The 72,089-nt window shown below is 39.7% G+C and overlaps 1 protein-coding gene across 2 annotated transcripts; it reads left to right on the top strand.

The window, feature by feature from the left end:
* Positions 1-11,690: 11,690 nt before the first annotated feature.
* On the top strand, positions 11,691-40,795 carry Mmaa (metabolism of cobalamin associated A). 2 transcript variants are annotated; one of them, XM_046459623.2, is made up of 8 exons: positions 11,691-13,072; positions 22,516-22,636; positions 26,719-27,222; positions 29,715-29,837; positions 33,694-33,864; positions 37,415-37,500; positions 39,269-39,418; positions 40,430-40,795. In XM_046459623.2, the coding sequence occupies exons 3-8, from the start codon at positions 26,778-26,780 to the stop codon at positions 40,715-40,717; spliced, it is 1,263 nt and encodes a 420-aa protein (XP_046315579.1). In that variant the 5' UTR covers positions 11,691-13,072; positions 22,516-22,636; positions 26,719-26,777; the 3' UTR covers positions 40,718-40,795. The 2 variants fall into 2 exon arrangements, with proteins under 2 accessions (XP_046315579.1, XP_046315580.1); XM_046459624.2 differs by lacking the exons at positions 11,691-13,072; positions 22,516-22,636; positions 26,719-27,222 and adding an exon at positions 27,925-27,944.
* The last annotated feature ends 31,294 nt before the right edge of the window (positions 40,796-72,089 follow it).

Genomic DNA, 72,089 nt, shown 5'->3' with positions numbered 1-72,089 from the left:
AACTTTTCTATTAAAATGAATTTTATCATTTTTATTACAATAGGATGAAATATTTCAAATCAACGAGGAAAGCATGGAGCTGTTTCCCCCCCTCCCTTTGTTTAAAACCATGCATCATCATTAAATAGAATGAGTCATCTTGCCAGAACCAGAATCTTACGTTCAGTTTCCCAACTGTAGTTTCCCCAGTTAGCCGTGTTCAATGAATTTTTGTATGCCATTATGCAAATGTAGTCTAAGTTCATTATCTTTCTACTTATTAAATTCATCAAAAGCTGTCCAGGAACAGATTTTCTGTTTTGTCAACTACACCCACCATCTTGTTCCCAGACTTTTTTTTTTTTTTGTCATCAGTGTTTTCAGTCTGAGGGAAGCAAGAAATGGGAAAAATTTCATGAATTTTAAATATGCTGTAACTGTTTCAGGACAATGTTCAAGGATAGAACAGCCGTCTGCAGTTGCTCCCAGCATATTCCAATCACAGGGCAGTGCCAGGTTAGTGCAGCTGGTTAGAATGTGGCACTAATATTTCCATAATCATTTCCCATGTGTAACAACTGGCTGCACAGAGAGGAAAAATGCCTTGATGTCACCCTGAGCTTCTGAGGTCAGCAATCTGGAAAATGTGTGCCTTTGATTACTGAGATTTGGGGATTTTCCAGTTCTTATCCTATGACTTCACTAATTTTAATTATTAATTCTTGTGGATTTTGACGATTTTTATACATGAACAATCTACAAAGACAATTTAGTAGTTTTTTTCCATAATAGGGATTAATCAGTGAGCCACGTTCCTAGCCCTCTTTTATTTCTTATTTTGAGACAGGGTCTCCCTGAATTGCTTAGGGCCTTACTAAGTTGCTGAGGCTGGCCATTCTCCTGCCTCAGCCTCCCCAGCCACTGGGATTACTGGTGTGTACCACCACGTCTGGCAGTAGGCTTTTAAAACAAACAAACAAAAAATTTTTTCCCTGCAGGGAGTACTGTGAGTACAGTTTTACTCTTTCTAATCTTCACAATTTTTATAAGTAAAAGATTTGTGAGAACCAAGTTAAATAGAAGTGGTGAGGGAAAAGACAGCTTCACTTTGTTCCCAGTCCTGGGAATAATTCACCAATAAGCATGATAGTAGCTACTGGTCTTTCTCAAATTTTCATTATAAAGTGAAGTTCTCTTTAATTTCCAGTTTTGTGGTGGTTTTATCAAAAGTTGGCAAAACATGGGCTGGGGTTGGGGCTCAGCGGTAGAGCGCTTGCCTAGCACTTGCAAGGCCCTGGGTTTGATCCTCAGCATCACATAAAAATAAATAAAATAAAGGTATTGCATCCAACTACAGCTAAAAAATAAATATTAAAAAAGTCAGCAAAACATTGTTAAATGATTATTTTTTGCATTTATTGAGAAGATCATATGATTTTTTTTTCTCCTTAATGTGGTAAATTACATGACTTATTAAAGTTGGGAAATCTTGCATTCTGGGATAAACCCCAATTGACTATGACCCATATTTCTTCTATATTTCAGCATTCAATTTGCTGGTATTTAGCATAGGGATTTTACATCTGTATTCCGGACATATTCCTCTGTGGTTTTTTTCTAACATCTTTGTCAGTTTTTCTTTGAGGGTTATACTCTCACCATTCTCTCCTCTATTTCTCAAAGCATTTATATGATTGCCATTATATGTTCTTTAAAGGTCTGATAGATTTCACCAGTGAAACCATTTGGGCCTAGAGTTTTCTTTGGAAAGCATTTTTAAATTATGACTTCAAATTCTGTTACAGATATGCAAGTATTCAGATTTCAACTTCATCAATCAGTTTTGGTAGTTGGCTTTTCAAATAATTTATTCCTTTGTTATCAGATTTTATTGGTCTAAATTTATTTATTTATAATATTCTTTTATGATTTTGATTAGGATTTTTCAGTCTTAGCATTATTGATATCTGAGACCAGCAAGTTGCTGTGGGGGTCTGTTCTGTGCACTATGGGGTTTTTCCCTGGTTTCACCCACTAGATGCTGATAGCAACCCAACTGTGACAACCAGAGTTCTCTAGGTATTGCCAAAATGTTCCAAGGACAAGACACCACTGTTAAAAACCAAAGGCTCTTCTTTTAATGTCTGTAAACTCTTTAGTGTTCCTCCCTTTCAGATAACTGGAGATTTGTCTCTTAGTTCTGCTAGTTTTATAGACTGTATAGAAGCAGGATGTCCACATACTATGAATTGGACTTGGTTGGTGGAGCACAGTTTGCTGGTCTTTAGATCATCAATTCTTCTTTCCTAACAAAGGAATGAAAACACTATAAATTTTCCTGTAATACTTTGGCTGCATTCCATAAATTCTGAAATGTCATGTTGATGGAATTTTAGCTAATTAGAGTGGTTATGGAGAATATGTGTTTATCTACAGAGATAATTTGTGAGCATTAAGTATTATTCCAACAAAATGGCTTACAAAGAGACTTTAGATTCTGTGAGTTGAACAATGAACAACATTAACATAATCACAATAAAATGTAGTTAGTTGCATAAATTAAATACACTCTCGAAACTAGTTGTTAATTGATACAGATTCCCATAGTCTAACAGCAGTACTTTTTGCACTTCTAAGAAAGCCAATCTGCAGCAGCCAAAACATTTAGCAGGACAAGCAAATTATGATGATTTTACTGTACCTTAGTCAGTATTGATTTGCTGCCACCTGCTGGGAACCAGAAATGGGTTCCCAGTGTCCTTCAAAGGTAAAGAGCGATGACTTAGAAGTTGTAAAACTTTGCCTATCTCATTATACTATAATAGTATGTTTAATACTATATAATAATTTTGGGTCAATCAATAATGTTAGAATAAGTGACCTGCATATAAGAAAATCTGATCAGTCTATAAAAATGAAGAATGCATTTTTTTTCCAGCTAGTAGAAATAGATGGCATATTTGCATTTCCCATGAAGTGATTCACAATGAAATTCCTTAAAATAATGTGCCACACAAGTACTGATCAAGTATTTGCTGAAAGATAAGTGAAGGTAATTAACCACTTGACTGGACTCATAGAGAAATTTAGTGCTAAAGAACCACTGTTAAGTGAAGATTAGTATGAAGTAATAATAAATTGAATGAAAATGATTGTGGTAGACAGAATAATGCCCCCCCCCCCACCAAAAGACTTCCATGTTCCCATTCCTGTTGCTCAGAGTAGAACCAAGAACCATAGGGATTATTGACATTTAGTGGAGATTGCCTGATTGGACTAGGAAATTGTTTTAAGGCTAGTAATTCCTTTTATTCTATTTGCATGGGAATGGCTATGCCATGCTGTTCAATCACTATATTTTGAGAGCAGAAAACTCATTTTCTAGTTTCACAGTTTCAGATGAAAAGGATTTTACCTCAGAAACATGACCATCCCTAACTTTAATTTGGAACTCTTAAGATTTAGATGAGGTGCTGTAATGTATGAGAATTTGGGGGTTTTGGAGGAAATGGATGGATTTTGCATGAGAACAGACATGAATCTTGGTGGACTGGTTGGACTGTGGCAGAAAGAATGCCCCGCCCCCAAAGATTTCCACAGAACATGTGAACAGGTCACCTTGCAAGGTAAAGGGGACTTCGTAGGTGTGATTAAAGTTAAAGAGTTTGAGATGGGAAGATCATCCTGGGATCACCTAGGTGGACCCAATTTAATGACACCAACACATAAAAGTGGAGAACCTTTGACTAATGGTACTGGTTTTGAAAATGGAGGGAGAGGGACATGAACCAAGGAATGTGACTGGCTTCTACAAGTCGCAAAAGGCAAAGAAAGATTCCCCCTACAACTCTAGAAAGGAACACCCTTGACTTCAGCCCCCCAAGGCCTGTGTTGGACCTCGGACCTACAGAACTGTTAAATAATACATTGTGTTTTTTTAAACCACTGCGTTAGTCAGCTTCACATCACTGTGACCAAAATACCTCTAAGGGATAACTTAGAGAAGGAAAGTTTATTTTGGCTCATGGTTTCAGAGCTTCAGTCCATGGTGGGCAAACTCCATTTCTCTGGGCTCAAGATGAGATAAAACATCATGGCAAAAAGGTGTGGTGGAGCATGACTCCACTCAGGATGGCCAGGAAGCAGAGAGCCAAGGGGAAGGGGCTGCAGGGAAAATGAATCCTTTCAGGGCATGCCCCTAGTGACCTTCCTATCCTCCAAGCCCCACCTGCCTAGGTCACCACCCAGTTAGTCCATTCAAACTAGGATGGACTGATTAAGTCATAGCCCTCAAAGTCCAATCATTTCATCTCTGAACATTTCTGCATTAACACAGGAGCTTTTGGAAGGACAACTCATTTTTAAACCATAACAACCACATTTGTGGCAATTTTTTTATGGCAGTGATAAAAAACTAATAATAAGAGTTGTTACCATGTTTTAGCATTATACCAAGAACTTCCCATATCTTACTTGAGAAAGAAGCTAGAACATATCTGAGTGCAATACACAATCCAACTCTAGATTACCTCCTGTCCTACCTCCTACTCTTCCCCCCTTGCTTACAGCACTCACTCTGGTCTCCTTGCAGTCTTTAAACATGCGAAGCTGCTCTTGAACCTCAATAGTTGCTGTCCCTTTAAAAAAAATAGCACGTTCTTTCCTCAGTCACAACTCAACTACCATCACTTTCTTCAGGTCTCTGCTCCAATATCACTTTCTCAAAGAGGCCTTCTTTGTTCACCCTGTGTATAATATAGGCCCAAATTTTACCTAGCACTAAACTTTAAACCCTGGCTCATTATTCTACATAGCAGTTATCATTTGATATATATTTACCTCTTTTTATTACTTCTGTGGTATTAAATCCTGGGATATGCTACAAAGGAGCTACATTCCCAATCCTTTTTTATTTTTTGAGACAGGGTCACACCAAGTTGCCCAGGCTAACCTTGAACTTGTGATTCTCCTGCTTCAGCCTCAGGAGTCACTGGGATTATAGGTATCACCACTATGCAGAGCTTTGCTTATTTATTTGACTCTGCTTTTCTTATATCCCAAATGTAAGCTCTGTGTGAACAGGGACTTTGTAACAGAGCCAGTGACAGCTGTATCTCCAGAATAACACAATCAACCCTTTGTATCCAAAAACTGTACCAGTACTTAATGTATACACATGCTTTCCCTTTGTCACTTGTTCCATAAACAGTAGTCTTTACATTGTACTAGGTATTATAATCTAAATGGGACTTAAAGTACACAGGAGCATGTGTGCATGTTATATGCAAATTCTAGGCCATCTTATATAAGGGACTTGAGCATGTTTGGATTCTGACATCCTCAGGGTGTCCTGCAACCTGTAGAGTACCTGGCACCTCATAACCATGCAATAAGTATTTATTGAAATGAATGGACATTTAAAAACTATAATTTGCCAACAGATTACAAGAATTCGTTAAGTTAAACTTCTAAGGCAACATTCACCGCAGCAAGCAGTGATTATCAAATGACATACATTAACATTTCTCTAGTTGATAAATGCCTTTAAGAATGAGGTAATTTCTCAAGTGGGTTTCTATAGTTCTTGACATGAAGAATCATTTCTTAAGGTCAGATTGTAAGAAAACTATTATACAGATGAAATTTTTTACCCTTAACATAATGTTATATTAAATAATTGCTAATACAATTTGTTTCCAGCTTGTTTTTAAAAATTTCAAACTTTTAAAACTGAGTTAAAAGAACACATATTTATTAACAACTTGAACAACCACTTGGGTTAACACAATGCTGTATTTTCTCTCCCCACATGCTTTTTTTTTTTGTCTAGATTATCTGAAAGAAATTTTGATTTCAGTCCTAAGTACTTCAATGTACATCTCCTGAAAACAAAAGAATTATTTTAAAATCATGACCAATATTATTCCTTACAAATTTAAGTCAATAATATATGATGCTTTTTGTTCAATTTTTTAAAATCCTTAACTCTACCCAGGATAGTTTACAGTTGCCTTAAATATAGATTTGTCCCCTTTGCTGCTGTTGTTCCTTGTCTTTCATTATACTGACATTATTGGAAAATCCAAACGGATCACATTTTAAATTCACCTGAAATGTTTCCTCAGGATGAGATCTGACTAAACATTCAAGGAAGAATGCTACAAAGACGTACTTCTCAGTCACAAAACACAGGTTCATGTTTTCTCCAATAATGGAGATGCTAGCAGTTTTTTTTTTTTTTTCCTGAAGCATCTACTAACTTTTTGCAAAGGAATAACTTTCCATGGGATAATTTCAGGAACACCTGAATAATTTTAAAAAGCAACATGCACTAGTGTTTCATTAGTCTGTAGAATAAAAAGGAGTTTAGGATTAAAAACTGTTTTTAAATTAACAAACTTCCTCATTTACTAAGACAATGCAAACTGATCTTTTATAAAACTTAAGCTTTTATCAAAAAAAAAAAAAAAAAGAAAGAAAAGAAAAAAGAAAAAAAAAAAGATCAAGCTCAAGCTTAAAGAAACAAAAGTAAACTGTCCTGTCCTGATTATATTTGTGTTTAGTAGCTGACCTTTGAAGTCTGACCCCTTCCACAATCTCTCCGCTCAATCTCTGCTTCATTTAGATTTGTTTTAATTTAATTTTCTGTACCCTGACTACTCTTGGGTGTGCAATTACTCTTTGGGGGTAAAAGCTGGCAATCTTATAGACTAGTAGTAAGATCAATAATGAAGATGAAACGGAAGACCAATTATCCTTTTTTTTTTATTGTTCTACATCCATTAAGAAGCATTCTGTATCAAAATAATTGAGAAGGCCTAAACCTTTCCAATCACATGCAATTATGCAAATCACACGTGAGGATAGAGGTCTGGGTTCCAGATATTAATTACAGCACCCATTTAAGAGCATTTCTACTTGTCTATGGTTCATAGATGCTATCTTTGCCAGATTATAGCAAACATTTAGGAGAATAAGTTTTCCCTAAAAACCCTAGACTTGTATGCAACAGTTTTATTACCTGTTATAGCACTTAATATGCTTTAAAAAACATTAGTTACCATTCCAACCGGCCATGAGATGGCAAATATTAGGCTTGTTCGTTTTCATTTCAGCCACCCCCGGCAACCCGCCCCCGGACTTCTCGAGGGCACAGTTGTGGAAGTGAGTGCAGGTTCTTGCCTTTGGGGCATGTTAAAAAAATTAATATGAATGGATGATTCTTAAGAAGAAACGTGAGCCTTCAGCTATTTAAAACCATTTAAAAAATTTAAACTATATTCTGGCTGGACAATGAGCATTTACTCCAACAGGTTGCCAACTGCTTTGCAGAGATCTTATTGCACCAGTTTGTCAATCGTTACGCGTCTCGCTCCCGAGCCCACATTACAGCTTACAAGGAAAGAAGGTGCAACACGGCCTCCAGGGGCCGCTGGGGGCGGGACGAGACTCGGGACGTGACCCGAGGCCGGGTGAAGGGCCAGCACAGGAGCGGGGACACGTAGTCGTCGAACGCCGTGGGCGGAAGGGTCAAACTGGACCCGGAGAAGAGCAAAAGCTAACCTAAAAGACGTTAACACCCCCAGTTTCCCTCGGCTGCCTTCTCAGACGACACCCCAGCGCCCCCACGCACCCGCCACCACACAACGGAACTCCCCGGCCACGTTGCGAAGACCTGGGTCAGACCCCGCCCCGTGCCTGCAGTTGGCGAAGCGCCTGCGCGCCACTGCCCGGCGGAAGGGGCGGGAGGAAGGGGCGGAAGGGGCGGGGCGGCACTTCCGTGGCCTCGGGAGGGTGAGTCGGGGCGCGGGTGCGCGAGTCGTCCTGGAGTCAGGGCTGGAGAGTCCTCAGGCTGCCAGCTTGGGGTCAGTCCCCGATTGGGGGCGCCCCCTGGAGGATTGGGGGCAGGAGAAGGAGGCTACTGAATGGGATGATGTCTTGGGGCGGGGGACGTGTGGACCAGCAGGGGTCGGCAGATCGATTCAAAGAGAAAGTTCCTTTCTTCCCTGAAAAAGAAAGGCCCCGTGAATATTGTTTTAAAATTCTCGTCATCTTGGGCGGTTTTGTGCCATTAGGAAGATACCTTTGGCAAGGCAGCTTTCCATTGTCACCACCAGATCTGGCTGGGTGGGAGAAAAACTCAATAGTCCACCGAAGAGTGAGATTAACACATTTTGTGAGGGATAAAGTCTAGGATATAAAAATAGGGTTCAGACTAAAAGTCACAGGCAGTATCTAGGTTCTGTCGAATACTGTGCCCAGGCAGGGCTAGATCTCTTCCAGCAGAGGACATTCTGTCTTCAAATATGTATTTCTCACTGAAAAATGAAAAAGCTGTACTCTGATACATATATTTTAGAAAGCTAATGAAACTGTACCAAGTATGTGAAAAATCAAAAGTTTCTGGGAGAACTTAAATCTTTTGGGCCTCTATACAATGTCCAGAATATTATTTTAGATAGTAATCACTAAATACTGTTTTGCATTCAGGAAAATAGGATTTTTTAAAAAAAATAATGGCCCTTTTAAGTGCTGTATTGTAATAGGAGAGAAAAAACATGAAAAGTTACATAATTATAAGAAATATAAATCACTGAGGAATTTGAAGATGATGAAATAAAACCTATATATTTGAAATGGAAATTGCTGATGAGCCCTTGAAACTTGCTACTCGTTTGTTGCCTTGTGGAACAGTGGTTTTCTCTTAAAAAGATATGATTTTCTGCAACACAGGCCCAAAATCTTTATTTTTATGTGCATTTTTTTGCTTCTTAAAATGTAATTGGCCAGGTACGTCTTGTGATCTGTGCAGATTATCACCTAAATCAATATTCAGTAATAATTGGAATTAAAGGATGGGAAAAAATTACAAGACTGGGATCATCCAGAAAGAATTAAAAGAACAGTGAAATTTAAGCAGGGTAGGATAGGTGCTATACACGGGGGAAGAGACAACAGGCGAGTATAATCTTGGAGTTGGAAAAGTAAGTGGTAGGTTTGGAAGATAATTAATAAACTCGCCTTAGAGGAGGTTTGGAAAGGTGAGTGCAAGAAAATTGTTTTGGGGAAGCTGTGTAATCCCAGATTAAGAAGACTGGACTTTGTCCTTTGGGCAGCAATTCTCAAACTAGAGCACACTTCAGAATCTGCTGGAGGGTTTATGAAAACTCAGAATCAACTGGAGGGATTATGAGAACATTATTGGCCCTATTTTCACCCATGGTTTCTGATTCAGGGGTCTGAATTGAGGCCTAAGAATTTCCCTTTCTCATAGTTCTTAAGTGTTTCTGTTCCATGGAACACACTTGGAGAATTACCCTCCTAAGTTGTGGGGAACTCTGGAAGAATTTGAGAAGGAGAGTAAGGAAATCACATGCATATTTCAGGATAAGTCTTGTTATGAAGTCTGAGAGGAGAACTGGGGAAGGAGAGAGCTGGAAAAGAAGAAAGTTCCTTAGAGTTAGCTAGCATCTGCATGATGCTGGGCCCTGTGCCAGGCTCACTCATGCACACGCTCTCATTCATCTTTCCCATTACCCTCATGCATAGGTCTGAATGTCTTCATTTTGGACATGAAGAAACTGAAAGAATATGAGAAATTTCTCAGGAAACATATCTGGTCTCAGAGCCCCCTAAGACTATGCAGATTTGAACTAGGTTGGTAGCAGTGGGAATGAATCCAAACATTTAATGGTGATGGAATTTAGGAAAATAGGAGACTTCCCTTGCTAAATGGGACCTAAAAGTAGAATTGGGAAATCTGAGTCTTACTGGAAACATGATGAAAGGTAAAGTGGACACAGAACTTTAGAGAATCTCTGCATGAATTCAGTATGTGTTCTATATTACTCTTACATAATGATGACTGTTTAAAGCCTATTTAAAAGTTTCGTATTTAAAAAGACATCCTACTCTACAAAAACTTCCTGAAGTTATTTGAAAAGGAGACAGCAAAGCCTTCTGTAGGAGTGGTGGGAGATGGTGAATAGATTGATGGCATCTGACAGCTTATCTTCAAATCAAAAGTGATTAGCATTGAGAAATGGAAACACATGGGATAACACTGAATTGCCTGTATGAATTGTGCTGCACTGTAGACACTGACCTAATGTATTGATTTTGGAAATCCTGTGTGCTTTTTCTTGCCAGAGTAGTTATTGAAATTGAGAATATTCATTGGATCAATTTCAAGACAAATATCCCAAGTCAGACTGGCTGATGCTGAGCTAATTTTTAATGAAGAAAATATCCATATGTTAAAATGAGAATTTAAAAAGAAAGTTCTTACCTCTATACTTACTGCACAATCTAGAAAAAATGTATGTTTTCAAAACATTGAGTAATCAGTGTAATGGCATTATGGACCCACGCAAAATTAGAGCACATATTCATACATTTATTCTGTGAGAAATGAACTTTGCTGTGGAGACAAAGATACCTTAGAGTCTAGGGAAGACTGCCATCTTAAATGACCACAGCACAGTGTAATGAGCACTGTAAGAGAGGACTATGGCCAGCACTGATGGCAGGAGATATGAGTGAACTGAAGGTGTGAGGAAAGGAAGCCAGGGAACTCTTCTGTAGGAGACACTTGAGTTGGTTCTTGAAGGCTGAGAAAGAATATGTGATCTGATTAAAGGAGAGAAGGACATTCTGGCCAGACAAAACATTATAGATGACAGCCACACTGTATGAAAGAGTGTAGCTTTTTCTGGAACCTGTGTGCTGATCATAGTGGTTATAGTAATGTGGTAAAAGTTGAGATGTGAATTAAGAGAAGAACTCAAATAATATGAAATACTTATGTAATGACTAGTGTAATCTCCATTTTAACAGGAGTCATGCCTGGCCCATCTATCATTGCCTAGCACAGGGCCTAGCATATGGTAGGATCTCAATAAATATTTACTGAGTGAATAAATGAATCATATACATAAAATTATTATTTTTCTTTTCTATTTCAGATGGGGCAGAGGGAACCATTTTAGTGTTTTAAGCAGAGGATATTATGACCATGAGGTTAAGTGATAGTATGGAAGATAAATTAATAGTGGTCAGAGAGGTGGCTATAGTAGATTGGGTTTTTCAGATTTAAAGTTGTACCCATTGGCACATTGCAATCTATTAAAAAGAAAGAAAAGACAGTCTTAGAGTGTATCACATATAAATAGGGTAAGTCTTTTTAGTGAAACTTGTTGCAGTTGTGTGTGTGTGTGTGTGTGTGTGTTGACTAATATAAGCATATTTCTTCCTGTGGAAACTCAGTAGAGACATAGAATGTGGTAGAGAGGAAAGAATGGGTATAGAAAGTATTTTTGAGAAAAACAGATGTGAATTTTTACTGTTGCATATTAATTATACATTGAGTGTCATTGTGGCCTATTGGTACAAACCTGCAATATCATTTAATCAGTTTTACTCCCAGATACATCCCTTCCTCCCAAACCCAGATCCCCTTCTATCCTATTGGTCTCCCTCCTACTTTTTGTCCCTTTTTTTAATATTTATTTTTTAGTTGTAGATGGACATAAAACATTTATTTATTTATTTATTTATTTATTTATTTATTTATTTATTTATATGTGGTGCTGAGGATTGAGCCCAGGGCCTCTCATATGCAAGGTGAGTGCTCTACCACTGAGCCACAACCCCAGCCCCTCCCTTCTACTTTCATGATACCCTTTTATTTTATTTTTTAAATTATGTATAAATCTCAATCCTCTTTTTTCCCACTAGCTTCCACATATGGCATAAAACATATGGTACTTGTCTTTTTGAATCTGGCTTATTTCGCTTGACATGATCACTTCAGTTCCATCTACTTACTACAAATGACGTAATTTTGTTCATCTTTATGGCAGAATAAAGCTCCATTGTGTATGTATACTACATTTTCTTTATCTGTTCATCTGTTGCTGAATACCTAGATTGATTCCATAGCCTGACTGTAGTGAATTATGCTTTGATAAACATGGGTATGAATGTATCTCTTATGTATGCTGATTTTAATTCTTTTGGATAAATACCAGAGTGATATAGCTGGATGATACGGTACTTCTATTTTTAGTTTTATGAGACACCTCCATACTGATTTCCATGTGGGCTGTAGTAATTTATATTCCCACCAATGGAGTATAGAGTATAAGAAAGTTCCTTTATCCCAGTGCCCTCTCTAGCACAGATGTGAAAATGTTAAAATGCTACTGTTCTTGTGAACCTTCTTTCACGGGAGGTGTATTAGTCATATTTCTGTTACCGTAACAAGATACCTGAGACGATAAGAAAGATTTATTTTGGCTTACCGTTTTGGAGGCTTCAGTCCATGACAGATTTGCCCTGTTGCTTTTGTCCTGTGGTAGAGCAGTATATCATGGCAGGAGTGTTGGCAGTGTTTGGCAGCTCATCTCATGATGGCCAAGAACAAAAGAAGGTGCTGGGGATTTTCCAAGGGCATGTCCGCAATGACCTAACTTCCTCCCACTAAACTCTACCTCTTAAAGGTTCTACCACCTTCCAATAGCACATGACTGGGGACCAAGCCTTTAACACATGAGCCATTGAGGGACATTTAAGGAGGGGATGCCCTTATAAACTCATTTCGTTATTTTTGCCTACTTGATGTTTTTCATTATATATTAATAAATTGATATTCTGGTATATTAGAAATGGTGATGCTTTCAGGTATCTTACTGAACATTATAAATGCTACAGATTTTCTCTTGCATGATTATTGGCCAACTTTTCTTTGTATAAGAAAGCAGAAAAAATACTCTTAGTTACATGAGCAGGTAGGAAGCCCTTCTCCCATCCTATAGGAGAAAAACAGATGTGAATTTTTTTGACTGTTGCATATTATACATTGAGTTTCATTGTGGCCTATTGGTACAAACCTGCAACATCATTTGATCAATTTTACTCCCAGGTACCTCCCTTCCTCCCAAACCCAGATCCCCCCCATCCTATTGGTCTCCCTCCTACTTTTTTTCTTTTTTTAGTATTTATTTTTTAGTTGTAGATGGACGTAATACCTATATTTTATTTATTTATTTTTATGTGGTGCTGAGGATCAAGCCCAGGGCCTCTCACATGCAAGGTGAGCACTCTACAAATAACTTATTTGTTATATAAGTTAATAAACTAACTTTTATCTTCTACCTGTGACATGTATGTATAGGTAGAATGTTGCTCATAAGGCTGAGTTAGATAACTCTTAAAAAATTTGTGGGGTCCTTTAAAATCAGATTAATTGTATAAATTAATGTGGTTTGTTAATAAATTTAGTTATCAGATATGAGTTTCCCATGAAATGAGAAACATTTAAAATGTTTAAAATTCAGTCTGTTCTGTCACCTAACACTTCATTCAGAATTCCTACCAATATGGTTTGCACAGGAAATGTAAACTAATTTTTCATTTTGGCCTAAGCAAAAAAAAGTAAAAAATAAACAACAGTCAGGTATAATTATGCCACATTCAAATGTAAAGGATTATTTTATTGTCTCTGTTCACATCATATAGATAACATATTTGTGAGGTTCAGGTTTTCCCAAGTTCTTCCACTCATTCTGAGGCCGTGGCCAATCAACCTAACATTGCTGAGCCTTTTCATCTGTAGGTCAGATTAGGAAATGCTTGTCCAGCACTCACACATAGTCCACAGCCAGCAGAAAGCAACAGCTTCTAGCTGCCATTCACATGGTCCAGAGAGAGAGGGGAACTAAGAAACTCAGTCCCCAGGAAGAGTTTGGAAGGTATCAGAACCTAGAATTCTATACATCTGGATAGGTCTTTGGTTTCATTTCTGTTATTTTAGTTTGGGAAAGAAGAAGGGGAGGGAGTAAATGTTATCATCCTTTTCCTGGTTCTTTCTTTCACTTAAAAGCCTTTTAAGATTTGTACTGACATCAAAGGACAAAGAATTATGCCTGCAGAATAGATGTTAACTTATCAAATAGTTGGCATGGATTTCTTGAGGAAGATTGCAATTAAATTGTTATAAGACACCATTATTTTAAACATATTTTTTAAAATTTAGTTGTAGATGAACACACAGTATCTTTATTTATTTGTATGTGGTGCTAAGGATCGAACCTAGTGCCTCAAACATGCAAGGCAAGTGCTTTACCACTGAGCTACAACCCCAGCCCATGACATCATTATTTTAAATGTTAGAGTAATCTATACTACTTTTTTATAAGACTGTTTTTTTTTTTTTGAGAAAAAGAGAAAAATTTTTTTTAATATTTATTTTTTAGTTTCGGTGGACACAACATCTTTATTTTTATGTGGTGCTGAGGATCGAACCCAGTGCCCCGCACATGCCAGGCGAGTGCACTACCACTTCAACCACATCCCCAGCCCCTGTTTTTTTTTTTTTTTTGATTGTGTAAGCTCTGTATTCTTTTTTTTTTTTTAATTTTTTATTGTTGGCTGTTCAAAACATTACATAGTTCTTGATATATCATATTTCACACTTTGATTCAAGTGGGTTATGAGCTCCCATTTTTACCCCATATACAGATTGCAGAATCACATCAGTTACACATCCATTGATTTACATATTGCCATACTAGTGTCTGTTGTGTTCTGCTGCCTTTCCTATCCTCTACTATCCCCCCTCCCCTCCCCTCCCCTTCCCTTCCCTCCCCTCCCCTCTTCTCTCTCTGCCCCCTCTACTGACATTCATTTGTCCCCCTTGTATTATTTTTCCCTTTCCCCTCACTTCCTCTTGTATGTACTTTTGTATAACTCTGAGGGTCTCCTTCCATTTCCATGCAATTTCCCTTCTCTCTCCCTTTCCCTCCCACCTCTCATCCCTGTTTAATGTTAATCTTCTTCTCATGCTCTTCGACCCTACTCTGTTCTTAGTTACTCTCCTTATATCAAAGAAGACATTTGGCATTTGTTTTTTAGGGATTGGCTAGCTTCACTTAGCATAATCTGCTCTAATGCCATCCATTTCCCTGTAAATTCTATGATTTTGTCATTTTTTAATGCAGAGTAATACTCCATTGTGTATAAATGCCACATTTTTTTTATCCATTCATCTATTGAAGGGCATCTAGGTTGGTTCCACAGTCTTGCTATTGTGAATTGTGCTGCTATGAACATCGATGTAGCAGTGTCCCTGTAGCATGCTCTTTTTAGGTCTTTAGGGAATAGACCGAGAAGGGGAATAGCTGGGTCAAATGGTGGCTCCATTCCCAGCTTTCCAAGAAATCTCCATACTGCTTTCCAAATTGGCTGCACCAATTTGCAGTCCCACCAGCAATGTACAAGTGTACCCTTTTCCCCACATCCTCGCCAGCACTTGTTGTTGTTTGACTTCATAATGGCTGCCAATCTTACTGGAGTGAGATGGTATCTTAGGGTGGTTTTGATTTGCATTTCTCTGACAGCTAGAGATGGTGAGCATTTTTTCATGTACTTGTTGATTGATTGTATGTCCTCCTCTGAGAAGTGTCTGTTCAGGTCCTTGGCCCATTTGTTGATTGGGTTGTTTGTTCTCTTATTGTCTAATTTTTTGAGTTCTTTGTATACTCTGGATATTAGGGCTCTATCTGAAGTGTGAGGAGTAAAGATTTGTTCCCAGGATGTAGGCTCTCTATTTACCTCTCTTATTGTTTCTTTTGCTGAGAAAAAACTTTTTAGTTTGAGTAAGTCCCATTTGTTGATTCTAGTTATTAACTTTTGTGCTATGAGTGTCCTATTGAGGAATTTGGAGCCCGACCCCACCGAATGTAGATCGTAGCCAACTTTTTCTTCTATCAGATGGCGCGTCTCTGATTTGATATCAAGCTCCTTGATCCATTTTGAATTAACTTTTGTGCATGGCGAGAGAAAGGGATTCAGTTTCATTTTGTTGCATATGGATTTCCAGTTTTCCCAGCACCATTTGTTGAAGATGCTATCCTTCCTCCATTGCATGCTTTTAGCCCCTTTATCAAATATAAGGTAGTTGTAGTTTTGTGGATTGGTTTCTGTGTCCTCTATTCTGTACCATTGGTCCACCCGCCTGTTTTGGTACCAGTACCATGCTGTTTTTGTTACTATTGCTCTGTAGTATAGTTTGAAGTCTGGTATCGTTATACCGCCTGATTCACACTTCCTGCTTAGCATTGTTTTTGCTATTCTGGGTCGTTTATTTTTCCATATGAATTTCATGATTGCTTTGTCTATTTCTACAAGAAATGCCGTTGGGATTTTGATTGGCATTGCATTAAACCTATAGAGAACTTTTGGTAATATCGCCATTTTGATGATGTTAGTTCTGCCTATCCATGAACAGGGTATATTTTTCCATCTTCTAAGATCTTCTTCTATTTCTCTCTTTAGGGTTCTGTAGTTTTCATTGTATAAGTCTTTCACCTCTTTTGTTAGGTTGATTCCCAAGTATTTTATTTTTTTTGAAGATATTGTGAATGGAGTAGTTGTCCTCATTTCCATTTCAGAGGATTTGTCGCTGATATACAGGAATGCCTTTGATTTATGCGTGTTGATTTTATATCCTGCCACTTTGCTGAATTCATTTATTAGCTCTAATAGTTTCTTTGTAGACCCTTTTGGGTCTGCTAGGTATAGAATCATGTCATCTGCAAATAGTGATAATTTAAGTTCTTCTTTTCCTATTTTGATGCCTTTAATTTCTTTCGTCTGTCTAATTGCTCTGGCCAGTGTTTCGAGAACTATGTTGAACAGAAGTGGTGAGAGAGGGCATCCCTATCTTGTTCCAGATTTTAGAGGGAATGTCTTCAATTTTTCTCCATTCAGAATGATGCTAGCCTGAGGCTTAGCATAGATTGCTTTTACAATATTGAGGTATGTTCCTGTTATCCCTAGTTTTTCTAGAGTTTTGAACATAAAGGGATGCTGTACTTTGTCGAATGCTTTTTCCGCATCTATCGAGATGATCATATGGTTCTTATTTTTAAGTCTATTGATGTGGTGAATAACATTTATTGATTTCCTTATATTGAACCAGCCTTGCATCCCAGGGATGAATCCTACTTGATCATGGTGCACAATTTTTTTGATATGTTTTTGTATCTGAGTGGCCAGAATTTTATTGAGGATTTTTGCATCTAGGTTCATTAGAGATATTGGTCTGTAGTTTTCTTTCTTTGAAGTGTCTTTGTCTGGTTTAGGTATCAGGGTGATGTTGGCCTTGTAGAATGAATTTGGAAGTTCTCCCTCTTTTTCTATTTCCTGAAGTAGCTTGAAAAGTATGGGTATTAGTTCCTCTTTAAAGGTTTTGTAAAACTCTGCTGTATACCCATCCGGTCCTGGGCTTTTCTTAGTTGGTAGTCTTTTGATGGTTTCTTCTATTTCCTCAATTGATATTGGTCTGTTTAGGTTGTCTATATCCTCCTGACTCAATCTGGGCAGATCATATGACTTAAGAAATTTATCGATGCCTTCACTATCTTCTAATTTATTGGAGTATAAGGATTCAAAATAATTTTTGATTATCTTCTGTGTATCTGAAGTGTCTGTTGTGATATTGCCTTTTTCATCCTGTATGCTAGTAATTTGAGTTCTCTCTCTTCTTCTCTTCGCTAGCATGGCTAAGGGTCTGTCGATTTTGTTTATTTTTTCAAAGAACCAACTTTTAGTTTTGTCAATTTTTTCAATTGTTTCTTTTGTTTCGATTTCATTAATTTCAGCTCTGATTTTAATTATTTCTTGCCTTCTACTTCTTTTGCTGTTGTTTTGCTCTTCTTTTTCTAGGATTTTGAGATGAAGTATGAGATCATTTATTTGTTGTTTTTTTTTCTTTTTTTAAGGAATGAACTCCAAGCAATGAATTTTCCTCTTAGAACTGCTTTCAGTGTGTCCCATAGATTCCGATATGTTGTGTCTGTGTTTTCATTAATCTCTAAGAATTTTTTAATTTCCTCCTTGATGTCTTCTATAACCCATTGATCATTCAGTAACCTATTGTTCATTCTCCAAGTGATGTATTCTTTTTCCTTCCTTCTTTTATCGTTGATTTTCAGTTCCCTTCCATTATGATCAGATAGGATGCATGGTATTATCTCTACTCCTTTATATTGTCTAAGAGTTTCCCTGTGACATAATATATGATCTATTTTTGAGAAGGATCCATGTGCTGCTGAGAAAAAAGTGTAACTGCTTGATGTTGGGTGGTATATTCTATATATGTCAATTAAGTCTAGGTTATTAATTGTGTTATTGAGTTCTATAGTTTCCTTATTCAACTTTTGTTTTGAAGATCTGTCCAGTGGCGAGAGAGGTGTGTTGAAGTCTCCCATGATTATTGTATGGTGGTCTATTAGACTCTTGAACTTGAGAAGAGTTTGTTTGATGAACATAGCTGCACCATTGTTTGGGGCATATATATTTATGATTGTTATGTCTTGTTGGTGTATGGTTCCCCTAAGCAGTATGTAGTGTCCGTCTTTATCCCTTTTGTTTAACTTTGGCTTGAAATCTATTTTATTTGATATGAGTATGGACACTCCTGCTTGTTTCCGAAGTCCATATGAGTGATATGATTTTTCCCAACCTTTTACCTTCAGCCTATGTATGTCTTTTCCTATCAAATGCGTCTCCTGTAGGCAGCATATTGTTGGGTCTTGTTTTGTGATCCATTCTACTAGCCTGTGTCTCTTGATTGGTGAGTTTAAGCCATTAACATTTAGGGTTATTATTGAGATATGGATTGTTCTTCCAGCCATATTTGTTTATTTATGTTACTAAACATGGTTTGTTTTCCTCTTTGATTATTTTTCCCCCCTTTACTGTCCTACCTCCCACTGTTGGTTTTCATTGTTATTTTCCATTTCCTCTTCCTGTAATGTTTTGCCAAGGATGTTTTGAAGAGATGGTTTTCTAGCTGCAAATTCTTTTAACTTTTGTTTATCGTGGAAGGTTTTAATTTCATCTTCCATCCTGAAGCTTAATTTCGTTGGAAACACAATTCTTGGTTGGAACCCATTTTCTTTCAGTGTTTGAAATATGTTATTCCAGGATCTTCTAGCTTTCAGAGTCTGTGTTGAAAGATCAGCTGTTATCCTGATTGGCTTACCCCTAAATGTGATCTGCTTCCTTTCTCTTGTAGCTTTTAAAATTCTCTCCTTATTCTGTATGTTGGGCATCTTCATTATAATGTGTCTAGGTGTGGGTCTCTTATGATTTTGCACATTCGGTGTCCTGTAGGCTTCTAGGATTTGGGATTCTGTCTCATTCTTCAAGTCTGGGAAGTTTTCTCGTATTATTTCATTGAATAGATTGCTCATTCCTTTGGTTTGAAACTCTGTCCCTTCCTGTATCCCAATGACTCTTAAATTTGGTCTCTTGATGTTATCCCATATTTCTTGGATGTTCTGCTCATGGTTTCTTAACAGTCTTGCTGAGCTGTCTATGTTCTTTTCAAGTTGAAATACTTTATCTTCATTGTCTGATGTTCTATCTTCTAAGTGTTCTACTCTGCTGGTAGTATTCTCAATTGAGTTTTTAAGTTGGTTTATTGCTTCCTGCATTTCTAGGATTTCTGTTTGTTTGTTTTTTATAACCTCTATCTCCCTGTATAGTTGATCTTTTGCTTCTTGGATTTGTTTATGTAATTCATTATTGAAGTGATCTTTCATTGTCTGATTTTGCTGTCTGATGTCTTCCTTGATACTCCAGATCATCTGAAGCATGTATATCCTGAATTCTTTATCTGATATTCCATCTGCTGCAGCTATTACCTCTTCTAACATTGAGTTGACCTGCATTGCTTGTGGTCCTTTCTTTCCTTGTCTCTTCATACTGTTCGCGTTCCTTTCTACTTGGTGAAACTGTTGTGCTATAGAATTTTCCCCCTATATATTTATATTGGTCTTGTATAGTTGCAAAGTCTCCCTCACAGGCGCGAGCGGCGGCTCTGCCCCTCCTCCAATTGAGGCAGTGTGCTTACCACGCCGGCAGGCTGCTGGGACTGCTCTGCCGGTCGGTAGCAGGTCCGCCTACCTTGCAGGCGCAGGCGGCGGCTCTGTCCCTCTGCGGGCCGCTAGGCTTGTTCTGTCTGTGGCCGCTGTTCTGCCTACTTTGTAGGCGCAGGCAGCGGCACTGCCCCTCTGCAGGCCTCTGGGGCTGTTCTGCCTGTGGGTCGCAGGTCCGCCTACCTTGCAGGCGCGCGGGGGGGGGGGGGGCGGCTCTACTCTTCCTCAGGCCACTGGGCCTGTTCTGTCTGTCGGTTGCAGGTCTGGCCTGTTCTGATGGTGGTCACAGTTCCGTCTACCTTGCAGGCGCGGGGGGAAGGGGCGGCTCTGCCTCTCAGCAGGCCGCTGCTCCTCTTCTGCCGGTGGGTCGCAGGCCCGCCTACCTTGCAGGAGTGATTGGAAGCTCTGCCCCTCCGCGGGCCACTGGGCCTTTTCTGTCGGTGGTCACAGTTCCGCCTACCTGGCAGGCACGGGGGTTGGGGGGCGGCTCTGCCCCTCAGCAGGCAGCTGGGCCTGCTCTGTGGGTGGTCAGAATTCCGTCTACCTTGCCGGCGCAGGGGGAGGGGGCGGCTCTGCCTCTCAGCAGGCCGCTGCTCCTCTTCTGCCGGTGGGTCACAGGCCCGCCTACCTTGCAGGAGTGATTGGAAGCTCTGTCCCGCCGCGGGCCACTGGACCTTTTCTGTTGGTGGTCACAGTTCCACCTACCTGGCAGGCGCGGGGGGTGGGGGGCGGCTCTGCCCCTCAGCAGGCCGCTGGGCCTGCTCTGTGGGTGCTCACAGTTCCCTCTACCTTGCCGGCGCAGGGGGATGGGGCGGCTCTGCCCCTCAGCAGGCCGCTGGGCCTGCTCTATGGGTGGTCACAGTTCCCTCTACCTTGCCGGCGCAGGGGGAGGGGGCGGCTCTGCCTCTCAGCAGGCCGCTGCTCCTCTTCTGCCGGTGGGTCGAAGGCCCGCCTACCTTGCAGGAGTGATTGGAAGCTCTGTCCTGCCAGGGGCCACTGGGCCTTTTCTGTCGGTGGTCACAGTTCCGCCTACCTGGCAGGCGCGGGGGGTGGGGGGCGGCTCTGCCTCTCAGCAGGCCGCTGCTCCTCTTCTTCCGGTGGGTCGCAGGCCCGCCTACCTTGCAGGAGTGATTGGAAGTTCTCTTGTTTTGTTTTTTAAAGATTTTTTAAAGTATTTATTTTTTAGTTGTAGTTGGACTAATTAATTTATTTTTATTTGGTGCTGAGGATTGAACCCAGGGCCTTGCTCATGCTAGGCAAGCACTCTACAGTTGAGCCACATCCCCAGCCCTGTAAGACTGTTTTTATTCATCTCATTTAGGAAATGTTATTTGCTTGAGATGTTATAAATGGACATATTTTCATCTACTAATGTTCTTGCTACTAGGTTTTGATTCCTTAAAACATTTTCTGTTCTGGCTAGATGATTTGAAATAGGGAACTTAGAAGGCGGAATATTTTAGGTAAAGGTCCTCAGATCACATGGATAAGTATCGTAACCCAAGTTTTTCTTCATCGTATGTGAGATCAATGCAAGGTAGATAGAATATCCAATCATTGACCTAAAAAAACAAAATATAGAAAGGCTACTCTGTGTCAGGCACTGTGTTAGATTCTGGGGAAATAAGCAATAATATTTTGTCATTTCTCTGGGAGGTTCTCAGCTAAGGTGAGGGGTGAAAATTGGTGGGAAGAGGTCTCAAAATAGATTAATTTAAAGACAGAAAGACAAGGCCTGTAATCCCAACAATCAAAGGCCATGGCAGGAGGATCTTATGTTCAAGGTGCATACTGGGCAACTTAAACCCTCAGCAACTTAGCAAGAGCCTGGAGATGTAGCTGAATTTTGGTAAAGTGCCCATGGGTTCCATTCCCACTATCAAAAAAAAAAAGGAAAAGGAAAAGAAAACTACCTGTTATATGAACAAAAGGCAGTGGAACATTGAATAGAACAATTAACTGCCTGAAAGAGTTGGGGGAAAATGTGCCTCAAAGGAGGTGTTATTTGAACTAAATAGGTGTTTTTCAGGTTAAAAAAAAAAGTGGATGAGATGCATTCCAGACTTCTTATTTTTATGATAGTTTGTGCATAGTTTAATAAAAGCTACCATGCTCGGAACTGGTGACTAGAATATGTACGTCATGCTATTTTGGAGTACTTTTGAACTTCTAATCTTAATGTGATGAATCTAATAAAAGCTTTGCAGTAACATAGCTAAAACATCACTTTTTCACCTTACACATAATTCAGTTTACTGATTTTTCTAGAACATATGCTAATTTTATGTCTAATTTAGAAATTGACATATGAATGTATTGGATGTAACACTGATAGTCACAATAAATGATAAAATTAAGGATTCATCAAGTTTACTTCTCATGTTAGGAAGAAATCCAAATGAAAAAGGAAATAATGTACAAGTTATGACAGATAATTAAATCATGAGTAGTTATTAGATATTTCTCATAAAAATTCTGAATTTTATTTTAAATATTTTTGGTTACCTTAGCAACTGTGTTAGTTTTCTGTTGCTACTGTAACAAATTACCACAAACTGGTGTAAAACAACACAGAATTATTATCTTACAGTTATCTTGATCAAGTCTGACATGGGTATCACTGGGCTAAAATCAAGCTACCAATAATACTTCATTCTGTCCTGGAGGATCTCAAGGAAAATCAGCTTCCTGGATTTTTCTGTCTTCTACAGGTTAGCCCTTTTACTCCCTTACCAGTGGGGATGGGTGGAGTCCTCACATGATATTGCACTGTTCTTTTCTGCCTCCCGGCTTCCATTTGTAAGGACCCTGGTGGTTGCAGTGATCCTCTGAGATAAACTAGACTAATCTATGTATCTGAGTCAGTTGATTAGCAATCTGAATTCCTTCTGCAAACTTCATTTCCCCTTTGCTATGTGATATAACATGTTTATAGGTTCCAGGAATTCAGACATGGGCATCCTTGGGTAGGCATGCTTCTGTCTACTACCATAATAATAGACTGCCTTGAAAAAAATCAGAAACAGTATGCCCAAAACAATATGGAAACACCTCAAGACTACTTATCTATACGTGAGTTTATAGATAAGTACACTTCAACATGTGTATTCCTCCTGCATGTGTGTGTAAAGTTTTATCAAAAAATGGTGTCACACATCCTCTATCCAATCCCTTTGTTGGTGAACTTATTTGGTCAGCTAAACAGTAATTCCCAAATTTACGCCACAGCTCTGACCTCTGCCTGGAACTTAAGACCGATAAATGCTGCTGCTCACTCCATATCTCACTTGGATATCTAGTAGGTCTGTTTTGTTTTTGATTAAATTTATTTTTAATGAATACATTAAAATTGTACATATTAGTAGGGGACCATGTGATGTTCTGATTCTGGTATACATGGTGTAATGTTTAATAATGGGCCTCTTAAATTTAATGTGTTGGAAACTAAACTCCTGTTTGCACTTTAAACCTTACTTCTGACAGTATTCCCTAGCTCACTGAAGGACAACTTTGTCTTTCTTTTTTTTTTTAATTTATTTTTATTATTTATTTTGGTACCAGGGATTGAACCCAGGGTCACTTAACCATTGAGCCACATCCCCAGATCTTTTTTGTATTTTTTTTTTTTATTATTATTTAGAGATAAGGTCTTGCTAAGTTGCTTAGAGCCTCGATGAATTGCTGAGGCTGACTTTGAACTAAGATTTTCCTGCCTCATCCTCCTGAGCCTAGGGATTACAGGCATGCGCCACCACACTCAACCCCATCTTTCTGTCTTTCTATGGCTCAAGTAAGAACCTCTGCCTTGTCTTTGACTGTTCCGGTTCCTACCCACATTAGCAGTTCTTTCAGAATTCATCTGGAATCTGTCTGAACACTACCTCAACCTGGTCCAGGCCATTCCTCTCATCTACCTTCTAGTGCAATTCTCCAGGTGGTCTTCCTGTTTCTGGTCTTGTGCCCCATTCCCCTATTCACTTAGGAAAGTGGGTAAAGTTAACTGATATCTATTTCCCTTTTAGCCAAAGGATTTCTCTTTTGTTCTATCATAATTTATTAAGAAGAAATTCCATAGAGAGTCAAAGGTATGGATTTGAGTCCTGGCCCTGTCTCTGATTGTGACTATAGTTGTTTAACTCATACTTGGTTTCCCTTTCTGTTAAACGAGATTAATAACTGTCACACTGTCCTTATGGGATTGGTGTATAAGGTAAAATAAAGTATTTGAAAGTGGTTTATAAGCTCTAAAGTTGCAGGTAAGTGGGTAATAAAATAAATTCTGATCAGATCAGCAACAGTTTTTTTTCCCCCCCTTAGCAAGTGAAGAGAGCCAGGCTTCATGTCAAGCTTTGAGGATTCTAACGGGGACATGAAGGTGGATTGAATTGAATGTGCCTTATCTTGTACAATACTTACTACCTTGCTGAAGTCCAGGTCCTCATCATCTCCTTTGCTCCTGTGCTAGGGGTCCTTGCTAGGGTTTCTAAACTGGACTCTGTGTTACCAGGGTCTCATCACTCTTGACCTTTCACCACTGTTCCTAGACTTATCTCCTAAAAGAGCAAAGTCAGTGGTGTCACCTCCATAAAGGTCTCTGTTGTTTGTCCTCTGCCAAGACCCAAAAGCTAGCTTCTTGGCCCCTAAAGTTTACATATTGATCCAGACATATCTCCCATCACTAGTTCCTTAAACTGGTATCTTCTGTCATCACTGAATTTTTCAGTCTTCTCTAATATGGCAGGGAAGAGGCCAAGTCCTCATACTAGAAAGCGGTCTTCATCCTTCATCAGCTCTTTTATTCTTTCAGATCCATCCCTGATATATTACAATCTGGAAAGTAGTATGTGCTTGGAAAGTAGGGGTTGAATAAAAATCCAGTTCTTGCCTGTGAGTGTCCAGGCTACTGGTGTTGCTGGTGGTGAGGATGTGAATTGAGCTGAAAGATGTTGTTTAATGACACCTTCCACAATAGATCCCCTGTTAGATACTTTAAGTGTCTTTTTGTGTGTTTGTATGAAGGCTACTCGTCGATAGATGTTTTAAAAACTTTTTTTTTAGAAATAATTTTATACATTTTAAATAAATTATTCTTTTAAAAATAAATTTGTATAAATAAATATTATAATGCCCCCCTCAATTTGAAAAAAAATTGTTGCTTTTGGAAAATTTATGAACATTTATAGTTTCTACAGGTTAAAAAAATCTTAAACTACTTCTTTGTCCTGAATAGCATGTTTATTAACTAAAATTAATTTTATATTCATTGGCTTTGAAGTGCTATTTGGAGAAGTATCTTGGATCAATAAAATAATTAATTTCAATGAGCCATGAGACCCAGAAAAACCAAAATTTCCAAATAATTATGAACCCAAATTGCATAGGACATATGTACCTATAAATCTTAGTTTGAGCCAGATGTGGTGGCGCACATCTGTAATCCCAGCTGCTCTGGAGGCTGAGACAGGAAGATCGTGAGTTCAAAGCCAGCCTCCGCAACAGCGAGGCACTAAGCAACTCACTGAGACCTTGTCTCTAAATAAGATACAAAATAGGGCTGGGGGTGCTGGGGGCTATAGCTCAGGTGGTAGAGTGCTTGTCTTGCATGCACAAGCCCCTGGGTTCTATTCCCAGCACCAAAAAAAAAAAAAAAAAAAAAATAGGACTGGGGATGTGGCTCAGTGATTGAGTGCCCCTGAGTTCAATCCCTGGTCCCCCCCCACCCCAAAATCTTAGTATGTCACTGGAAGTTTAGGTCTGTGACCTAATTATTACTATTGTTTTACAAATTCATATACTAACAATAAAAACTAATGTTAATTGAGCTCCTACTCTGTGGTAGGCACTGCTCCAGGCTTTTTACATGAAATAAGTCATTTTGTTCTCTTAACCACTTTGCTCTCTTAACTCCAGAACATTGAAGTTCGGAGTGGTTAAGTAACTAGCCCTAGGTCATGATAGCATAAGTAGCAGCAACTGAATGGCCATGGCTCATATCCCCTACCCTGTCCTGATTCAGTGTACTATTGCCAGCTTTCATTGCCTAATGTAATATAAAACTATGTTGAGAATATCAGTCAATCTAAGGCTCCTCATCCAATTCCTGAGCGGTTCGAACTTCAGTGTGCTTAGCTACAGAGCTTCTGAGTAGTGGGGCTGGGAATGTGCATTTTTAGAAAGTACCTGGTTGTTCTGACCATACTTTAAGATGCACTCATTTGTTACTACACAAACCCACACAGTTCACTCACATTAAGGCTTATTGTTGTTGATTTTGTGCTTAAGCCAGGTTATTCGGGGTGAGTCTATTGAGGATACACATGGGTCTAAACTTGTGCCTCTGGTGCCACACCACTAATCACATTTCTTTTGTAGAGAATGAATAAAAGGCTAGCTTCAGAGGCATTCTTTTTAAAGAATCTTTTGTATGAGCTTCAGAATTGGGTATGTTGACCTGAGGAAAGTGTGAAGACGAATGTGAGAAAAAGTGTGACAGAAAATGTCTGCCCTAATGAGGTTTGGTATATTTGTTTTTTGTTTAAAAGGACATTTTAATGTAAATTCCACCTCACAATAGAGTAATAGTTTCATGATTTGGATTACTCGAAATAGTAACTGTGACCAAGGGGGAAGTCTTCTCTCTTAAATTTAGTAAGAAAACTCAACCATGTATACAGCTAAGAGTGCTAATTTTGTGTGTTTTAGAATGTGGGAAAAGCACTCTACTTTCACTTTTACTACCTCCATATCTTAGCTGTCTGTATAAACTGGCAAAATATGTTTCTCTTTCTTCTAGGGAGGTCACAAATCAATTGAGTCAAAAAGCATCCGGGGTTTTCTTCAGTTACAAACAAAATGAATCTTCCCGCGCTCCTACTGCATCCTCACCAGCATTTCCTAAAAGGCCTGTTAAGGACACCTTTCCCTGGTTACCACTTCACCTTTCACTCAAGTGCTCATCTCCTGTCAGGAATCCCGTGTGCTCAGCCATTTAAGTCGCTCGGACTCCATTGTACAAAGTGGATGCTGTTGTCAAATGGCTTAAGGAGGAAATTATGTGTACAAGCAACCTTAAAGGACCACATGGAAGGACTTTCTGATAAAGAACAAAGATTTGTGGATAAACTTTATACTGGCTTAATCCAAGGGCAAAGGGCCTGCTTAGCAGAGGCCATAACTCTTGTAGAATCGACTCACAGCAGGAAAAAGGAGTTAGCCCAGGTGCTTCTTCAAAAAGTATTAATCTACCACCGAGAACAAGAACAATTAAATGGAGGAAAACCACTAGCATTTAGAGTGGGTCAGTCTTTTATTTTTTGTTCAGTAAATATTTTCTAAATTCCTTTAAAATGTTTGTAATCAAATGAGATTATTCTTTTTCCCGTTGGATGACTTTTAAATGCCTTGTTTTCTTTTGCAAGTATTAATCTTGATATATTGAAATTTTGCCATGATCCTTTAAACCAAGGGTCTGTATTTTGATATAATAATATAGGATTTCTCTTTGGGTAAGAATTTTTATGTGACATCCAGAAGATAAACATGTATAGGAAGAACTAGTAACCATTGTACTCTTTGCTTTCAGTAGTCCTTCTTATTTAGTAGTCTAAAGTGGATATTTGTTTTGTGGTGTATCAACTATAATTATCCTCATCACATTTCTGCTTCTATTATTCTATTATTCTTTTTTTAAAAAATATTTATTTTTTAGTTGGACACAATATCATTTTTATTTTATTTATTTATTTTTATGTGGTGCTGAGGTTTGAACCCAGGGCCTCATACATGCTAGGCGAGCGCTCTACCACTGAGCCACAGCCCCAGCCCTCTATTACTATTATTTTTTTAATATTTATTTCTTTTAGTTGTACACAATGCCTTTATTTTTATTTATTTATTTTTATTTATTTATTTTTATGTGCTGAGAATCGAACCCAGGGCCTTGCACACACCAGGCAAGCACTCTACCCCTGAGCCACAATACCAGCCCCCCTCTATTATTCTTTGTTAGTCTTTCTACAGGTAAGTTCCACTGCGTCCAATACTTTCTGTTGAGTTTCCCCCGAAACTCACCATCCAGCCATCTCAATATTAAAATGTACTTTAAAGGAGAAACCATATTCACTTGCCTTCTACATTTAAATAATCCTTTGATTATTTTGGGCAATTTAACTTAGTTCTGTAATTGTGAGTCAGCTTCTTATATTTTGGGAATTTAGATATATTTGACTAGCAGGAATTAAGTAAGGCAGTTTGAGTAGAGAGTGTCCCTTGATAGGGAACTCAGTGATTTGAACCAACCTTTCTGCAAAAAACCACTTGAAGTGGTGGCCAAAATGTAGAGGATTTGGGAAGAATTAGTAAATACATGTAAAAGTTGACATTACAATAGACGTTTATATCATAGTTTATTGGCAATATAGGGACTCAAACTTAGTTTTTATATTAATAGGATATCAAAAAAGATAATTGCAAAAATAGCTCACCAACCAGTATTTGAACCAGCCCACATATTTTACATGGTTATTTCTTCTGCTCTCATCCAGGGACTCTCATTGGGAGAGTACTCCATTGAGTGTTACTAATCTTTTTGTTGTAGACAGGGAAAAATAGCAAATTCACCAAGAGAAACTCTAGTTATGATGAAGTACACCTTACTATGTTTTAAAGAATCCTGGCAGAGAAAATGGTTCAGAAATATCTGGAATTAACTTAGCAATTCATATATAACTTTGAAGTGATAGCAATTCATACATAACTTTGAAGTGGTATTCTGATTCTTCCATCCTAATCTTTTTAGGCCAGATAAATGCCTGTCTTTGTTGTAGTCATTTTATCATCATCACAAATAAAAGCAGCAGGTATTTATTCAGCATCTGTAAAGGTTTTGAAGATAGGAAGCTGCCCTGAGAATTGTATTAAGAAGCAAAGCATGTCATACACTATACATAGTTTTGAATACAGTTAAACACCTGGGTTGTATATACTAATTAGACAAAACATGTTTGTCTTGTGTGCCACACACTGTTTCAAACATATTGCAAATGTTAACTGATCTGCTTCTTAAAACAGCATGAAAAGATAGGTACTATTACACTATCTATTTTATTATTGAAGCACACATAGAGGGAAAGTAACTTGGAGAGCACTGATCTCTGCATCTCCTAAGAGGCACAACTAGATTGAGAACCTGCTGATTGGCTCTGGGGGTTGCCTTCTTATCCACCATGCTTGACTAGCTCTTGGAGGAGGGAGCTTTTCTCTCTTTCTTAACACAAATTATTTTTTTCAGGACTCTGTTTATGATATTCTTTGAGTTACAAGTGAGATGAAGAATGATCCTTTGTGAATAGAAAATTACTTTCTCAATCACTAGAAATTTCTAGAGTAATGAGTTGTTTTTCCAATGGGCAGAGAAAATAGACAGAATTGGGGCAGGTGGAATAATTGCCAGTCATGATGAGACCTGGGCAGATATAGAAATTCAGCACATTAAAATATAGGCACTGAAGTGTGTCTCAAAAAATCTACATTGTAGTAAAAAGGCAAGCATGTTTTGTATTTTTAAAAAGTGAATATATAAACACATGGAACTGAGAAGTATTCCTATATACCCTCATTATTTGGGGATTAGATAAAAAGATAGATTTTTATTTTCTGCTTTAGGACATATTTAAATATATAATAATGATAGTTTTAATAATATAAGATAGTCTAATGTTTTATTCAGTAAACTGAACATGGTGCTGATTTCATTTATCTAGTAAATTAGAAGATCTTTTTTCACTATAGGATTGTCTGGACCCCCTGGTGCTGGAAAATCAACATTTATAGAATATTTTGGAAAAATGCTTACTGAGCGAGGGCACAGATTATCAGTGCTAGCTGTGGACCCTTCTTCCTGCACTAGTGGTGGTGAGTATAGCTAGTTTGGGGGGGGTTGTAGAGCTTTTTTGTTTTTTTTCCCATGATCCAGTAACCTGTACCTGTAGCTGAGTTTGGTCTCACTGAGGGAAGGGGCCTCTGCAGAGTGGGTAGAAGCTGAGGGAAGTGGTTGGGGAGCAGTGGACTGCGCAGAGAAGGTCAGCTTGTGGGTAGCACAGTGGCACTTAGAGAACCAGCATTACAGGTGCCAGAAGTTGAAGATGATCAAAAACAAATTTTAGCCCTTGGCAATCATGCCTAAGGCTAGACCCTTATCTTCTATTGTTTATGCAGACTGCATCAGTGGCTATGTAGAAAATGGTTCTTACCCATCTGTTATTTTCCTATTGTTGTAACTTATCTTAAGCTTAAAAAAAAGAAAAAGAAATTTACTGCTGTTTATGACTTGTCACCTGTTTATATGTCTAGTTAAACAGAAAGCTCTTAGAGGGATCATGTAATATATTGCTGTTCCCCCTATAGCACTTAGTATTGTATCTTGTGCACGATACAGGGTTCAGCAATTACTTACTGATTTAAGGTCATACAATCATTCACAGTTTAATTTGCAGATCATCAGAGATAAAATGAATATAAACTTAGTTCTCAAAGGATCAGTTAAAGAAAACATAAAGCATGCCATGTAAATACTCAGGAAAGGTCTTTCTTTCCTTACCCCTATTTATGATTTAAGCTTCTCAACTGCAGTTATTCACTTAAGCAGTATTTGAATGCCTACTACAGGCAAGGAATTGTGTAAAGAAAGTACTGTGCAGTGTAATGGTGAATAAGATACCGTGCTCTTGGCCTTGTGAAGCTGTGATTCTTAGGAGGTTTCTGAACAGATGAATCAACACAAGTGTGTGTTGTGAAAGAATGAATATAGGGGGCTTTTTGGAAGTGTTTGGTGTGTATATTGTGGTGTTCTGCAGATGGAATATTATTTCAATTGCCATAGTCATTAGAGAGGTGGGCAACAATCCCTGTTAGCACTCATTGAGACATCTAGCTCAGAAGTCTTTGATTCACTATAATTAAAGAGGTTAATTGTAGCTAGTTGTAGTGTCACACACCTGTAATCCCAGCAGCTCAGGAGGCTGAGGCAGGAGGTTTACAAGTTCAAAGCCAGCCTCAGCAAGGTGAGGCACTAAGCAACTCAGTCTATATATAAAATACAAAATAGGGCTGAGGATGTGGCTCAGTGATCATTGGTCAAGTGCCCCTGAGTACAGTCCTTAGTACCAAAATAAATAAATAAATAATGTAGATAAAATTTATACTTAGAAAGTTAAGATTAAATCTGTGTCAATGCATTGCCTTATTTATATTTAAACTTTGTTGAAGGTAAGTACCTTGATGATTTTTAACAAGTGTTCCTCATTTTCATATAGGTATGAAGTCCTTTTCCCCTCCACCTTCTTAATATCCTAGACTATGTGCAATTGAAAGAGGAAATAATAGCTTGAGATTGCAATTGATAGCAAAAATATTATAAAGTAGTCTGTGCTGAAGTTGTCTGGATGTGTGTGGGAGGCCATCCTCGCACATGATTTGAGTTACCTCCCTGGCTGGTGAGAGGTGTTTAGGCACAGCTGTGTTAGAGCTTTCCCCACCTTTCTCCAAGTCCAAGGGCTTGTCCGTGCAGAGGTGTGTCTGACCACTACCCTGAAGACCCAATCGTCGCTCCTGACCTTGGGATGCTGCCCCCCTTCATCTTCATTGGATGGGATTTTCCCCAGAATTTTTTGTTCCCCAATAAAAGTCCACTCCCTGGCGTGTTCTGTCTATCTTGCTAGCCTCTTCAGTAAACCTCGCTACCACAATAGGTGGCTTGAGGCTGGAGCTAGGAGGAGCCGTCCAAGAGCTGGTTAAAGGTAATTAGAGTCTTGTCTCTTTAATTTAAAACTCCCTAGCGGTTTCTCACGACTCAAACCTTCTTTCATGAAGCCAGCGCGGGTCACGGGCTAAATGTATGATTCTTCACCTTTCTCAAACCAAAAAGGAGAGCCCCTTTCTCATATTAAAAAAAAAAAAAAAAAAACAGACTTTGAAAGAAAAAAAATATGAAGATACACAGGACACTAGAACTGTAAATTCCTACCTTATTATGACAACACATACATTTGAAAAATAGCACTGAAGTTTGAGAAGCATTCAATTTTTGGTCTGTAGTTAGTCTTGGTGCTTTAAACTCACAGACCCCCTGTGATACCTTTGAGACCTCCCTGGGGGTTTACAACTAACAGTTTTGGATTCACTGCAAAAGACAATTACATGGGAGAATAATTTCATAATGTTTAGTTCAGTGTGATAGGATCTATAGGATAATAATTTAAACTTTGGCATATTGTTGACTTCCACAGGGATGATTTCATGCAGAAAATTACTTTAGGAAGAAGTTTTATGGGAAGTAAATAAAGTAGTTGAGGCACATGGTAGCTGTATGCTCTAGAATTCAAACTTATGAGAAGACTCTAAATTGTAGTCATAAGAGAAAAGAGCATATCTTTAATCTTCTTAATCTTTAGTATCAACTTATGTGGAAAAAAATAGCCCTTAGGCAGATTGAAAATAAATATTCAGGTTAAAACAGCGCCACACCTTCACATGTTATGTAGCTAAAGCAAAGTAGGGAAAGGTAATAGTAGTTCCAGAGCTTTTATTTTTCTAGAAATTATAGGTATTGATGTTGCCAAAATACTGCAAGAAACTAAAAAACTTTAACTAGTTCCATTCCACAAGTTTTAAATTGAGTGCCGACTATTAACACATTGTTTAGCATTCAGTGTTCAATATCTATAAGACAAGGTTCATAAGCAGGGAATTTTTGCTAAAGCATAATTTCTCAACCTTGGTACTAGTGTCATTTGAGGCCAGGCAATTCTTTGTTGTAGGTGACTGCCCTTTAAACTGAAGGATGCTTATCAACATCCCTGCCCTTTATCCAGTAGATGCCAGTAGCATCCCACCCACACTGTGACAAGTGAATATTTCTCTAGACATTGCCAAATGTGTTGGGCAGGGGAGATAAAAATTACTCCTGGTGAGACTCACCATTTGGAAGAGATAAGACATACAGATATGAAATCCAAAATATTTTGTGTGAATACTTTTCCATCCATTCATTTGACTTACTTTGCATTCAGTCTGGGCTTCAAAATTTCTAACTGGTAAAGAATTAAAACAACACACATAGGATGAAGGGCAGCATAAAGATTCATTTGCGTAGTATTTACATAGAGAAAATGCCATTCACACAAATAGAAGGATGAGGAGTGGTGGTGCTCCAGGTAATGATGGGAAGGGGAGGGACAGTGAAGTTCTCTGGTGCTCTCCAGGATGCTGGCAGGTTGCAGAGCAGCTGTTGTACTGAGAAATTCACAAGAGGTAGACTTGGGGTGAAAAAGTTCTAGAAAAGCCCAGACCCTGGGCATGACACTTTGTAAGTTAGCACTGAGAAAAAAAGAGATGTCTGTGGCATGAGAGCACAGGCAAAGGAGGGGAGGAAGATGTTAAGAAGGCAATAAAGAAACCACCCAGCTGGATCAGAGGGAAGTTTGAGACTGGTAGGAGCCAAATTTGGACAGGTAAGGTACGGCTGGGTTCTGAGGGCCTTCAGTGCTAGGCCAAAGCATCTGGCTTGGGGCAGTGGGAAGCCCTTTTAGGTTTTAAAGGGATTGGAATGTTTAAAAAAAATGAATCCTGCATGATTATACATAGCAAGTTAGAGGAAAGCTCAATAATATGAAATATATCTTAAGATATGACACATCTCCTGGGAACTGGCTGATTGATAATTGGACCTTAGAACTGTTCCATGATTATAAAATGTAATTATGTGTTTTAGGATCGCTCTTAGGAGATAAAACCCGAATGACGGAGTTATCAAGAGATATGAATGCATACATCAGGCCATCTCCTACCAGAGGGACTTTAGGAGGTGTGACAAGAACCACAAATGAAGCTATCCTGTTGTGTGAAGGAGGGGGGTATGACATCATTCTTATTGAAACTGTAGGTGAGTGTGATATGCTTTCAGAAAGATAATATACTCTTATAACCAATGCCATATAAAGATGAATAACAACTAATTATATTTTGTTCATTCAGCAGATACTTACTAAAGCTGTAATTAAGTACAAGATATTACCCCAGACTCTATAGGAAATAGGAGTACATAGGCTACACTTCCTAACCTCAAAGAGCTTGCCATTTGGAGGGTGACAGTGAGCCACTGCTAATCACTGTTACCTGAGGCAGCATGTCACGTGTGCCAGAGAAGAGCTGTAGACTTAGGATGAGCTGTGCAAGCAAAGCCCCACGCCTGTTTTGTGTAAGCGCATTTCATCTGTCTGTATTATTAAGAAAAGTAATGCAGTTAGCTATTTTTTGATTTGAGGGTTGTTTTATTTAATTTTATATCTGTAGCACAAAATTATGTGCAGTGAAGACACTGAAATGACAATTAGTCGTGTTCTGGTGGAGAGACCATCTATTATATTACTGCATGCTAAATGTTTGTGATGCAACCTAACTCACTCAGATTTAGGGAACTCGGTGAAGGCTTCCTAAAGGAGGTGACAGCTGGACTCAGTTTTGAAGAAAGAATAGGAGTGAAACAAAATGTGTGTGAAGGGCCTTTGCAGACACTGAGGAGGGAGAAAGCTTGACTCATTCAGAGAAGCGCAGTTCACTTAGAGTACTGACAGCACAGAGTGTGAAGGGGTGTGTGGGGTTTAGTGCTGGAGCCAGGGCTGACTGTCTGGGCTTTATGTGCCATGTCAAGGAGGTTAGAGTTTACCCTGAAAGAAGTGGGAAGCCATCAGGGTGAGCAGGACGGGGAGAAACCCACATGTGCATTTTGGAAACATTGCTGGCAGCGGAGTGTGGAATGATTAGAAGGGCAAAGGTAGGATGCAGTGAGGAGGCTCTTGTACTCATCAGAGAAAGAGATGGCAGGGCTCTGAACCAAACAGGGGAATGGGAATGGAGAAGAGGAGAGGGATTAAAAAGGCTTTAGTGTACATCAGCAGGGCTTTATCCATGATTAGGTATAAGAGATGAGGAAGGAAGAGAAATGAAGATAATCAAGAATGCTGTGAAAAGAGGGATTTGGAGAGGGGAAAATGAGAAGTTCAGTTGTGAGTATATTAAGTATAAGATGCTTATTAGGTGTACAAGTGATTGTTTGTGTCCTGAGAAAGGACTGAGTAAGAAAGACGGATTTAGCAGTTAGCAGCATAGTTCAGAGTTTCATATTTCAGGCTGTAAACTGGGGAAAATATGGGGCAAAAATGGAAGATAACCATATTAGTTTTCTGACGCTGCCATGACAAAATACTGTAGACTGGGTGGCTTAAACAACCAAAATTTATTTCCTTACTGTTTTGGAGGCTGAAAGTCCAGGTCCCAGGTGCTGTCAGGATTCATTTTTTCTGCAACTTCTTTTGGTTTGCAGATGGCTGCCTTCTTGCTGTGTCCTCCCATGAGCATTTCTCTTACCCTGATGTTTCTTCCTCTTCTTATGAGACAGTAGTCCTGTTGGATTAGGGGTTCCATCCTTATGACCTCATTTACTTTCTTTGCAGGCCCAGTCTTCAAATACAGTCACCTCGAGGGTTGGGGCTTCCACATGAGAACGAGAAGGGTAGAGGCAGACATAATTCAGTCCCTAGCAGTAGCCAGGACTGGGCTTAAGGAGCTCCACCAGTTGAGATTAGGTGGAAGAAGAGCTGCCTTAGAAGGAGAAGGTAGTATAAAAACCAAGCATGTTACCTAAAAGTTGTATTTAACTTCTTGTCTCAGAGACTTTAAATAAGAGAGTATTTTCTTGTAAACAAAAGAATTCTGGGGACAGGCAGTCCAGAATAGGTGCTTATTCAGTGATAGCAAGCCCAGGCTGCTTCAGTCTGTCTGTCCTCCCTTCACTTCATCTTCATGCTCAAGGTTGCTCATGGTTAAAAGATGTCTGAGGAAGCTCTGACTATTACATCTATGTTCCAGATAAAAGAAAGGGAAAGGAGGAGTAAGGGGTCAGGGAAGAGTAGGCAGAAGAGGTGCACCTCCTAGGTGGGATTGCCTTCTTTAATGAACGTCCTGGAAACCCTATCTCATGACTTTTGCTTTCTCTCAGCCCCATTCCCGTGAAAGGGGACCTCACGAATGTGGCCTTTCACCTGATACACTGATGTTCCCAGTAACACTGGGGTGAGGAAACAGGGAAGAATAGGTATCAAATAGGCAACCAGAAAGGAGGGAATTTCCAGAGGAGTTTTAGTGGCCCAGGAGATGTGGAAGCCATATTTCAGTGGGTTGAGATTAATGTGAAGTTGAGCCAGTGGGCATGAATTGCTTTTTTCCCAGAAACTTGACTACAAAGAGAAAGTAAGAACTTTGGTGAGAAGTGGAACAATTTATGTGGTTTTGCTTGGTTCCAAGGTGAGAAGACCTTGAGTATAGCTCATTTTGTGTGCCAAGGAATTGGAGCCTGTAGACATAGGCAGGGCTCATGGCAAAGAAGAGGCAGGTTCCCTTCAATACTTCTTCCACAGACTGCAGGGCAGGCAGCAGGGCTGTTTGTATCTTATCATCTGTCTGTGGAGGTGGACAGGAGAAGTGGGGGGAGTTCTCCCTTTATTCCTCTGTGAAGTAGGTCCACAGTGATCGGGTGAGGAGACGGTGGGAGATCACTGTTGTCAGAAATGGGAAAGGTGGCTGACACAGGGCCTTGATGGGGAGTGCCTTTACTAGGCAGTGAGGGAAGGTGTGGCAGATGCAGGAGACCATGACGCTGTAGTGGCACCCATCCACAGTGCAGTGACTTCTCAAGCATGCCTATAAAGGAAACAGTACACATATTTGGATTGACCTGTGATTGGAGGTTTTCAGGGTAGAAATATGAAGGAAAAGATGGAAGCATCGGCAGGCATGGTTTAAGATTAGAGTCACAGTGCTCCAGCTACTCACTGAAGAGAAGCCAAGAAGAGCTTTGAGACTAGGAGAGAGTGGAAGTCCCTTGGATCTCCATTCAGTCAAGGAATAGGTCTAATGGGGAAAAGAGAGAGAGAGCTAGGAAGGCTACCAGTTTTCTTAAGAGTGTAAAATAGTGGCATTTAATAAATTCTTCAGAGGTGGGTATTGTGATTTGAATGTGTCTCCCCAAAAGATCATGTGTCAGAAACTTAATCCCCCAATTTTTATGCTAATGGTATTTAGAGGTGGGGCCCCTCATAATGGTATTCGTGGCTTTTTAAGAAGAGAGACCTGAGCTACCATGCTTGCTCTGTCTAGCCATGTGATGCCTTCCACCATGTTATGATGCAGCAAGGAGGCCTTCACCAGATGTCGAGCAGATGCTGGCTCTGTGCTTTTGGTCTTCTCAGCCTCCAGAACTGTGAGCCAAATAAACTTCAGTCTCAGATATTTTGTTACAGCAACAGAAAATGGACGAAGACAGGTTGTTCAAAGGGGTGAGTGTAAGTGAATAAAGTGGAATGGAAATGATAGTGAGGATGAGAAAATGTAATAACTGTGAATATTTTAGGACATAGTTGTGATTTAAATTCCAGGTGTGGGTCAGTCAGAGTTTGCTGTTGCTGACATGGTTGACATGTTTGTCTTACTACTGCCACCAGCAGGAGGGGATGAATTGCAGGTAATTATTTTGATATTTCCTCTCAAAATACAAAGTATGTATCTCTAAGATGTAGCTGTGTTTTTGTAAATTAAGTTGAAAACAGTGTAAAGAAAGAAACATCGTTCACATTGGCTAAAATATCTGACTCAAAGGCAGATTCTCTCTCTATATTTTTCCCAACTTATGGTAATAGAATGTATGGCTTTGAGCTACTCATACAACTTAAATTTTTCTATCTATAACATGGAAGTGACTGGAATATATGGATAGCTCTCACTAAAAGAGACCACTGTTGCATGGGTGTTTGTTACTGATGGTTATTTTTAACTGGGCTGCCACCATCACAATTTATATTTCATGCAATGGGTGTCTTACTCTCCTTCTGCAATGCAGTCCTGGCATTAACTACCTGGAGTTAGTGTGAACTTCACAGGTCTTCCACAAGCTTTCCCTCACTCAGACACCAGCTGTAAGCTCCAGGGTTTCCAGGCCACCCATGCCCCTGACCAGCTGGCTACAAATTTGGGGGATCCCACTACCCCTCGGTTTGATATTCATTAGAATAACTTGCATAACTTGGGAAGGCACTATATTATAATTGCAGTTTTATCACAAAGCTGAAATTGATGGAATCATTGGCTATGTAATTTTACTCAGTCTTTCACTTCCCTTCCCCCACAGAGGTTGGGCCAACGTGTTTTGATACAAAGCCCCAACCCTCTAATCCTGCAGTTGGTCATTCTAGTGTGATCAGGCCCCTATCCTGAGTGATCTCACTGCATAAACTTGGGTATGGTCCCAGGCACCCACCATGAGTAATAAATCATTCAAGAAATACTAAGGATTTAGAGGTCCTTACCAGTAAAATATGGACAAAGACAAGACAAGGCATGTTCTTTGTTATATAGAACTTCCTTTTCAATTACATAATTCTAAAAAAAAAAAGCAATAGCAGACTATATGCTATGATGTAGAAACATTAACTATTAGAATTTAATAATTAAAAGTAATAAATAAAAGTATTTGAAAGGGGAATTTTTTAATGTTATGTATTTTTATACCTTTATTTATTTTTATGTGGTGCTGAGGATTCAATCCAGAGCCTTACACATGGTAGGCAAGTGCTCTACCACTGAGCTACAACCACAGCCCCTGAAAAGGAATTTTAATCTTAAATGGAAAGATATATTTCCCAAATGAGATTGGTCCTTGAATTTTGTCCTTTATTTCTGGTATTTTTATGCAACACAATTTAAGTCAAGAGGTAGGACAGTTTTAGCTATCAGGGTTATTTTTTCTTATTTGCAAATTTAAAAAAAATGCTATAGGCATTTAAAAAACTTTTGAAGATGTTGTTATGAGAAATGTAGATGTTAGTGAAATGTGTGTTTTATTTTTAAGCATTCTTAGGATGGATGATTTTGTATCCTGCTCATGAGAAACAGAATCCATCATGAGACTGAGTGAATTGTCTCCTGCCACTCAATCATGTTGTATCTTTGATCTATTTACTCTAATTCTGAATGTATCCTACTAAACTACTCTGTAAGTTGGGAAGAGATGTTACAGATAACTTCTGTAATCCCATGAACTGGTGGATTTAAGTAATTTTTATCAAGTAATTGTGATTCCTGGCATCCAGGGATTAGAGAAATACAGGAAAAAAGTTAATGAAGCATGTGACTTTCAAAATCACAGTATTAACTGGTTGTCCCATTTTTATGATACTTGTGATTCAATGAACTGTTCTGATAAATCTGATTCTTCTTCCTTTTTTTCACACTAGGGTATCAAAAGGGGTATAATTGAGATGGCAGATCTGGTAGCTATAACTAAATCTGACGGAGACTTGATTGTGCCAGCTCGAAGGATACAAGCAGAGTATGTGAGTGCACTGAAATTGCTCCGCAAGCGCTCAGAAGCTTGGAGACCAAAGGTTAGTTTGCATTTCATTCTACATTTTTCATCCTGAGTGGACTGTGTACATTAGAAGAGAGGACATAAGTCCCAGCTAGACATATAATCAATCTGTGCTTGAATGTGAAGATTACAGTTTTAAAAATATGACAAAGCCGGAGTATGTAGTCATGATTTTAAATATAATCTTTCAACCACTGGATGTCAAAAACTAGAATGGGGGTGATAGATTAGATTGCTTAATGCTTGACTTGAACCACTTGGAAGTGAGAGCAAATCCATCCTGAAAGGAGCCATCCTTTAGATTATGGAACAATTAAGGATTTGATTATCTAAATTGGAATTTGAGTACAAGAGAAGAGGCTTGTGATGTGATACTTCCATTCCCATTATGTTTATTGGAGGCTGTTTTTAATAAGTGAAAAAAAGCAAAGAAAAATTCTGTAGTAAGTAGTGCAATATTATTGATTCTGACAGCTTTATCAGCAGGAGGATGCTATGTTATTAAAGAATAAGCTGTAGTCCTTCTAATAAGGACGATGACTTATCTTACTGTCAGCTCCCGTTTTCCCTGGTCATATTACGTTGAGTCCAGAGCCACGTTGTACGTGCAGGTGCCAGGTGCTTAGCTCTTAGCCTTGCTGAGTCAGGTGGATTTGACACAGACTGGAACTTGGCTTTATTTCCTGAAACTCAGGCCTCAGGGAAACCTCCCTGGTATTGCCTTTCTCATTTGTGACTCTCTTGTCAGTTCTCCAGGATGCCCCATCTATCTGAACAATCCCAAATTAAAATAAATTTCTGGGCTAAAGAATTTGACCTTTAATTAGTGTCTTATTTCTACCATGCCCTTAGTAATCCTAGATTCATTACACTAGTATGTATATCAGAATATTTACTTTGACACAACATTCATTTTTGTCACTTGCCTATTTCCATAAACTGCAATATTAATTGACAAATATGAGTCCCAGTGAAAATGTTTTCTGTCATTTTAAGTAAAGCAGTTCTGGTTCTTCCTTTCCAATAGGTGATTCGTATTTCTGCCAGAAGTGGGGAGGGGATCACAGAAATGTGGGATAAAATGAAAGAATTCCGGGACCTGATGCTTGCCAGCGGGGAGCTGACTGCCAAAAGACGGAAGCAGCAGAAAGTTTGGATGTGGAATCTCATTCAGGAAAATGTGTTAGAGCATTTCAGGACCCATCCTACTGTCCAAGAACAGATTCCCCTTCTGGAAAGAAAGGTTCTCAGTGGGGCCTTGTCCCCAGGACTAGCAGCAGACTTGTTGTTGAAAGCTTTCAAAAGCAAAGACTAATGAAATACATCCTATATCATGATGCTACATATTGTTTCATAATGTGTTTTAAAATAAAAAAAATCACTTGTATGTTTATACTGTGATTCTTTTGAAGTGCCTTGGCTTACTTATTTGTAAACTGTGCTTGAAAACTTGAAGGAAGTTAGATGTGGGTGGCAAGATAGAGCAATTAGGCACCCTGTTGTAGGTTACTGATTTCCATTTCTTTCTATTCTTACACCCTGGCATATAGGCCTGTAGGATTCTTTCTTCTTATCAGTCAGGAGCAGAAAAAGCTGAGGAGGAAAGAAAAGGTCATGCATCTTAAAATGGCTTTGATTCTGTATTTTCTGAGTTTCCAGAGAAAATGTAAGGCAGGGTGACCACAGTTTTGAAGTCTTACTTGAGGCCAGAACAATACACAGCAGGTCTCTAAGAGCTGAAAACCATGATTGGCATTTAGTGTTTCATTTCAGAGTATTCTAGAAATTTCTGAAGTGGCTGTGTACATAGTAACAAAACAGCTGAGATGATGTAATGAGTTGAACATTATTTTAAAGTCTACCTGTCTGGACTGGCAGACCCCCACCAATGAGGACCAACGGGAACTGGGAATCTCAGTTACAAAAGTGGATAGAGAATGCCCAAGAGCTGGAGCCAAACCAAAGGAACCCAGGTGAGGTCAGAATGTTTCAAGGTGTTTCAGTTTGAAGATTATCAAAAACTTTCATTGATCTTCCTTGGCCATTTCACTTCCCTCAGCATTTTAGAGATCTACTTTTTTCTTGATGATAAAGAACAAGTTTTGTCCATGGAAAAAGCATGGCACAGTGATTAACAGCCTGAGTTCTGGAGCTGGACCACGTGAGTTTAAATGAGACCAACTGCTCTCAGGTTGACAAGTAATCTAACATCCCTAGGTTTCAGTTTCCTACATGGTAAAATGAGATTGGGTTACAACTCTGTCAAGTTAGGACTTGATGAGATGCCCCAAGAAAATCATTTAGCTATCATGATGATATATAGGAAATACACAAAGGCTGCTTACTATCATTAAAATTATGAATAACCAACGGGCTAGAGGAAGGTTGCATTCCTACTTGCTCTGTGGCTTGGGATTCAGGCAGGAGGAATACTGTTTCTTTGCAAGGTGGATGGAAGAGAATTTCACTAAAGCTCAATACTGGACAGTCAGAGTATCTTAGAGACTCAGAAATTTGGGCACATTAAACAAAAAAGAAAGACTACATTGAAGTTCAGCTGGTTGTGGCAGTGTCAATAGCATTGCTGGTTCAGCAGAGGGAGGCGGAACATGGAGAAATCAGACAAGATTAGTACAGAAACCTGAGGTAAGAAAAGCAGCCTGCCTTTGGCTGATCCAGAGGCTATACTGAAAAGTGTCCTCTCTTTTGCAACTGGCCACAGAGAACTGAGGTGGAGAACTTGGGGTGGCCATACTACAGCTGCTGCTACAGGAGCCAGGAGATGTGCGACTACACTGTCCTGGAGAGCACCTTCCTTGTAGTCTAGGGTGTACCTAGCAGAACATATACCTAGCAAAACAGGCACAGTGAATATTTTACCCAGGCGAATTCAAGTCAGAAAAGCAAAGAGGAGCCCAACTCACATCCCCTTTTGAGAAAGGTGGCTCATGTGACCCTCTGAAGCGGGGTCAGGAGTCTGAACAGGTACTTTGAATACACTCAGGGACTAAGCCTGGGAACTCTAAAAAGGCTGTGTTCATGGGCAGCAGAGGGAGTGAAGGATTGGCTGTCCTGCCCCATGAGTAGAATCCCTGGTTGGCAACTGCCAGACCCTAGGGTTATGTTGATCTAATCTTCCTAGAGCAGACACCACCCAACAAAGCTCCTGAGGCCTGATTAAACCTAAGCCCCACCTGCTGGAATTCTACTAATAAACTCTGCAGTGCCCCCACCCTTAGAGTGCATGGATCTGATCTGTGCAGACAAAACTCCAACTGGTCTGTGCAACAAAACTCCAACTGATGGTACTTCCCAGCCCACCCTACCTCATACTGGGAAGAAAAGAAGCTGAGAATTATTTGAACTGTCTTCAGTCTTAGGCCACTCCTACTGGCAGCTTTGTGAGTAATACAAAATCAGGAAGGGATTAACAACCCTCAACCCTTGCTCTTGCTCTCAGTATATAACCCAAGAAGAAATGGAAAGAAAAACAGTGGGGCATAGACAGTGTCCATCTATTTGTGTTGATTATTTTGACCACCTCAGTGGAAATGATTCCTTAATTTTTCATTAAGAATTTTTTTCCTTTTGTGTGTGTGTGTGTTTGCTGTGTTGATTGGTTCATGGACATATATACATATTTATTCCTTTTTTTTTCTCATAATAAGCATTTTTTTAAAATGCAGTTATCTTTCCTTGCCTTGTCTTTGAGGGTTAGGGTTTTTTAATTGGTATGTTTTTGTTTTGTATGGTTTTTCATTGTCTGTTTTTTTTCTCTTTTTTCTTTTCTTCTTCTAACAGCTAAATTCTATTATTTTCTCTTTCACTTTCTTTACTTTGCGATTTCTATTTTTCTCTTCCTTCCTTATAACCATCACATGCTACATCTCTTCTGCATTCTTTATGATCATCTCTTGAAATTATGAACTCTTTTCTACCTTCCTATCATATTTTCTTTTCTCTTAATTGACGGTATTCTTACCATCTTTTATTACTAATTAGTTTATATAACTTCTGCTCCCACCATTAATGCTACTGCAATTATTACTGCTGTGGATGACATAGTTGACACCTGTTAGTTATAGTTCATGGTTACTTATTATTTTGGCTGTTGGCAATTACTGACCCTACATTTTTGTTTTGTGTAGCAATTAACATTGTAAATATCATATTAAGAATCAAGTGTTTAGTTTAATGCTGTATATTCTTTGCATTGGTTGTTGCTATTGTTTGTTTCTCCTTATTCTATGAGGTACTGGGAACCTATAGGGACACTATAGGTTCATAGGGTAGAAACTCTCCTGCTGAACTAAACTCAACCAAAAGACAGCATACTTTGCTCCACACACAAATTAATGACACTCAATATTCAACTATCCTTTAATACAGAGAACAGAAGAGATGAAAACCCAAACTAATGACCAGGCCCCAAGTAGAAATAGATAGGGTTGGGCCCCCGCGTCTCACTTACAGACATCCATTGCTATAGCAAAAACAGAAAAATAACATAAAGACCACATCTATGAGGGGGTCTCAATCTGAATCACTTAGGACACTTTGACAAGTGAAGACTGTGCCCTACACAAGTCTACACATAAGAGTGGAAGAGAAATCTCTTCAAACAGACGCATAAAACCCAATGCATGAATACAAGAAAAAGCAAGCTAATACAACACCTCCTAAAGTTCATAATTCACCAGCAAATGAACCTAAAAAATATTGAAGTGGGTGAAATATCAGATAAGGAATTCAAAATAATCATCATAAAAATGATCAATGAATTCCAGGTAAAACAACTGAATGAATTAATGAAGTCGATACACAATATGAATGAGAAATTCAATAAGGAGTTGGAAATACTGTAAAGAATCAAACAAATCTTGGAAATAAAAATAAATCAAATAAAATGTTCAGTTGAAAGTCTCTCTAATATTGTAGACCATGCTGAAGACAAAATCTTGGAAGACAAAGTGGCCAGCCTTGAATATTTAGATAGTATTAAAGAAAAAAAATATATAACTATGATCAGAATATACAAGAACTCTGGGGCAACACAAAGAAACCAAATTAAAGAACCCTTGGAATTGAGAAGGACTGAGGTATGAACTAAGGGAATGAATAAATGCTTCAGTAATTAATAACAGAAAATTTTACAAATCTTTAGAATGAGATGAACATTCAGATATAGGATGCATTCAGAACCCCAATTAAATAATATCAAAAAATAACCTGTTCATGTCACATTATAATGAAAATCCCTAACATACAGAACAGGATAGAATTTTAAAAGCCTCAAGAGAAAAACATCAGGTCACAAAATTTAGAGGCAAGCCAATCAGAATCACTTCTGATTTCTCAGCACAAACTCTACAAGCCAGGAAAGCTTGGAATGATGTATAAAGAAAATAACTGTCAACTAAGACTGCTATATCCAAAAGAGCTACCATTGAAAATTGAAGATGAAGTAAAAACCTTCCAAGATAAGATGAAACTAAAAGAATTCATGACTACTAAACCAGCACTACAGAACTTACTTAAAAGTAATACTTCTCACAGAAGAAATAAAATACAAACCTCAGATTATCACAAAAGACTAAGACTCATTTAAAAAGTAGCTAAGCAAATGAGAACAAGATCAAATTAAACATGATAAATAAATCAAAAGGCAAGAATTAATAAACATTTCTCTATAATAATATCACATGTAAATGGTCTCAACTCTCCAATTAGAAGGCATACTTTGCCAGATAGATTAAAAACACAAGACCCAAGTATGTGTTGTTGTACAGGACACATCTTACAGACAAATACAGCCACAGGCCAAAAGTAAGAGAATGGAAATTGATAGATTATGTGAATGGATCCCCAAAACAAGCAGGAGGCAGGAGTAGCTACTTTCATATTTGACAAAGCAGATACCACAACAAAAATAATCAGAAGAGACAAAGAAGTTCATTCCATATTAGTAAAGGGAACAATCCAACAAGAAGATATAACAATAGTAAGTATTTATGCCCCAAACATGGGTGCAACTAATTACATAAAAGAGACACTACTGAAATTGAAGCCCCAGATAGACCCCAATACAATAATACTGGGTGATTTGAAGACACATTTGTCACAAATAGATAGTTCATCAAGACATAAACTCAGTAAAGACTTATTGGACCTGAAAAATATTATAAATGAAATGGACATAACAGACATCTATAGAATATTTCATCCAACAATAGCTGAATACACTTTTTTCTCAGTGGTTCATGGAAACTTGTCCAAAATACATCATATTTTAGGTCACAAAACAACTCTTGGAAAATACAAAAGAAAAATTGATATAATTCCTTACAGAATTAATAGAATAACAGAATTAAGGGGGGGAAATCTTTGATCCATTTTGAGTTGATTTTTGTATAGACTGGGAGATGATAATCTAGTTTCATTCTTCTACATATGGACATCCAGTTGTCCCAGCACCATTTGTTAAAAAGGCTCTCTTTTTTTCCAATGTATGTTGTTGGATTAGATGACTATCTAGGTGTATTTGTCTCTGTGTCTTCTCTTCTGGTTTGTATGTCTGTTTTTACACCAGTACCTCAATATCTCTTTAGAAATCTCAGTACCTATTTAGTAATCTCAATAGATGCACAGAAGGCCTTTGACAAAGTTCAACATTCATTCATGATAAAACCCCTGAAGAAACTACAGATACAAGGAACCTACCTTAACATCATAAAGGCTATATATGAGAAACCCAAAGCTGATCTCATAAGAAATGGGGAAAAATTGAAAGGAAGTCCACTCTCACCACTCTTATTTAATATAATACTAGAAATTCTAGCCAGAGCACTGGGACAATTAGTTATTGACATATAGAAGAATGAAACTAGGTTCTCATCTCTCACATTGCACAAAAATCAACTCAAAATGGATCAAAGACCTTGGAATTAGACTAGAAACTATGCAACTTCTTAAAGAAAACATGGGTTCAATGCTCCTTTTAGGCACGGGCAAACAAAAGCGAGGCGCTAAGCAACTCAGGCACAGACAACAACTTTCTCAATAAGATCCTTAAAGCTCAGGAAATAATGCCAGGAGTTAATAAATGGGACAGTGTCAAATTAAAAACCTTCTGCACAGCAAAGGAAGCAATTGGGAATATGAAGAGAGAACCCACAGAATGGGAGAGAATCTTTGCCAGCTACTTTTCTAACAGAGGATTAATAGCTACCATACGTAAAAAGCTCAAAAAACAACACACACACACACAATCAAATATCCCAATTAATAAATGGGCAAATAAATGAAACAAATACTTCTTAAACGAAGAAAAACAAATTGCCAACAAATACCTAGAAAAAATGTTCAATATCATTAGTAATTAGGGAAACGAAAATCAAAACTAAACTGAGATTTCATCTCACACCAGTCAGAGTGGCAGTCATCAAGAATACAAATAATAATAAATGCTAGAGAGGATATAGAGAAAAAGGGACACTTTCACATTATTGGTGGGACTATAAATTAGTAAAACCACAATGAAAATTAGTATGGAGGCTCTTCAATAGATTAGATGTGGAACCATCATATGACTCAGCCATACCACTTTTTAGCATTTAACCTAAAGAATTATAAAGTCACCTTACTACAGTGAGACATGTATACCCATATTCATAACAGCACAATTCACAGTAGCCAAACTATGGAACCAGGCTAAATGTTCATCAGTGGATAAATGGATAAAGAAAATGTGGCATATATACACAATGGAGTTTTATTTAGCCACAAAGAAAAATGCAATTATGATATTTGCAGGAAAGTGAATGGAACTAGAGACCATCATGTTAAGCAAAATAAGTCAAAATGAGAAGGTCAGTGTTCTATGTTTTCTCTCATATGTAGAAGTTGGAGAGGAAAAGGAAAGAAAGGTGGGGTGGATCTCCTAAAAATCAGTAAAGGAAAAGGACCAAGGAGTGGGAGATAGGGAGGTAGGAGAGAAGTGCTGGGGAGTGATATTGGTCAAATTTTATTGTGATATTTTGTGCATGTATGAATATGTAATAACAAATCTCATTAATATGTACAACTTTAATGCTCCGATAAAAATGTAGAAAAAAGGGCCGGGCACAGTGGCGCACTCCTGTAATCCCAGCCGCTTAGGAGGCTGAGGCAGGAGGATTGCGAGTTCAAAGCCAGCCTCAGCAAAAGTAAGGTGCTAAGCAACTCAGTGAGACCCTGTCTCTAAATAAGATACAAAATAGGGCTGGGTTGTGGCTCAGGGTTCGAGGGCTCCTGAGTTCAATCCCTGGTACCTGCCCCGAAATCTGGGGAAAAAAATGAAAAAAATAATTATGAATACCTGAAGTTACACGAACTTATATATATAATTTAAGGTTTTTCCCATCTTCTTACTACTACCATCATGCTCTAATGATATTTATAATTGTGTTTAAAGCACTTGTTCTATTTAATTCTTACATGTCTTATACTGATTTTTGTTTCTTTTTTTGATACTTCAGATTGAACCCAGGGGTACAGCTCCAGTCTTTATTTATTTGTTTGTTTGTTTGTTTGTTTTGGAGACAGGGTCTTGCTAAGTTGCTAAGGCTGGGCTCAAACTTGCAATCCTCCTGCCTCAGCCTCCTAACTCACTGGGATTACAGGTGTACATCACCATGTCCATCTGTCTTATACAATTTTACAGTAGTTATAACTATGCACATTTAATAAAATAATTTATAACCATAAAATTTCTCCATTGCATAAAATGTCCTCCAAGAAGTGTCAAACATACTCTATTCTGAGTCTTTTAGAATATTTTACATAATATGTCAGCTTTTGGTGTTTCTTACTCTACTGGTTCTTATCTGGAATCAAATCCTTTGAGTATTATTTTGACAAATATTTCTTTCCACTTTTTGAAGGATTTGTTAGGATTGGCATATGTTTGGGGGTTATTGACCAACCCCAAAAGCTCATGGGTTAATCAATGTAGCAATGTTCAGAGGTGAAAGAATTGGATAATGAGAGCTTCATTTCATCAGTGAATCAATTCATTTGATGAATTAATAATTGGAAAGGACTGCTTTTCTGGGTCATACTGTAGGCAGGCAGGTGGGCTGAAGGACGTGGGTCACTGGGGGGGGGGCATGCCTTTGCGAGTTATCTCATGTCCCTGGCTCTTCATGTGGGCTCCTCTGCTTCCCAGGTGCATGGGCTGAGCAGCTTTCCTCCACTGTGCCCCCTGCACCATGATGTTCCGCCTCACTGCAGGCCCAGGGCAGTGCGGCAGGCCCACCATGGACTGAGACCTCTGAAATCACAATCCAAAATAAACTTTGCCTCCTCTAACTTGTTCTTGATGGATATTCTGGTCACAGTGACGAAAAGCTAACTCACACATCATGCTTACCTTGTGTAGCACAGTGAAGAGAAAACTGTAAGGTTGCCCAGCAGATTCTCCTGATTTCAGCAAAGACCATGGGGAAGCCAGACTATCAGATGAAAAACTGGTGTTGAGAAACTCCCAGAGGAAGCCTTCATAATCTCCCCTGGTAAGCTCTTACAGGGAACAGCAAACCTCCTGTCATCTGTGGAACCCTGTAAGTAGCCATAGCGCACACACTGCCTTCTAAAGAAGGTAGGAAAGTGGGGGTGTTTTTTGTTAGCTCTGAATTTTGTTATTCGTTTCTTCTCAATTTGAACTACTTTTAAATGTTCTTGTAGGTAATCATAAAACTCATTAGAAAGCCTCCTGGTCCTTATGTTGTTATTGTACCATCGGCTGTGACACCATTGGCTACAGAACAAATTCTAAAGTATCACCTTTATTTCTGTTATCTGCTATACTGGAGACCGTATAATACAGCAAAATACGTGTGTTTCTTGCCCCTCTTCATATCTGTGCTCCCTTTTGTTAGGCTCAAAAGCCCTATCCCTTCTTCCCCATTTGTGATACTAGCAGGCTGGGGACTCCTGACCTGGTCCACAGCTACATGTGTGGTCAAATCTCGGCTCTGTCACTAACCAACCATTTGATTCTGAGAGAGTTAGTCCTCTGTGTGCACCAATTTCCTTATCTGTAAAATTTGAGTAATGATAGCTTCTTTACAGAGTTATTGAAAGAAATTATATAAAAAATTGTGACATGCTTGGCACTCAATAATTAGTAGGTGTTGTTATAAATATGATGCACAAACATTTATAGTAGTTATTTGTTCTTCAAATAGACTAGTATTTCATTTCAGATTGGCCAAACTACTTAATCTCCTGAGTCTCCGTTTCCTCACTATTAAATGGGGATGACATGAATATCTACCCAGAGTTGTTGAAAGGAGTATTTTAGTTTACATTCAGTGCCTCAAAATAGTAATTGATAAATAAATATTGGAGAATAGTAGTTACTTCTTAGGGTGGTTGTGAGGATTAAATGAGTTATAGTCTCTATTTTAAAAAGAAAATTTTTTTCTGAAAAAAACTTACAGGTCAACTTTGCATTAGTCAAAAAACATAATTACCATTAATTTCTGTAGGTAGGGGAGAATGTGCTATGTTACAAACTGAGCTCCAAAATTGACAGACATTTTTCTAAGATAATATCCAATCTCATTAAAATGACAATTACTTCAATAGTACTAGCTATCATGGTACAATCTAACCAGGCATTTTCTCTTCATAATTGCTCATACTGTGGCTACTTTCCTGCTTTCCCTGAGCATTTAGAGCTGCTACAAGTGTACACAGGAGACAACGGCTCATCAACAACATACTTATGATACTTAATCTTTAATGCAAAAAAAAAAAAGTGGAAAAACCAATGGAAGCCATTCAAACATTGCATTGATCCCGTAGACTGCCATTGTGGACATCTTGGTGCTACTGCTAAGAACTACTAAACAACAAGGGCTTGGAGAAAAGAAGTAACTTATATATTTGTACAGATGGCAGAGCACTGATACTTCTGAAGCCAGAGAAATCTACATGGGGCTTCATCAGTGCAAATGCTCCTAAACTGGTTTTATGAAATTCTTTTTAAAGTTGAATCCTTATAACCCAAATAGGTATATAATAATGCTTCTACAATTCAGGTGGAGTGTCAGAACAGTGTGCATGGAGTGTTAGTGTTGTTCCCTTACTGTTGCTATTCTTCAGTGATTAACATTAGCCATGTTGTTCATCAACAGTTAACATATGTTCACTATTGAAGTCATTGAGTAATTGCAGATTGAAGCATTAAGTAATCTTAATACTTAATCTAAGAAAATGATGCCCAAGTCGAAATTTTTCTTGTAAAAGAATAATCAGAACATCTCTTTAACCTGTTTGTTTTTCTTTGTACTATAGTATTTGGGTTAGTTAGTAACTAAATTTATTCCCTGGAAATAAATACTTAGTGATAATTCCGGCCCGTGAAGCTTAAATGTATTTGTTTTATTTTGTCATTCGTGGCATGTTTGATAACAAAAATACTCGAATGGTGCAAAAGCGGTTATATCAGATGCTTCTTTTTTATAGAAAAAAAATTAACTTTCATACAAAATGTGGGTGATGTGAGCTAACGTGCATTAATATTTACCTGAAAAATTGTCAGTATAAAGGTAACCTTAGGGCAATTTATTTTGCTTAGCCACCTCAGCTTCTTGGTAGAATGAGATGAGGGCATATGTAAGTCAGTGAGCTACTCTACTCTTAACAAGGTCAAACACTTAATCTAAATTAATGTTGCTTTTAACTAATGCAGAGAAAATCACGGGAATTTATCCTCAAAGCTCTGTAACATCCACCGGGCCCATCTTTAGGTATGGAAAAAATTCTGTAGAAAGTATTTCAGAATAATAGTAAAACCATTTCTCTGGCTCATATGAATATGCCAGGTCTCATTATATATGAAACCCAACTATTTCAAGGATCACTGTTCTCTTACGAATAAAGTCACACGAGCATTTATTCATACACAAAATTTTCTGGCTCAGCATCCCTACATGTCTTATAGGACCTTGGTCCACTGCTGTCTGCAGAAAACTGTCCCTGCACAAGCCCACTTTTCAAATGTAAGTCAACTTCTGCAAATGAGGCCCAAGACATTCCTTTTCTGGTAGTACACCTTAGGTTGAATTATGATCTCCTAGTTTCATTTTTGTGTGTGTGTGTGTGTGTGTATTTCAAATATATATATATATATATATATATATATATATATATATGATTATTTATGTCTAAAAATAATCACTATAATTATAAATTATATATAATTGTATATAAATACATAATAATTATATAATTATTTATGTATAAATAGCTATAGTGATGTCTATCTATATATTTTGCTATTTTTTTCAACAACCCCTGAAAAATGGCACCATCCCCACCTTATAGAAAAAGAAATTGAGCATTAGAGATATTAAGAAATTAATTTAAGGTCACTACTTGTAAATGTGATACATTATATACTCTAGATTTAAGTAATACTATTTTCCAAGTTGCTCAAAACACGGACTTCATTTCACTAACAGATATTATCTTCACTTATAGATTCCTCTGTGGTATAGAGTGAATAAGGGGTTTGTACATAATTTAAATTGCTCAGTATTTTAACTTTTAGTTTTACTTCTGTAATCTAATATCTTAGATTTTGTTCGTTTATTTTTACTTTTTTTTTTTTTAGTTGTAGATGGACACAGTACCTTTAGTTTACTTATTTATTTTTATGTGGTGCTGAGGATCAAACCCAGTGCCTCACATTGCCCTAATGTTACCTTTATACTGACAATTTTTCAGGTAAATATTAATGCATGTTAGCTCACATCATCCACATTTTGTATGAAAGTTATTTTTTTTTCTAAAAAAAAGAAGCATCTGATATAACCGCTTTTGCACCATTCGAATATTTTTGTTATCAAACATGCCACGAATGACAAAATAAAACAAATACATTTAAGCTTCACGGCCCGGAATTATCACTAAGTATTTATTTCCAGGGAATAAAAAAGTGCATAAAAAAGTAGAATCCCCTAGATTCTACTCTTTTGAAGAATGGTGCCTCAAGCTATTTTTTTCCATTTGACTTTTGTTCTTGTGTTTGAAGATAACATTTAGACATTAAAAACCAATGTAAACCTCAAAACAAAAGCTTGTAATATTATTTCAGTATTTACTAGAACCCTTGGCTAGAAGTGGCAGAAATCTATTAATTTGGTCAAAAAGAGGAATTTATTCCTCTTTTAAATTAAATTTTGGCTCATTTAATCATACAGGGAAAGGGTAAGGGTGCAGCGAGCTTCATGAACACAAATGACTTGAAGATTCTCCTTATCTCTCCGCTTCTCTGTGTATTGACTTCATTCTCCTAGGTTCCTCCACACAGCTTGATACGTGGCAACCAGTAGTGCTAGGTTCAGAAGAAGGACTTCCCCTGTATCCACAGACCCAGTTATAAAAGCCTTAGAGAAGCAATCATACTGGCCTGCCTGATAGCCAGAGCTCTTCACTGGCCAAGGCCAGTCTGTGATGGACTGGAAACATTTGGCATTGGGGAAAGGCCAGTTTCCCGAAATCAGTGGGTGATGGCCACAGACTAATGTAGGGTTCTAGGCACACAAAACAAAGGCTTAGTACAGATGCTTTAATCTGTTTTGAATAAGGTGAGACAGAAATAGTGTTATTAGTTGTATTATATTAAAAAGATCAGAGGGCTTGGAGTTGGCTCAGGGGTAGAGTGCCTGCCAAGCATGGACAAGGCCCTGAGTCCAATTCCATCACAGGAAAAAAAGATGCGATCTTCATGAAGAAATGTAATTACGGGTATCATAGCACTGAAACACATACAAACAAAGTTCATATAGTCCACTGTTACGTATTCAAATTTATATGGCTATAACACTCTCATTTATTGGAAATATGAAATATCCTTCCTTGATTCAATTTTATAAGTAGAATACTTTTCTTTTTTTACATTTATTAAAATATGATTTACTCTTCTTTAGAGGGAAGATACATCTGAAAACAAGAAAGGATCAAGAGTCTAAAGAGGAATGGTTTTAAAAAATGGTATCCTTTAGGCATTTTTAAAAATGTCTAGCAGATTAATAGGATATTTTAGAGTTATTTTAGCCTACCCCCTTTTATACAGTAGAAGAAGCTGTGACTCATGGAAAGCAATAAATTTTAGACACAGGTTTTTGATTGCATGGTTGACCTATTCAAGACAACTCAAGAAAGATGGATTTATCTTAAATACAGCAAATCTCATGAAAATCCAAAGGCAAGAATCAAAGTCAACCTTCAAGTATGGAGGCAACAAGGACCTCCATTTTAAACTGCGTTGTGAAAAGAATCGGAAAATTATTTCTCCCATTCTTACAACAAAAATTGCTGGTTGTTATGGTTTGGATCTTAAATTCCACACCCCTCCCCAATCCATGTGCCGCCTGCTTGCCAGCCTGCTGTGCTATTTTGAGGTTGTGCCCTTGAAGGGGAGGTTGGGCACTGACACCTCCCCCTCTTTCTCTTTGCTTCCTGACTCCAACTTCAATACTTCAGTTTCTTGGTTCCTGATTTCAAATTCTTGATAGACTTCTGAGTGGACTGGTCAACTTTTGGAGGCAAGGATCATTTAGGGACAATCTATGGAAGGGTTTTCCAGAATCTGATGCCCACCTCAATCTGAGTTGGGTGGGAGAAAGAACCATAAAGTATAAATACAGTTCCTGCTTATTGACCAACAACAGTTTAAAAAGAATTTTTTTCCATGAGGTTTATAAAGGGGGCACCCCAAAATGAATTATTTAGTAGATAAAGGAGTTTCAAAGGAGCAGAGTGTTTTGCTTAAGTTGAGGGTATAAAAATGTCTCTCTTAACTATTTATTTAATGATCTCTGTAATACGTGAATTAGAAACAATTTTGTTAAGAAAAATGTATTGTCTATGGACCACAATATTTTTTTTTGTGGCAACACACACATACTTACATAACATAAAATTCACCTTCCTAACAATTTCCAAGAGAACAAGTACAATATCGTACACCATACAGAATTTGTTGTGCAACAGATTCCCCAGAAACACTTCCACTCTGACTGAAATGCCACGCCCACTGCGATGGTTTGACTATGTTTCCTAAACAGCATGTGTTAGGGACTTAGTTGTCATTGCAATAGTACAGATGCTCCTCAACTTACAATAGTTTCAAATCTTTGAAGAAATCTCTAAGACCACTGTCAGTTGAAAATATCATAAGTGTCTTAGCTTCAAATTACTACAACAAAATTAATTCTGTTAATTCTCGCTGGGATGCACATTGCCTACTAGATATCTACTACACACACTACATCTTTATTTCAGATCAAAAATCTGAGAAATCACACTACCTCTTTTTAAAAACCATTTTACTCAGTCTCGGAATATTTTATTGCCCATCATATACCATCATTGTTTATGGATTGAATTATGCTATCAAAAAATATGTGGAGCTCCTATCCCACCACCATACCTCAGACTGTGACCATATTTGAGAATAGGGTAGTTGTGGATATAAGTAGTTAATATGAGGTCATACCAGAGTGGGGGAGCCCTAATCCAACGTGACTTGTGTCCTTATACAAAGACAACCATGTGACAGAAACATACAGAAAAACATCACGTGATGACAAAGACAGACATTGGAGATGTAGTGGCGAGTCAAGAAATGCCAAAGACCCTGCCGGAAAACACTGGAAGGTAGGAAGAAGCAGAAAAGAATTCTCCTATCAGTTCCCGACAGAGCATGGCCCTGACAATATGTTCATTTTTCAGACTGCTACCTTCCAGAATGGTGAGCCAATACATGTCTGTTGTTCTAAACCACCTGGTTTGTGATACTTTGATGTGCTAGCCCTAGGAAACTAACCCAATCATCACCCTTCTGTCTGAAATTGACTCAAAGAAGGAAACTTCTACAGAGATCCAATCCTCACTCCCCAAATAAAAATGTATCCCTCACCTCCTGATTCTCTATCACTCAGCACCTTGAAACCCTGCTGTATGTGTTATTCAGCTCTTCATTGCTGTGACCAAAATACCTGACAAGAACACCTGAGAGGAAGAGTTTATTTAGAAGTCATGGTTTCAGAGGTTCAGTCTTTGGTGACAACTACCTTGCTCTGGGCCCAAGTGGGGCAGGACATCATTGTGGAAGGGTGTGGCAGAGGAAGGCTGATCAGCTCCTGGCAGCTGGGATGCACAGAGCAAGAGAGGAGGGACCATCCACAGAGTTCAGTTCACACCCTTGGTGACCTACTTCCTCTACCACACCTACCCACAGTTACCCTCCAGTGGTCCATTCTGGTTTTTCTCTTGTCAATGTGCATTACGTCCTTTGATAGTTCACAGTCTATACCATACCTTGGCCTTGAACTAAGTTTTGGGCTTCGAATATCCCAAAGGTTCTAAATTTTGCATATCTGGGCAATTGGACTCCTGTGAAAGGGATTCAGAAACCTAGATATTCTAAAATGATTAGCCATGATCAACCAACAAATCACTGTGAAATGTGTGGCCACTTCAATGTACAGCAAAATATGCTGCAGTCACTATCCCGAGGAGATAATGTCTGGCACACTCCTGTTGAGAGCCACAGCCAAAGGGGCCCCAGCAAACTTCCAGCTGCCAGCAAACTTCCAGCTGCTGGCTGATGATTGGCTCACAGCGGCCCCAGCAACATCTAGCTGATTGGCTCCTCGGCCCCAGCAACATCTAGCTGATTGGCTCCTCTGCGGTGATGCTCATTGGGCTGTTTCCCTGCCCTTTCAGACCACGGAGCTGCTCATTGGGGGACTTTTTTGGCTCCGCCCACGTGACCCAGCCAATCGGCCTCAAGAGCAGGAGGATTGTGGGAGATGGAGAGAAGCTTGTGTGGGAGAGAGAGGCTTGTGGAAAGCCGGTGGTGGCAGTTGAGGCTCTGAGGGTTTTTCCTGAGAGGCTGTTTTGTTTGGCGTGTGTGGTTCTAAAAATAAAGTTAGTTTCTTTTGACAAGTGGCTCCTGATTGTGCCCAGCCAGACTGCGGCATTTGGTGGCTCGCACGGGGAGCGACTGAGGGTAAGTGAAACTGCTCGCCCCTGAGGGCAGGGCGAGAGGATGGGTAGCCATTTTAAGATTCCTCTTTTATTTTGCTTCACTTTTGTTTTAAGTTGCCTGTCCCTGGAGATGAGTGAGACGGAAGAAAAACCGCTCACATCTGAGGAAAAACTATTTACGTCTGAGGAACAGATAGGGAGAAAGGACGGATGCCCATGTCAGGAGGATAGAAAGGCTATAATGACTTTTTGTTGTTCCCTTTTTATTTCATTCTGTCTCGGTTTTGTTTGGCGTCATCTTGTTGGGTTGTATTATAGTAGAAATATGGGATCAGAAATTAGTAAAAAACAAACTGAAAGAGTGTTAAGTAAATTGTTAGAGGAAGGAGGCATCCCAGTAAAATCAAGAGCAGTCAGGGCATACGTTGATACAATACAAAAATGTAGCCCATGGCTTTTTAAGGAGGAGTTGTTAAATATATCACAATGGAACCATCATGGTGAAGATTTAAAAAGAATAGAAAAGAAAAGCCCAGGGACTCTGCCAGTTGGCACATTGCCATTGTGGACATTCGTATCTTGTTTGCTTAGTCCAAAGCCTTCAGTTCAGACAATGGTAGAGGAAGGAGAAGACATAATGATTCAAGTAAAAGAGAAGGTCTCTCAAGTTATTCAGACAGAGGAAAAGATTCAAGTAAAAGAGAAGGCCTTCCAAGCTAGTCAGACAGAGAAAGAAAGTGTAAAACAGAAAAAGCCATCAGGGGGAAAGTTACAACAGGAGACTGCTACTAACACCTTTCTATCACCAGAGGGTGTAAGTGTCCAACCAACAGCACCACCTCTACAGGAGACTGCTACTAACACCTTTCTATCACCAGAGGGCGTAAGTGTCCAACCAACAGCACCACCTCCATATGCTGGGAGGCCCCCAACCCCCGCAGTTGATAGTTGGGATCCTGAGACAAGGTCTCAAATATTAACATGCCCTGTATTTGAGGCAGGAGGGCAGCGATTTTACCAAGTTTTAAATTTCAAAACAGTGAAGCAGCTAAAAGAGGCTGTAACAACCTATGGTCCTCAAGCACCCTTCACTGTAAGCATGGTCGAATCCATTAACAACTTGAACATGACGCCAGCAGATTGGGCTAATATGTGTAAAGCTGTGCTAAATGGAGGACAATACCTGTTATGGAAGGTTGCCAATGAGGAATTTTGCAAGGAGACGGCTAGGCGAAATGCAGCAGCTGGTTATCCTCAGAGAAATCTAGATATGTTGTTAGGAAAGGGACCTTATGAGGATCAGCAGCAACAAATTGCATATGATCCTGGCGTATACGCACAAATTGCTGCAGATGCAATTAAGGCATGGAAGACTTTACAAGGACATGGAGGTTTACAAGGTCAATTATCTAAGGTAATACAAGGAGCTAATGAACCTTATGCTGAATTTGTAGATAGGCTTATTCAAACAGCTACCAGAGTTTTTGGGAATACAGAACAAGCAATGCCATTACTAAAACACCTGGCTTATGAGCAAGCGAATGGTTGGTGCAGAGATATCATTAGACCATGGAAACATGAAGATTTAAACACATATATTAAATTATGTAGAGACATTAATGAACAAGAGCAAGTCGTGGCAGCTGCAGTAAAACAGGCTTTAGATGCCAGAGACATTAATGAACAAGGGCAAATTGTGGCAGCTGCAGTAAAACAGGCTTTAGATGCCAGGCCAAGAACATGCTACAATTGTGAACAAACAGGACATTTTAAAAGGAATTGCCCCATTGGAGGAGGGTTTAACAAAACTAGGTATCAAAGGAGTAGAATACCAGGTATTTGCCCACGATGCCGTAGAGGGAGACATTGGGCTAATGAATGCCGTTCTCAAACCACCATAGAGGGTACTCCATTATCAAAAAACGAACAAGGACCAGGTGTTTATCCACGATATCGTGGAGAAAGGCATCGGGCTCCATTGCCAAAAAATGGACAGGGGGGCCCAATGCTCCGGGGCCCAAAACCACAAATATACGGAGCACTGGAGGAACCCAGCAACCCCATCAGGGTAGTGCCCAGGACACATTGTCCATCAGATCCCTCATCAGACAAACCAGAGGGAGCGCAGGGTTGGACATCTGCGCCTCCGCCAGAGCAGTACTAACTCCAGAGATGGGAGTTCAAATCATTCCCACAGGGGTGAAAGGACCTCTTCCCAAAGGAACAGTAGGCTTATTATTGGGACGCAGCTCTTCTACTCTAAAAGGACTTATGATAAGTCCTGGGGTAATTGATCCCGATTATGAAGGTGAAATAAAAATTATAGCCAGTTCTCCAAAGGGTATATCAGTAATTTCACCAGGAGATAGAATAGCACAGTTACTAATAATACCCAGCCTACATGATAAATTTTCCAGTCGTACTGTAGAAAGAGGTTCCAAGGGATTAGGCTCCACAGGTGTAGATTGGGCTATGCTTTCTTTAAATTTAGATTCTCGCCCCATGCTAAAACTAAATATTCAAGGACATGAATTTAATGGGCTACTGGATACAGGTGCAGACCTTAGCATCATCTCTCGTCAAGAATGGCCAAAACATTGGCCATTACAACAAGCCACTCAAACGCTTCGAGGCCTAGGAGTGGCAACTAATCCCCATAGAAGTGCAATGGTATTAGATTGGAAGGATCCTGAAGGATGTGAAGGAACTATAGAGCCATATGTATTGGATCATCTTCCTATAAATTTATGGGGACGAGATGTCCTAGATCAATTAGGTTTGACATTAACAAATAACATCAACCAAAATGCACCCACTATTATGACTAGACAAGGTTTTAGGAAAGGAAAAAGATTAGAAAAACAAGAACAAGGTATAGCAGCACCAATACAAATAGATCAAGGAACAGACAGACATGGGTTGGATTTTCAGAAAGGGCCACTGAGACAATAAAAATTCCTTGGAAATCAGAAAGACCAGTATGGGTTCCTCAGTGGCCCCTGACTAAAGAAAAGATACAAGCAGCCCATGACCTGGTCAAACAACAATTAGCAGAAGGACATATACAACCTTCTGTATCTCCCCATAATACTCCCATTTTTGTCATCAAAAAGAAATCTGGTAAATGGAGATTATTGCAAGATTTAAGAGCCATTAATAATGAGATGGTTATTATGGGACCTGCTCAATCAGGGATTCCTCAGTTGTCTGCTTTGCCAAAAACCTGGTATGTTTTAGTTATAGATATTAAAGATTGTTTTTTTTCAATTCCAATTCATCCTGAGGATAGTCCACGTTTTTTTTTTTTTTTTTTTTTTTTATTTTTATTTTTTTTTATTTTTTATTTTTTTTGATAGTCCACGTTTTGCATTTACTATCCCTGCACTGAATCATGAAGGTCCTGATCAGAGATATGAATGGAAAGTACTCCCTCAAGGGATGGCTAACAGCCCAACTATGTGTCAAATTTACGTTAACAAAGTAATCCAGCCACTTAGAAATCAAAATCCTGAACTACAAATATTTCACTATATGGATGATGTATTATTAGCACACAAAGATAAAAACACATTGCTAGAATGTTATGCCACACTTGCAAACTTATTAAAAAATTATAATCTAGAGATAGCAATAGATAAAGTACAATTAAATTTTCCAATTAATTATTTAGGAGTTCTATTATCCTCAACCATGGTCCGTCCACCAAAAATTCAAATACGAGTAGATCAACTCAAATCACTTAACGACTTTCAAAAGTTATTAGGAGACATAAATTGGATAAGGCCTTATTTAGGTATACCAACAGGAGAGTTGGGACCTTTATTTGATATCCTAAAAGGTCCATCAGATCCAAATTCACCCCGAATGTTAACGCCTGAAGCAAGAAAGGCATTAAAAATCATTGAAACATATATGGAAAATATGCATTTGGATAGAATTGATATAAGTTTGCCTTTATTATTTATTGTACTACCAACAAAAAATATTCCTACAGGAGTATTTTGGCAAGAAGGTCCATTATTATGGATACATTTATCTTATTCTCCTAACACTATTCTTACTAGGTATCCTGAGGCTGTAGGACAATTAATACTCAAAGGAATAAAAGCAGCAAAGGGAGTGTTTGGAATTTCTCCCCATAAAATTATTACTCCATATACTATGAATCAAATTGATGAGTTAGCTAATGAGTTAAATACTTGGGCAATAATCATGTGCAAATCTAATGTTTCATTTGATAACCACTTACCATCTAATCCTTTATTGTCTTTTTGGTCATTGCATCCTGTAATTTTTCCAAAAATGACAAGAAAAACACCTATCATGAATGCTCCAAATATATTCACTGATGGGTCAAATAATGGTACAGCAGCAGTAGTTACCCCTGATCAAACTTTTACATTTTTAGTACCCAAACAATCAGCTCAAAAGGTAGAGCTTAATGCAGTTTTACAAGCTTTTGTGATGTTTAAAGATTCTGTATTTAATTTATTTTCTGATAGTCAGTATGTAGTTAATGCTATAGTATCTCTTGAAGATGCTGGTAGGATTTCCCCTTCTTCTACTGTTTTCTCTCTGCTTTCCACTATACAAAGTCTAATCTGGGACAGAAAAGATCCATTCTTTATAGGACATATCAGGGCACATACAGGATTGCCTGGAGCCCTTAGTTTGGGCAGTGATTTAGCAGATAAAACTACACATGACATACATATTTTCTCTACACTAGAAGAAGCTATAAATTTTCATAAAAAGTTCCATGTCAATGCTAATACTTTACAAAAGCGTTTTAAAATAACTAAGGAACAAGCTAGACAAATAATAAAACAATGTCAAAATTGTGTGACCTTTTTACCACAAGTTAATCTTGGAGTCAATCCTAGAGGATTGATACCTAACCATATTTGGCAGATGGACGTCACACACTTGCCAGAATTTGGAAAATTAAAATATTTGCATGTTACAGTTGATACTTCTTCTGGATTTTTGATGGGCTCCCTTCATGCCGGAGAAAAAACTAAAGATGTTATAGCTCATTGCTTACAAAATTTTGCCACTGTGGGCGTTCCAAAACAGTTAAAAACAGATAATGCCCCTGGTTATACTTCTACCTCTTTTAAACAATTTTGCTCAACATTTGGCATTACTCATATAACAGGAATCCCATACAATCCACAGGGACAAGGCATAGTTGAAAGAGCTCATCAAACTATTAAAATGTACTTATTAAAGCAAAAAGAAGGAATTGGGAAGGGGTATATATTCCCCAAAGATAAACTTAAAATAACCCTTTTTACTCTAAACTTTTTAAATTTGGATTCATCAGGACTTAGTGCTGCGGAAAGGCATATGTGTCCAAAAAATGTACATAAGCCCAAGGTACTTTGGAAGGATATTCTAACAGGACAATGGAAAGGTCCTGACCCAGTAATTGTCTGGAGTCGGGGGTCTGTTTGTATGTTTCCACAGGGAGAACAGCAGCCGATTTGGATTCCAGAGAGATTAACCAAGGTCCTGACCCAGTGATTGTCTGGAGTCGGGGGTCTGTTTATGTGTTTCCACAGGGAGAACAGCAGCCGATTTGGATTCCAGAAAGATTAACTAAAGCGATTTCTACAGACCAAAAAGAAGATGATTTGGCTCAAATCCATAACAACTGATATCCAAAACTCCAGTTTGGCTATTCTTACATCTGCAACAGAACCAGGATGCTTTTTTCAATATCTATTTTATTATTGCCCTTTGCCATATCATGAAGTTCTATTTTGTTTTTTGAGCTCATACAGACCTAGGTTAATGTTTTGCTGATCAGTTCTATTTTTTGACTATAGAGTTTTTAAGCATTGCAATGGAGATTTCACCTGTAAAAAGTTATAAGGCCTTTACTATAGTGTTATGTGTTGTATGTATTCTATTATGTGTGCACACTTGTGTTTTGTGTTATATGTTTGAATGTACGTATGTCCATATATCATATATGATGAGCGCTCATGATAAAATGGATACAAATATTTTTTTTTCACGTGATTTATATGGTTTAATTTAAATTGGGTAAACAACTGTTGAGGATTGTTTTAATATGTAAACAAAAAAGAAGGTTAACAGATCTGTTTGTTTACTTTCACCTTTCCTTTTCATTATATTTAATTATTCTCTTAAAGATAATGTAAATTGTTAAGAAAATTGTTTTCTTTTAGTGCCTTCTGTAGTGTTACATAATTTTTTCTTTAACCATTATTGCCAGAATTCCTATCTTCATCCCAGTGCCGGTGAAGACAATGTAAATTGTTAAGAAAATTGTTTTCTTTTAGTGCCTTCTGGAATGTTACATAATTTTTTCTTTAGCCATTATTGCCAGAATTCCTATCTTCATCCCAGTGCTGGTGAAGTCAAAGATAAAACCAATCTACAGCTTCTACAATAGCCATCACTGAACTGCTTGCAGAACTTGCCTGGACACATTGTGAGCTCACCTGTATGCATTGTGAACTATCTGTTGGTACAGCGAATTGTGGTAGTGCTGGAGTATTTTTGCTGATGGTGTCACCGGTGGTACAATTTTTCAAAGGAGCCCTCAATTGGCTTAATGTCATGGCATTTTGCATCCTCCTCTACTAGTGATGGTCTAAAATTTGGGGGCCAACAGAGGTGAGGCAAAGAACCTCACCCCCCCACAGGTGCAAAGGCCTATCCACAAGTATGGCTGTATGCTGGACCGGTAGTCAGTGACGGGTATGATCCAATTGCAGTGGTACCAACCTAAGACAGGAGGCTGACGCCTAGAGGTCAGTTCATCCGATGCCGGGTAAGGACCATATGTTGAATTGGACTGCCTAACAGGCACGGTCCCTAAGCCACATGCTTGTTGTTTAAACAGAGAGGGGGAGATGTTGAGAGCCACAGCCAAAGGGGCCCCAGCAAACTTCCAGCTGCCAGCAAACTTCCAGCTGCTGGCTGATGATTGGCTCACAGCGGCCCCAGCAACATCTAGCTGATTGACTCCTCTGCGGTGATGCTCATTGGGCTGTTTCCCTGCCCTTTCAGACCACGGAGCTGCTCATTGGGGGACTTTTTTGGCTCCGCCCACGTGACCCAGCCAATCGGCCTCAAGAGCAGGAGGATTGGGGGAGGTGGAGAGAAGCTTGTGTGGGAGAGAGAGGCTTGTGGAAAGCCGGTGGTGGCAGTTGAGGCTCTGAGGGTTTTTCCTGAGAGGCTGTTTTGTTTGGCGTGTGTGGTTCTAAAAATAAAGTTAGTTTCTTTTGACAAGTGGCTCCTGATTGTGCCCAGCCAGACTGCGGCATTAATGAAAACTATTGATGTTGCCTTTTTACATAGTTTCCTAATTAAGTGGCTCTTCATTAGTGAAGTAATGCTAAGCAAGGGGGACAGTAAAAGTACGAAATGCTTTTTATATACGGCATATATCCATCAACTGTATTTGTAGAAAGTAGATCAATGTGGTAGGAAATAATAAATTGTGGTGTTCAGTGGTCCAAAGTAGATGCATAAAAATATTCAATGAAAGGCTGAATGAACAAATTCTGAGCAAAGCCAATATAGGGACAAAGAGGCAAAGCCACATATTGAACAGTCCCTTCAAAGACTGGCAAATCAAAGGGCAGGAATATATAAATTAATACACTTCTCCAGAGGTCCCTAAAATCACCCTTGTCGGGATTCCCACATTCGTGTAGGACAAAACTGCTGAACAGCTCTTAGCTCAAAGTATCTTTCAGTATTAACTTTGGAAATATAGAAGCAGGTATGTAAACACCTGTGTGCTTAGGAAGCTGCACCAGGTAGATTAAGTATCCAAAGGAGATGGAGAAGCATTAACTGTGATTGTCCTGGGGTAGTTCGTTCTCAGTTCTGTGTACATTCCTTCTAGTGCACCTCTGAACTCTAGGACCCAAATATGAGATTTATTAACAGAGTCAAGTGGAGTTGAGCCTAGGTATGTATTTGACTAAGCCAACAAAAGCAAGTAAACTGTGAACTGGGAGAGAATGAAGGGTTTTCCTTCAATCCTGAAAGGATTTAGCCTCTGGCCTTTGTTCATCACCACACCTACATTAACGGATCATTTTAGCAACGTAACTTCTTTCGCTGACCATGACTTACCAAACTTAAAGCTTGAGAACTTAATCAATCTATTATTTATCTTTAAGCATTCAGAAACTGTAACCCAGCTGGGTGAGGTGATATATGCCTGCAATCCTAGCTACTCCAGAGGCTGACGCAGGAGAATAGCAAGCTCAAGGCTGGGCAATGTAGTAAGACCCTGTCCCAAAATAAAATAATACTACTAATATGGGCTGGGTATGTAGCTGAGTGGTATAGCACTTGCCAAGTATGTGCAAAGCTAGAGTCTGATCACCTGTAGTGAAAGAAAGAAAGAGAGAAAGAAAGATGAAGTCATAATACACAAAGACTAATTTCTTTTTAGCAGAGAATTTCCTGGGATGCCAGTTGGGAAAGATGCCAGGGGTGCTCACTTCCTAGAGTCTCTTCATGGCTTGGATAATTTTGAGGCTGTGAGGATTTTGCATAGTAATATTTAATTGTTAATATTTGATATGTGGTTCTTAAACTTGGCTTCTGGATCTTTAAATTATTTAAATAATGCATGTAACAGGAGGTCATATGCTTCTTTCCAATAAATAATTCTACGAAACTCAGCCTGGGAACATAAGATGATAGTATGTTTAAAAAGATAAAAACTGTAATTATTTGGTATTTCTCTGCAGGGCATGCTTACCAGGTCATGAGTAGAAGCTTCTTGGAACATAAAAGTGAGTCATGTGCAGGTTGTTAGGGATGATTCTGGACTGGACTAAGGAGGAGGGGTGTGGTCAGCAAGAGTAAGACCAGCCTGGTGCGGTGGCACACGCCAATCCCAGCGGCTCTGGAGGCTGAGGCAGGAGGATCATGAGTTCAGAGCCAGCCTCAGCAACTTAGCAAGGCCCTAAGTAATTCAGTGAGACCCTGTCACTAAATAAAATACAAAAAAGGGCTGGGGATGTGGTTCAGTGGTTAAGCATCCCTGGGTTCAATCCTTGACACCAAAAAAAAAAAAAAAAAAAAAAAGTAAGACTAAAGGGGAAGAAGAAGGCATTGGGCAGCAATAGGCAGAGACTGACGAGTAAGGAGGCGAAGCAAAATTCAGTGGCCCACAGAGTTCAAGCTCTGCAGCCCTGGCTGGAGTTCCAGCTTCATTTCCACCACTTCCTAGCTGTAGGCCACGGCACAGTTTCCTCCCCTGTAAAATGGGACAACAGTGTACTTCCTCATAGGGTGCTCGTGAGAATCAAGAGAGCTGATGAGTGTTAAATGCTCAGGAAAGTGCCGGAGACATCTAAGTCCTTTCTTCTATATTCACCAATCACTGTTAAGACGTGTGGTGGGAGCTAAGCAAGGACAGAACTTGTAAAGACCTTTTGAAATGTCCTTCCAGATGACTCTTGATTACCTTAACAATGTGTTGTACACAAGACAGATTGTCGTCCAAGTGGAACGGAACAGCAATGGCTGGATTTCATAGCAGAGGAGAGAGGAGCCAGCTCTGCTTGTGATCTGCTTCCCCGCTCTCTCCCGGGCTGAGCTGAAGAAGTCAGTCGTCATCACCAGCTGTTTACCCCAGGAGTTGCCACTGTGAAATCCACCAAGCCACAACCATTATTGTGGGTTGTTCTTTTTTTTTTAAGTTTTGATTATTATAATAAGCCTTCGGGCTCATCTGAGGACGTGGGACGCTATCTGAAGACCACCTCATGTGGGTATCTATGGATAGACTCCTGGAAAGAGACGTTCATTTCCTCCCATTTCCTCCCTTTGAGGTCCACATATAAACCTTAACCCTTTCCAATCTCTTTGCCTTCAATGTTTTGATTTTTTTCCTTAAGACATAGACTTTAGACAGAAGTGAAAAAAGTAAATCCAAAAGCACATCCAAGAGAGATTCCCCGCAAGACAGAGTGATTGACGACATGTGGATGCACATAATTTGTTTTAGTTTTTACAAAACAACATTTTGGCTCTGATTATATGCTACATGTGTTCATTGTAAAAAGGTTCAGAAAATAAAGAAAAGAATACAAAATATAAAAATCATGTCTATCTTCTTACTCAGCTATAGCATTAGCATTTTATGCCTCGCCTTCCAGGACTTTCCTCCTCAATATAGACACACACACACACACACTTTTTGTTAAACCAAATTGGGATCACAATGGATACACTATTTGTAATCAGTTTTGGTTTTCAAATAGTAAACCAGATCAAATAAACTATAGGAAAGCAAATTAAAAATAGTCCTCCTTTGAGACTTCTCACCTATTTAATCAATTTCCTTTCCTTGTTCTTCTTTCCTTTCCTTCTTTTATTTCCATCTCTCCCTGTTATAAGTGGTTCCTTGTTTCCTGAGACCAGCTACCACAGTCTTTGATGTGTTACTAAAAATTTCCAAATCACACATCTGTTAAGCATGAAGAAATGACACCAAAATCAAGAACTGGGAGTAAATATTATAACTGAAGGATTCCAGCGGTTACCATCACCCATTACGTGTGCTGACGCAGATGTGAGCCACACTCATGCAAATAGCAGAATTTGCCACCTTATAGGGAGGAGGCAGATTCAGGCTGAGATGGAAGCTTCATCTTCAAATACGGTCTTTTCTCCCCAGGAATTTAGTCTTCCTTGCTCTTTAGCTTGGTTTCTTCCTGGATTCATCTTTCAGTAACATGAGTTTCTGCTTTCACAGAACATAAACTGACATCTTGTTTATGATGATAGAAATCAAAATAGTGGTTTATAGGTAGCAGGGTGTGTGTGTTGTTTTGACTGGAAAGGGGCATTCAGAAGAGCCTTCTAGAATTCTGGATATGGGTTTATAGTTACCTGGATGTGTATGTTATTTTACTGTTTGATGTTCTCTCTCATTTTTTTAAACAAAATCCTCCTGGATCAACCTTTTGCCAGTTGCTTTAGGCTATAGATCTAGTTAAGCTTTAATAAATTTTGGAGACCACAGGCCAGCCATCATCTCGGTCTTCAGGTCTTGACCATTCCATAGAATAGCAGTCCCTAGAGAGATTGCCCCCTCCCCATGAGTTTCGAGGTCAAACAAGTTTAGGAGATGTGCAGAAGCTGGGCCCCTTTGCAAGATGCACAATGTCCACTGAAGTACTGAAAGCTCTGGGAAGTCCCACTGCAAAGACACACGTGACTCCCAATTTGATCTAAACTTCCTTGACCAAGAAGCTTAATGAATGTCTATTGACACCTCATTCGAATCCTCAGCTGTGTTTACAAGCCTGGTCCAGGCCTGCCTGGGGACCGCTCCCTTGCCATCAGCTGGCTTGCGTGTACCTAATTAGTTTTAGGTTGCAAAATTGTATGTACGAGACGACGTCATCTGTGGATAGAGACGTATTTCTTCTTTCCCGATTCTAAGGCCTCTCGCTTCTTTTCCTTCATCCGCTTCCCAGGTAGAGCCTCCGTACAATGTGAAGTAGGCGTGGTGAGAGCACGCGTCCTAACCTTTCCTTGGTGGTGAGTTAGTTTTCCACCATTACGTGTGATGCTGACTCTTGTCTCATAGGCCTGCGGGGCTGAGGAAGCTCCCGGTCCTGGCTTGTCGAGCTCTTTCATTATAAAAGGCGTTGAATTCTGTCAAAGGCTTCCCTGCGTCTGTTGTGAGGATCCTGTTGTTTTATCTTTCATTTTAATATGGCGTATCACTGTGATCTGGACATAACACCTGGGATAAAGCCTACCTAGTCCTGATGCCATCGTCTTCATCCAGGCCTGGATTCCGATTGCGGGTATTTGGTGAGGGTTGTGTCTCATGTTCGTAAGAGATACTGGATTGTCCCTTTCTTGTGATTCCATTGTCTGCCTTGGGTATTACAGTGACACTAGCCTCATATAATGAGCTGAATCTGCTTTTTCCTCTATTTTTCAGGAGAGTTTGTGAAGGGTGATGTTAATTCCTTGAATATATAGTTAAGATCACCTACAAAGCCACCTGGTTCTGTGCCTTTCACTGTGGCAAGTCTTCAAATCACCAATTTCATCTTTTCACTGTTATGGATCAATTAAGATTTTCTATTCCATTTTCATCCAGTTTTATAACTTTGTGTTTCTGGAAATTCAACCTAGACTGTCGAATTGCTGGGCTACCGCTGCTCCAAGCAGTCACTAACTAGTAACCTCCGTCTGTCCAAGGTCTGTAGAGAGGCCCCTTTCAATCCTGACTTTATTCATCCCAGGGCTTTTCTCCCTTCCTGGTGTGAGAGGCAGCTTCCTATTCCTGTAGCACATGCCGAGCTGATGAGCTTACAGAGAGGAACAGCTTACAGCTGAGAGTTCCAGGCTGTGATTGGCAGCCCCTGTGGTCAGGCCTCTTTGGAGGGAGGCAGACAACAAGGCAGGAGCACGTGTGCAGCAAAGCCCTCGACCTGGTGGCCAGCACATGGGAGCAAGAGGAGAGTGGGCCCCACGACCCCCTTCAAAGGGACGCCTGCAGGACCTCAGCCCCTCCAGCTCCCAGAAGTGCCATTCTGAGGACCAGCCTTTAGCACGTGGCAGGTGCCAAGATCCAAACCCCAGCCTGTGGGACAGTGGGAAAAAAGAGTGAGACTAAGACCTCAGGGGACCCTCTGGACATGCCATCTGCCGCTTGTGACTCCCAGGCTGTGTATCCTCCCAGTGATGGTGGAGACAGCTCTTCACCCTACAGTGGATGGATCCTCTGTCCTAGGATTGTGACGAGTAAAAGGGGAAAGAGGAGGCACTGGAGAATTAAAGTCTATATTGTGTGCGCGTGGGATACGTGACAACAAGCCCCCATGCACCGTTACAGTGCACTAATGGAGAGGAGAACACATCAATCAGTCAGTGAGCAAAACAGACGCACAGAGGAGGCCTTGGACAGTGCCGGGTGCGAGCAGAGCCAAGGAGCCCAGCTCCGCGTCGCTGGGCCCTGAGGAAGGCGCTCTGACCCCGTCCCTTTCTCCCAGCACCCTCTAATTCCTTCCTCTGCCTGGAATGTGCCTAAAGGCCCTCTTCACAATGGCCAATCCTCCTTGCTTGCCCAAGATGCCTTTCTCTTTCAAGGCCAGGCTTATCTGAGAGGTGAGTACAGGCTGCGGACCCACCCATTGCACGTACTGAACAGGTGCAGAGGCAGGAGGAGGGGAAGTGAGAGGAAAAACAAACCGTGCAAGGACAGAGGGAAGGAGAAAGGAACAGGAGCAGCCAGGCTCAGGACGGCTCCCCTCCTGCCCCCTGCTGTGAGCTCACAGGAGGCCACACCAGCTCCGGACCCGCAGGAGGGTGCACTCCGTAGGAAGCAGGGACCCGGCACCCGCTTGCCTGGTGCTGTCCAGCCTTGCTCTTCCTCCAGACGCTGCTCCAGATTTCTAAAGAGGCATTAAAAATCAAATCGGTTTCAAAAGCACTTTAAAAATGGAGTGAACGGTTCACTTAGCCGTAGGACTTCTCAGAGCGGCTCATCCTTACCAACACTGGGAAGAGCACACGTCGTCCCCAAGCTCTTCTGGCCAGGAACCACTTCCTGAGCGTCTCCTGTGCACGTGTTCTCCTGAAGGCTTTGGAACGCGCTGGCCCCTGCTCCACCAGCTACTTAACCACATGCTACCTTGCTGCAGTCTGCATATTTCCAGATTCTAGAGATCCAGAGCACCTGGCCCGACCTCACAGCCCAGGTGCCGAGTAAGAAGCTGAGTAGTGCCCCGGTGACCACCACCACAGGTGAGGCTGCCGCCTCCGAAATTCCTCCCAAGACGAGGCGAGGTCACTGGTGTCGAGGCCGTGCACTCCCTGAGGAGGAGCTAGCCACCCACGACTGCTGCTGCTCGGGACTCGGCCAGGACCACCCCTGACGCTAGAGGAGCCAGCTGATCAGGGAACTCAAGGGACGTCCATCCAACTCCTCCTGACGCTCTTCCAGCTGCACAAAACCCCAATCTGAGACACAATAGTTGAATAAGGACTCACATGACAGTGGCTCTGTGGCTGGCCAGGTCACGTTTGTGCTGCGTCGAGGATAACCTGGGATGACGTCCCCTTCCTCAATCCGCCACAGCTCTTCAAAGGCGAATGGTTCCTGTCCACCTGGATGACGGTCATCCCAACCGCTGTGACGCTGGATGACCTCCTATTCACATCAGATGCCCCTGACACACCCTTGCACTGAGCTGCAGCCCCATTCTTTCCTTTGTGACCCAGAAACATCTACTCTCAGGTCTTCTGTGATGAAAAAGCCAGAGGACTGTCACCAACATTTCACCCCGCCTGTCCACCCTCCTCCCCATCCCCTACCTCCTCCTCCCCAGCAGCTGCCCCGACTGTCGTCCTTGGACCCCCCCCCCATGCATTCCTCTACAGCCCGACTTTCCATAGGTGACTGCCCACACCATCTTCTCAGTTCCTGTCACCTGCCACATTTACCAGCAGCCCTGAGAAGGGTCCCCTCCACCAGCAGCAGCAGGAAGCAGACCCGGAGAGGCCAGTCGCGGTGCCCCCTGAGACTCGGGCGGCTCTGCCCTGTGCCCATTCCCCTGAGGCTTCTCCTAGCTGGAGCTGGGGCCCCGGCAAAGACCTCGCCTCTGATGGAGACAGGCTTTCCTTTTCTGGGGGAGAGAAACCCGAAGAGCTCGGTCTCACCCTCCTGCCAGCTCCTCAACTGAAACCCAGCATTCACCGTCTTTCTACAGGAGGGTGCTCCGGGCTTCTCGTCAACGCAAAGGCTGAGAACATGAATTTATACCCTCTCCCGCCTGTTACCTCCCCAAAGTTAAAGGAATAAAGAGGCATAAATTCTCAGAGTCAAACGAGAAAGGGGAGCCTCCACAGACGAGCAATCTCAGTGACTCTGGCAGATTGTGTGGAGAGGAATAGGGGCACATGGCGGGGAGCCAGAGCGCTTAGGAGAGGGACACAGTCTCCCAAAGACACTGGGAGGCTCTGACCCAAGAGGGCAGCCCCACACCAGACGGGAAGCCAGGGCATGGCGAGAAATCCAAACCTCAGGCCCTGTCCAAGTAGCACTCCATCCTGACCCTGGGTAGAAGCCTGGGTTCTCCTTTCCTGGAGACTCGAGGCTCACAGAGGGCCCAGTGTGAAAGGCTGGATGCTGTGGAATTGAGAGGGTGTGGGTGGAAGAGCTGGACACCCAGGCGGATCAGGGAGGGGAGATGTCCAGTCACTGAAATAGGAAGCCACCTAATGAAATTGCCAGCCTGTGAGCCATCGAGCCAGAGTCTGACGTGATGTCCACATACACTCACCCCACAGCCCAGTAGTTCCATAGGGAGGAGGACAGTGGGGTGGACGGGTAGAAAGGAAGAAGGTGGAGGCCTCTGGAAGCAGAACTGCATCATGAAGCACAAGCTTATGTTGAGGGACTGTCTCGTGGGATTATGGAAGGAACATCTCATCATCTGTCACTGCGAACTGGAGACTCAGGAAAATAAGCATCATGGTTGGAAGGCCTGAGTGCTGGAGAGCCAAAGCAGTGTGGCTTCTGGCCAGGTGTGAAGGCCTGAGAATCCAGAGGACCAGGGCAGGAGCAGGTGGAGGCCCGGCTGATGCAGTCAGGCAGAGAACCGGACTCC

The sequence above is a fragment of the Marmota monax genome, unplaced genomic scaffold, assembly GCF_021218885.2.
Source record: "Marmota monax isolate L192 unplaced genomic scaffold, Marmota_monax_Labrador192_F-V1.1 WCK01_AAM20220418_F8-fsc00039, whole genome shotgun sequence".
Lineage (NCBI taxonomy): Eukaryota > Metazoa > Chordata > Mammalia > Rodentia > Sciuridae > Marmota > Marmota monax.
This window is presented reverse-complemented; position numbering and strand designations above follow the sequence as displayed.

What these genes read in the sequence shown, in the direction of transcription:
- Mmaa (XM_046459623.2), top strand. Translation starts at nt 26,778, where the DNA reads ATGAATCTTCCCGCGCTCCTACTGCATCCTCACCAGCATTTCCTAAAA. An exon ending in ACCACTAGCATTTAGAGTGG is followed by an intron (nt 27,223 to 29,714) that starts GTCAGTCTTTTA and finishes TTTTCACTATAG; the next exon opens with GATTGTCTGGACCCCCTGGT. An exon ending in CATTCTTATTGAAACTGTAG is followed by an intron (nt 33,865 to 37,414) that starts GTGAGTGTGATA and finishes TTTAAATTCCAG; the next exon opens with GTGTGGGTCAGTCAGAGTTT.